The sequence below is a fragment of the Lethenteron reissneri genome, unplaced genomic scaffold (assembly GCF_015708825.2).
Source record: "Lethenteron reissneri isolate LAM-NWPU_2019-01 unplaced genomic scaffold, ASM1570882v1 scaffold_1105, whole genome shotgun sequence".
Taxonomy (NCBI): Eukaryota; Metazoa; Chordata; class Hyperoartia; order Petromyzontiformes; family Petromyzontidae; genus Lethenteron; species Lethenteron reissneri.
Window position 1 is genome coordinate 34,528 of NW_026890789.1, and position 72,089 is coordinate 106,616.

Consider the following 72,089-nt stretch of genomic DNA (forward strand, 5'->3'; position numbering starts at 1 on the left):
GTGGCTGAAAGAGTGAATGGTTGAATGAGTGAGTGATTGGTTGAGTGGTTTAGGAAGTGATTAAGTGAGTGAGTGGTTGAGTGAGTCAGTGAGTGGTTGAGTGAGTGAGTGAGTGGTTGACTGAGTGAGTGGTTGAATCATCAAGTGAGTGGTTGAGAGAGTGAGTGGTTGAGTGAGTGATAGAGTGTGCAAGTGAGTGGTTAAGTGAATAAGTGGTTACGTGAGTGATTGAATCAGTGGTTGAGCGAGTGAGTGGTTGAGCGAGTGAGTGGTTGAGCGAGTGAGTGGTTGAGTGAGAGGTTGAGTGAGTGATAGAGTGTGCAAGTGAGTGGTTAAGTGAATAAGTGGTTAAGTGAGTGATTAAATCAGTGGTTGAGTGAGTCAGTGGTTGAGTGAGTGAGTGAGCGGTTGAGCGAGTGAGTGAGTGGTTCAGTTAGTGGTTGAGTGAGAGTTTGAGTGAGTGAGTGAGTGGTTGAGTGATCGAGTGAGTGGTTGAGTGAGTGGTTGAGCGAGTGAATGGTTCAGCGAGTGGTTGACTGAGAGGTTGAGTGAGTTAGAAGTTTAGTATGCAAGTGAGTGGTTGATTGAGCGAGTGGTTGAGTGAGTGAAAGGTTGAGTGAATGGTTGAGTGAGCGGCTGAGTGAGTTAGTGGTTGAGTAGGTGGTTGAGTGAGTGGTAGAGTGAGTGGTTGAGTGAGTGAGTGGTTGAGCGAGTGAGTGGTTGAGCGAGAGAGTGGCTGAGCGAGTGAGTGAGTGGTTGAGTGAGAGGTTGAGTGAGTGGTTGAGTGAGTGGTTGAGTGATCGAGTGAGTGGTTGAGTGATCGAGTGTGTGGTTGAGTGATCGAGTGAGTGGTTGAGCGAGTGAGTGGTTGAGTGAGCGAGTAATTGAGTGAGTGAGTGGTTGATTGAATGGTTGAGTGAGTGGTTGAGTAAGTGGTTGAGTGAGTGGTTGAGTGATCGAGTGAGTGGTTGAGTGAGTGGTTGAGCGAGTAAGTGGTTGAGTGAGTGGCTGAGTGAGTGCTTGAGTAAGCGTTTGAGCGGGTGAGTGGTTGAGCAAGTGAGTGGTTGAGCGAGTGAGTGGTTGAGTGAGTGGTTGAGTGAGTGATTGAGTGAGTGGTTGAGTGATTGAGCGAGTGGTTGAGTGAGTGCTTGAGTGAATGTTTGAGCGGGTGAGTGGTTGAGCGAGTGAGTGGTTGAGCGAGTGAGTGAGTGGTTGAGTGAGTGGTTGAGTGAGTGGTTGAGTGAGAGGTTGAGTGAGTGCGAAGTTGAGTGTGCAAGTGAGTGGTTGATTGAGCGAGTGGTTGAGTGAGCGAGAGGTTGAGTGCGTGAGTGGTTGAGTGAGTGTTTGAGCGAGTGAGTGGTTCAGTGAGTGGTTGAGTGAGAGGTTGAGCGAGTGATAAGTTGAGTGTGCAAGTGAGTGCTTGATTGAGCGAGTGGTTGAGTGAGCAAGTAGTTGAGCGAGTGAGAGGTTGAGTGTGTGAGAGGTTGAGCGAATGGTTGAGTGAATGACTGAGTGAGTTAGTGGTTGAGTGGGTAGTTGAGTGAGTAGTTGCGTGAGCGATTGAATGGTTGAGTGAGTAAGTGCTTGAGTGAGTGGTAGAGTGAGTGAGTGGTTGAGTGAGTGAGAGGTTGAGCGAGTGAGTGGTTCAGTGAGTGGTTGAGTGATCGAGTGAGCGGTTGAAGGAGTGGTTGAGTAAGTGGTTGAGTGATCGAGTGAGTGGTTGAGTGATCGAGTGAGTGGCTGAGTGAGTGAATGGTTGAGTGAGTGAGAGTGATGATTGAGTGGTTGAGTAAGTGATTAAGTGAGTGAGTGGTTGAGTAAGTAGCTTAATGCGTGCGCGGCTGACTGGCTAAGTAAGTGAGTCGTTGAGTGAGTGGCTGAATGAGTGAGTGGCTGAATGAAAGAGTGAGTGGCTAAGTGAGTGAGAGAGTAATTGGTTGACTGGTTGAGTAAGTCATTAAGTGAGTGGTTGAGTTAGTGAGTGGTTAAGTGAATGGTTGAGTGAGTGTTTGGGTGAGGGGTTGAGTAAGGGGTTGAGTGAGTGAGTGGTAGAGTTAGTCGTTGAGCGAGTGGTTAGGTGAGGGGTTGAGTGAAAGGTTGAGTGAGTGAGTGGTTGAGTGAGTGCTTGAATGAGTGGTTGAGTGAGTGGTTGAGTGAGTGACTGAGTGAGTGGATAATTGAGTGAGTTGATTATTGAGTGAGTGGGTTGAGTAGTTGAGTTAGTGGGTTGAGTGAGTGAGTACTTGATTGAGCAAGTGAGTGATTGAATGAGTGAGTCTTTGAGTGCATAAGTGCATGGTTGAGTGAGTGGTTGAGTTAATTATTGAGTGATTGGTTGAGCAAGTGGCTGAGTGAGTGAATGGTTGAGTGAGTGAGCGGTTGATTGAGTGGTTCAGTCAGTTAGTGGTTGAGGGAGTGAGTGGCTGAGTAGTTGAGTGAGCGAGTGGTTGAGTGATTGAGTGAGTGACCAGCTGAGTGTGTGGCTGAGTGAGTGAATAGCTGAATGAGTGAGTGGCGGAGTGAATGAGTGAGTGGTTGAATGATTGAGTGAGTGGTTGAGTTAATTATTGAGTGAGTGGTGAGTGAGTCAATAGCTGAGTGAGTGAGCGGCTAAGTGGTTGAGTGAGTCATTGAGTGAGTGGGTGGTTGAATGATTGGTTGAGTGAGTGGTTGAGTGAGTGAATAGCTGAGTGAGTGAGCGGCTGAGTGGTTGAGTGAGTCGTTGAGTGAGTGTGTGGCTGAGTGAGCGAATGGCTGAATGAGTGGAATCAATACAATTAATCTCGATTCATGATAAACAAAGACCATATATGGGAAAATCTCTGATGGGTGATTTTGATTGCATCATATTGCAGCGCCCCTTTGATGATGTTATAAAGCACTTGCCCCAGCAGTCTGTTAAAGGCGACAAAGGGGATAGAGAGAGAGAGGCGGACCATAGTGAAGCTGGGTTCCCCTCCCCTACCCCAGGTGAGGGGCTGGGGGGGCCGTTCCAGGATCCTCTGGAAGATTCCGGGGGTGGAGAGTCCCCGGGACAAGTATAAAAGGCGGCTCTCTGCTCTGTTCGAGGCAGTGCTACGAAGACGAAGACCAGCTAGGCTAGGACCCTGGTACCCGGGACCCGACGTCCTTGTAAGGGCCGGGGCCGAGCGCGGACCAGTGGTCAGGACCCGTACCTTGGCTGGGTCGGGTCAGTTAGCCTCCCCTAGGGTACAGATCGCCGGAGGGCTGAGAGCCAGATTACCCAGTGCGAGTGCACACTAGACCCGAGGCTGTGCCTCCCTAGATAGTGGGAGTTAAGGGAGTTCTGTATTGTAGTTTACAAGAAACCGTGTTGCCTCTAACAGACGTCTCCAGTCTCCGTGGAACCAACTACAAGTCTACGTGTCTGGGGGTGAGGGGGCGGGTCGCGAAGGGGAGGGGCATGGGCGGGGGTTGCCAGGAAGGGGGAGGGTCGCGACGGCGGGTCGGGGAAGGGGGGGCATGGGGGGCAAAAGGGGGGCCACGATGGTGGGGAGGGCGGGGTGGGGGCATGTGGGGGGTCGCGAGGAGGCGCGCGGGAGTCATGGGGAGGGAGTCGTGAGGGAGGGGCATGGGGGGTTGTGAGGGGGGAGGGGCAGGGGGGCAAGGGGGGTCACGAGGGCGGGGGGGGGCTGGGGGTCACGAGGGGGGTCACGATGGTGGGGGGAGCGGGGGGGGGGGGCAAGGGCGGTATGAGGGGGCTGGAAATATCCGCTGACATGGGCAGGAGGATGGACACATCACAGTCAGTTAAGACTTTACCTGGTTAACGTCCTTCCAATGATTGCTCAGTTTGTACCCATCCTATCGGTTGAAGGTGTGTCTGTGTTTATATATCTGGATGGCTTCATGAACAAATCTCTGAAGGTAGCCGGTAGGTTTGCAGAGTACCTCCGTCTTGGAACAATCTATTTCGTGCCCTCGCCGAGGAGGCCGCTCTCCTATCTTACAGTTACATGCGAATCTCTGTTGTGTATGTACCCCCTTTTTATTTTTTTTAATATTATTTTTTTTAAGAATTATTCTGCCAACATAGATAATATTGTTCTTTTTAAGAGACGCGGCCACGTGGGAACGAACACGCCCCCACACTTCCACAGAGGCCCCCACACTTCCACAGATGCACGCATACCTCATTCCAAAGGAAAGAGGACATGAAAGGGGGGCAATAAGGTAATAAACTCCCCTAAATTCACACAAGAGGAACAAGGGAGGGGGGAATTGCAGGCGGGGGGGGGGGGGTCAGCAGGACGCCCTTTTGAAAAAAAAAACCCCACAGAACCAGGAGACACGGAGGAAGAGATAATTATATTCTTAACAAAGAAACAGCATCGACGACAAAAAGCACAGATGGGTCTTTGAACCATGTTAAATACACAAGTTACCAACTTAACCATAAAGATTAAGCAAACAGTATCCATCCTCACTCCAATTGAAAACCAGACAAAAATTGCACCAGAATCGCGACCCATCATTGTTAATTAAGTACTGACATTATTTACCTTTAAAGAATATCTACACGGCCGGGCCGAAGCATCAAAGAATAATTAGGGCATCTATTTCGCTCCAAAACAAATTCCTAGCCGGGATATCAGATCAAATAATCACAAGAAGTCGAATAATAAGTACGGAATTAAAATAGAAGAGGAATCAAGGGCGGAGAAGGCTCTCAAAATTAACCAAACACAACACCCATGGGAAGCGAGCAACACGACCGCCTTTGTCTTTCCGAGAGGATCTCCACACACAGGCACCAAGCCAGGAAATGACACCCATAAAGGTTGGGTCACGATGAAACATCGTGAACACGGTTTCGGCATAACCAAGCAGCAAATAAGTCGCATTTCAACTTCCAAACCAAACCAACTTAAGCTGTGTGAGACAAAGGATGTGATCCCAGAGCAAGGGAGTGAATAGTTAAGCTCGCTTAACGCGTAGGTTTTCGCGACAAATATTATTCAGTAACAAAACATGGATTCGAATGTTTTTTTTTAACTCAACGCGAATCATCGGTCTGGCTAATGGATAACTTCTGAAGCAGCCGACACGAGGCCCCCACCCCCACCCCCTTTCTTCCAGAACGACACACACAGCTGTGTCTTCAAAGCTAATAAACACACGGACAAACACGCACGCGAAACACACGGACGGACACACACACGGACGCAGATGGTCCACCCCCACAGGAAGGTTTTATGACACAGCTTTTGAACAACTCGGGAAGCCGAGTGGAAGTTTCCGATATAAACCGAAGGAAAATCCATACAACTCAGATCGACAGGGGCTCTGGCCCCCATCACAGATCTCCAGGGCTGTGGCTCCATCTCTCCTCGTCGCCGCCAACAAAGAAGCTCCTGTCATTCAGAATGACGAGGTTTGCGGAAGTAGCGACGCGTAGCTACAAGCCGAGGTCTGCACCACCTGAGAAGAATCGCTACCCTGAGTCGCAGAGCTGCGAGTGAAGCCAACAAAGACGCCAACGTCCACCCTGCCACGAACGAAGCATCGCTCCTCGTCAGAGTGACGACCAGCGAACAACCCGCAGGAAAGGCGGAGATCGCTGAACGAGCGCTGACCGTGCGCCACCTTGCGCCACCGTGCGCCACCTTGCGCCACCGTGCGCCTCCGTGCGCCACCGCGCGCCATCGAGCGACAACGAGCGACACCTTGCGCCACCGAGCAACACCGAGCGACACGAGCGACCGAGCATCTTCAAGGACAGCATCGTGCCAACTCGTCATCTAGCAGTAGAAAGAGAGAGCGCACGAGCAGCACCAAGCCCCCGGAACCATCAAGCGCCAAGCAAGCAAGTTTCTTCAAGGAACATCGTGCCAACGCCGCTCAATCCAGCAGTGGAGAGAGAGAGAGAGAGCAAAAGCCGAGCGACACGCCGAGCGAGGGAGCAGCAGGAGCTGTTCGTATCCTCCCACACCACACAAGCTAACGACACAATTAATATTACGAGAGGACAACGCACACACAGCACGCACACGAATAAGACTTTCAAAAAGTGATCTTTGCGTTTCAAAAAGGGTTGCCATTTCGAGGTGGTGCGTTCAATATCAACTGATCGTGCAAAGCAGTTGCTGCCGTCGAGTTGCATGAATAAGAAATGTTTTAGTCATTCATTTTCGTTAACTGCATAATTTCGCCAATGAAGAAGTATTTTTAGTCATTCAATTTAGTTAATTGCATAATCTTGCCCATGAATTATTGACGCATGTTTGACCTGCATGATAGAATGTCACGTGCTTGTTAGAATAAAATTGTTATCACAGAAGCATATCGAGTGTTCCTTCCAAGTCCATGCAAAACTGTCTTATTCTTGACAACTGTATCCTGTGATGAGATCTGAACCTGGAGAATTAAAAATAACAAACACACTAAGATAATCAGCAAATGTTTAATCGATGATAATCGTGTTATCCTGATTGATAACTCTGGATAAACGAAGCTAAGCCTAATTATCACAACTGCACACATTAACATCATCGCAAACATCCGCATAAATTACTACGATTATCATAATTTATGCATATAATCACACGCATTATCATAATTTATGCATATTAATACACACACTATCATAATTAATGCGATTTGCGCATTTTTCGGAAAATTATTAATTTTTATTATTTTTATCAAAATTTCATAATACCAACACATACAACATAATGGGGGCTCGTCCGGGATCTCTCGCAGACAGTGTTTTGCATGGATGATGGAATGAATCACTTCGTGTTAACCAGAATATCAGGATCGAACATTGCATGGTAATTGTGAACGGGCGGAAAACAAAAAAACGCCCTCTAAGGTTAAAACCCAGAATAGCAGGTTAAAACAGAGACAGTGGAATTAAGATAATATCGTATCAAACCAATTGCATCCTGTGATAAATGGTGTTAGAGGTACGCACTCTGAATCGGAAAATAACAGATAGCTCGAGTCGAATTGACTACACTCTGTGAGATAATTGTTTATTTGCACTCTGAAAAGAAATGTCAAAGTAACTTCCGCCATACCTAAGATGCTAGGATTAAGAATAATTTTTGAATGGGTTACGGGAAACGGGGAGCTCGTATTTAAACGTACCGACCAATCTGTTACAAAGCAGTACAGTCAGAGAGACATATGGGAAGGGAGCTGTATCGATAACACGAACACACCTCGGGGGAAACTAATTGACTGGATAAAAGGTAACGAAGGCGAACACGATGTAAAAACTGCAGGAAAGGCAGGACAGGACTCATGCCTTCTCACACAGGCATACAGACAGGGATTGTGGAATGAGGGAAAATTTGGAAAGGAAACGGGAGAGAAATCAGTGCTCGCGACACCAGCGAAACTCACAGACGTTGATCCACAGAATAAATATGGAAGTAACATTAAATCACACTCTTGGGTACGTGGACAGAGTCCAGGGACTAATCGCACAAAAATTATGGATATCGAACAAAAAATCATTGACAAAGGGAAACCCTCACAATTCGAGAGAAGGGATGGAGAGATACATATGCAAACAAAAACATGTGAGACTGACAACTTCACAGATAGAGGGAGGAAAAATGTTAAAGTAAAATTGCCAGGACATGGTACACTAAGGGCAGAGGCAAAAACTGAAGGGAAATGGCAACACGAGCGACACGGCACTGGGCGCGCACACAGAAAATGCACACCACTTAAACACAAGCGACACAGCACAGACCAAAGTGACAGATTGCCTGATGATAACTTGTTTGATGATGACGCTGTCGGCAATCAACTTTCGGAATACCTATTCACCAGTAAAACCCTTAAATTGATGGACAAGGCTCTAGTCAGAATTCCCGATTTTGACCCCCACAATAAGACTATGGATATCCACACACATATCGCAACCGTAGAAGAGGAGGCAATGATTAGAGGGCTGAGGAGACGGGATGAAAAAGCGAGTTTGTTGAAACGGACCTTACATAAAGAATCTATTCCATGGGTAAAGTCACTACCACACAAGGTTAGAAATGATTTTAAACAATTGAGCCTGGCAGTGATTCGGAAGTTTGGAGAATATTCGACACTCACTGAGGGGTTTTATGCTGTAAAATCGATGACCCAGGGCATGGACCAAGATCCACGTGACTACCTCGTCCAATTTAAAAGAGCGTATTATGCAGGCGATGTGAATCAATACCACGAAGGAGATAAAATGTTCAAAATTATGTTTTTTGAATCCTTGAGCCCAGAGATTACAGAAAGGGGGAAGATGGTTTTGAATCCAGAAACCGCATCCTTACGCCGCATAGAGAGCAAGGCGTACATGGCATGGTTGTACAGAGCTAAGAATCATAATTCGGATCCAGAACACAGGGAGAGGGATGAGGAACCCAGCCTCTCAGAGAGGAATAAAAATCACCGAGCAGTCCCACAATGCAGGACAGAGCAGAAACGCACGCACCCATGGCAAAATAACACAGAGAGAGGTTGGCACGAGAATGAGAGCGGCACAAAGCCGAACATTCAGGAGAATCGCAGGAGGGGGAGGTTCAGAATAGAACCATACCAACACCCCATGCCACGACACACACAAGATCAAAATTACCCACAAAGATGGCGAGGTAACAATCCAGGAAAAATTTGGCACCCAAATGGGAGAAATACTGGGCTAAAAATGTACGAGAATCGCAGGAGGGAGAGGTTCAGAGCAGAACCATATCAACACCCCATCCCACGACACACGCAAGGTTCAAATTACGCACAGAGATGGCAAGATAACCACCTAGCGGGAAGGTGTTACACAGACCGCGGAGGTATGGATGCGAACATTCAGGAGAATCGCAGGATGGGAGGTCAAACACAATCGATCCAATTCCGACCAATTCCTCCACCGGCTATACCAAGAGGGAATAGAGGAATAACACAGAATGCGGTCCAAATACGTGATGAACCATCCACAGTGAGTGCGAGCGAGCGGCCAACACGCGCCCCACCCGCCGAGGTGTTAAACCCTGAGCAGGCTGCAAGTGACAGGGCTGAATTGAAGTGTGATCGGACGGTGGATAGCAGACAGCAGAGACAAAGAGAGAACACAGAGACACGCCCTGAGGAGCGCAGGCGTGAGCCTTTGAATGGAAAATATCCAAGGGAAACCAAAATGTATGTGGATCGGAGTGCTAAAATGGAGACGAATGTTCATGACATATCAGGAATGGTGTTGGAATCTAACACACTCGTAAAAACAAAGAGGGCAATATTACGAGGCACAGAATTAAGTCGACACACTGACTCGGCAAATGTGCATGTAATCGCAGAGAGAGCGAATGCCACGAACCAAGTGTCAAAATGGGTCGTGTGCGCGAATTCTGGTTACGTGCAGCACAATTTTTCACCACACACTCCCACGACGCGAGAGAGTGAGAGAGGAAACTACAAAAACGAACCCGAAAACCGTGATCAAATTATCAAAGTGATAAGTGGTAAACCAGGCAACATGAGAAAGGTAACGCATAAATGCGTTCGAAACCGCTACCTAGCGTTTCCCAGGATTTAACAAAACAAAAATGAATGTTCGTCAGAGTTATGATGTATGAGAACCGATGTAACGCAATATCGATGTTAACGGGTTGTTATTTTCTTTGCTTAATTCAAATGTAACCAGGATTTAACAAAAACAAAAATGAATATTCGCCGGAGTTATGATGTATGAGAACCGATGTAACGCAATATCGATGTTAACGTGTTGTTTATTTTCTTTGCTTATTTCAGATGTAACCAGGTTAAGATGGTAATACGTGCACGCGCGTCGTAAGAAATAACCGCCAAGAGTAAGGGCGGCTGATGGGATTCATGACATAAAAAGGGGACATTACTTTGTTTGAAAATTCGCCAGTGGCCAAATCGACCCCTGATAATTTTCAAACGGGCGGACTGTTGTGTATGTACCCCCTTTTTATTTTTTTTAATATTTTTTTTTTTAAGAATTATTCTGCCAACATAGATAATATCGTTCTTTTTAAGAGACGCGGCCACGTGGGAACGAACACGCCCCCACACTTCCACAGAGGCCCCCACACTTCCACAGATGCACGCATACCTCATTCCAAAGGAAAGAGGACATGAAAGGGGGGCAATAAGGTAATAAACTCCCCTACATTCACACAAGAGGAACAAGGGAGGGGGGAATTGCAGGCGGGGGGGGGGGGGTCAGAAGGACGCCCTTTTGAAAAAAAAAACCCCACAGAACCAGGAGACACGGAGGAAGAGATAATTATATTCTTAACAAAGAAACAGCATCGACGACAAAAAGCACAGATGGGTCTTTGAACCATGTTAAATACACAAGTTACCAACTTAACCATAAAGATTAAGCAAACAGTATCCATCCTCACTCCAATTGAAAACCAGACAAAAATTGCACCAGAATCGCGACCCATCATTGTTAATTAAGTACTGACATTATTTACCTTTAAAGAATATCTACACGGCCGGGCCGAAGCATCAAAGAATAATTAGGGCATCTATTTCGCTCCAAAACAAATTCCTAGCCGGGATATCAGATCAAATAATCACAAGAAGTCGAATAATAAGTACGGAATTAAAATAGAAGAGGAATCAAGGGCGGAGAAGGCTCTCAAAATTAACCAAACACAACACCCATGGGAAGCGAGCAACACGACCGCCTTTGTCTTTCCGAGAGGATCTCCACACACAGGCACCAAGCCAGGAAATGACACCCATAAAGGTTGGGTCACGATGAAACATCGTGAACACGGTTTCGGCATAACCAAGCAGCAAATAAGTCGCATTTCAACTTCCAAACCAAACCAACTTAAGCTGTGTGAGACAAAGGATGTGATCCCAGAGCAAGGGAGTGAATAGTTAAGCTCGCTTAACGCGTAGGTTTTCGCGACAAATATTATTCAGTAACAAAACATGGATTCGAATGTTTTTTTTTAACTCAACGCGAATCATCGGTCTGGCTAATGGATAACTTCTGAAGCAGCCGACACGAGGCCCCCACCCCCACCCCCTTTCTTCCAGAACGACACACACAGCTGTGTCTTCAAAGCTAATAAACACACGGACAAACACGCACGCGAAACACACGGACGGACACACACACGGACGCAGATGGTCCACCCCCACAGGAAGGTTTTATGACACAGCTTTTGAACAACTCGGGAAGCCGAGTGGAAGTTTCCGATATAAACCGAAGGAAAATCCATACAACTCAGATCGACAGGGGCTCTGGCCCCCATCACAGATCTCCAGGGCTGTGGCTCCATCTCTCCTCGTCGCCGCCAACAAAGAAGCTCCTGTCATTCAGAATGACGAGGTTTGCGGAGTAGCGACGCGTAGCTACAAGCCGAGGTCTGCACCACCTGAGAAGAATCGCTACCCTGAGTCGCAGAGCTGCGAGTGAAGCCAACAAAGACGCCAACGTCCACCCTGCCACGAACGAAGCATCGCTCCTCGTCAGAGTGACGACCAGCGAACAACCCGCAGGAAAGGCGGAGATCGCTGAACGAGCGCTGACCGTGCGCCACCTTGCGCCACCGTGCGCCACCTTGCGCCACCGTGCGCCTCCGTGCGCCACCGCGCGCCATCGAGCGACAACGAGCGACACCTTGCGCCACCGAGCAACACCGAGCGACACGAGCGACCGAGCATCTTCAAGGACAGCATCGTGCCAACTCGTCATCTAGCAGTAGAAAGAGAGAGCGCACGAGCAGCACCAAGCCCCCGGAACCATCAAGCGCCAAGCAAGCAAGTTTCTTCAAGGAACATCGTGCCAACGCCGCTCAATCCAGCAGTGGAGAGAGAGAGAGAGAGCAAAAGCCGAGCGACACGCCGAGCGAGGGAGCAGCAGGAGCTGTTCGTATCCTCCCACACCACACAAGCTAACGACACAATTAATATTACGAGAGGACAACGCACACACAGCACGCACACGAATAAGACTTTCAAAAAGTGATCTTTGCGTTTCAAAAAGGGTTGCCATTTCGAGGTGGTGCGTTCAATATCAACTGATCGTGCAAAGCAGTTGCTGCCGTCGAGTTGCATGAATAAGAAATGTTTTAGTCATTCATTTTCGTTAACTGCATAATTTCGCCAATGAAGAAGTATTTTTAGTCATTCAATTTAGTTAATTGCATAATCTTGCCCATGAATTATTGACGCATGTTTGACCTGCATGATAGAATGTCACGTGCTTGTTAGAATAAAATTGTTATCACAGAAGCATATCGAGTGTTCCTTCCAAGTCCATGCAAAACTGTCTTATTCTTGACAACTGTATCCTGTGATGAGATCTGAACCTGGAGAATTAAAAATAACAAACACACTAAGATAATCAGCAAATGTTTAATCGATGATAATCGTGTTATCCTGATTGATAACTCTGGATAAACGAAGCTAAGCCTAATTATCACAACTGCACACATTAACATCATCGCAAACATCCGCATAAATTACTACGATTATCATAATTTATGCATATAATCACACGCATTATCATAATTTATGCATATTAATACACACACTATCATAATTAATGCGATTTGCGCATTTTTCGGAAAATTATTAATTTTTATTATTTTTATCAAAATTTCATAATACCAACACATACAACATCTCTCACATTAACATCACTAGCCCCGACCACTTCTTTATGGCCCTTGGGCTACACCCATTGCAAGCCTTTTACAACAGTCTGCCTCAGCAGCAGACCATGCTTTCCCACCTGATGACGGACGCTTGTGTTGCTCCTGAAACGTCGTGATTTATTTTATATCTACGTGACTTTACCGAAAGATCCAAAGAGTACGATGATGGTTACGATAATCGGGAGGGTGACAAGATGTTAAATACCTCGCCTAGTATACAAGAGGCTGTGGGTTCAATCCAGACCCTGATGCCTGTATATTGGAGTTTGCATGTCTCTCTCGCCGTGGTCGCATGGATTTTACTGCAGGTCCTCCGGTTTTCCCCTCCACATTTAAAAACATGCATTTAAAGTATTTGTCTGCTATAAATTTCCACTCGATAAGCTACTTCATTGGGCTATAATTTGTGGCCAGGTCACTTCTAAAACAGGACCCTGCGGGGTGGGCTGGTAGGAACGAACAATTGAATGGCTATAATAAAATAAAATGGCAAAAAATGGCCGCCAATAAGTGGATGCCCCGTGGCCCCGCCCTCCACCCGCGTAACCCCGCCCCGGCCACCCGTGGCCCCGCCCCATCTCGGTGTCCTCGCCCCCAGCTCGTTGCCCCGCCCCTTACCGCCGTAACCCCGCCCCAACCCCGCGTAGCCCCGCCCTCCACCTCGTGCCCACGCCCCCTGCCGCCGTTGCCCCGCCTAGCCCCGCGTAGCCCCGCCCCCTGCTGCTGTAGCCCCGCCCAATACACCCCTAGCGGGGGAGATATTCCCAGGCATGGCTCTATGCTGGAGAGCCGCCGACGAGGGGGGGGGGGGGGGAGGGAGTTGTTTTTAATGTAAAAGCTTTAAATTTAAATGTTTCTATTAAAAACATCAGGTAATGTAACATTGTTAAACCGTAACTCCCTTTCACACACGCGGGGGAACGATACGAAGGGAGAGTTAGAGGCCTAGTTCTAGGCTTTAGGCCTAGCTGTAGGCTTTAGGCCGCCGTGAGTTAATTGCTAATTTAAATGTTTTAATTATTTATGTAAAAGCTTTAAATGTAAATGATTCTATTTAAAAACATCAGGGAATGTAACATTGTTAAACATTAACTCCCTTTCACACACGCGGGGGTACGATACGAAAGGAGAGTTTGAGGCCTATGTCTAGGCTTTAGGCCTAGCTGTAGGCTTTAGGCCGCCGTGAGTTAATTTTTAATTTAACTGTTTTTATTATTTATGTAAAAGCTTTCAATTTAAATGTTTCTATTTAAAAGCATCAGGGAATGTAACATTGTTAAACATTAACTCCCTTGCACACACGCGGTGGGAACGATACGAAGGGAGAGTTTGAGGCGTTGTTCGAGGCTTTAGGCCTAGCTGTAGGCTTTAGGCCGCTGTGAGTTAAATTTTAATTTACAAGTTTTAATTAAAAGCTATCTCAGGGAATTATAAGGGAATGTTACACTTGTTTAGCCAGGAAAGCCTCATTAATTGAAATGTTTTAATTAAAAGCTATCTGAGGGAATTATAAGGGAATGTTACACTTGTTTAGCCAGGAAAGCGTCACTGAGTAAAGGTTTTTGTAGGGTCATGCCAAGTGTTTGCAGTAGGGGGCGATGTTGCTACACGGACGGACGGACAAACGGACGGACGATATAATCTATTGTAGGCTGGTCCACTTCGTTCCTACCAGTATAAGAGCTATGTAGCTCATTTGGCCTTACCTGGTATAATAAAAAAATTACATTTTATTTAAATCGGCTCCCTTAAATAGTAAGAATGTATTTTTTTTTATGTCTGAAAAAACAATGATTTCTATAAATAATACCAGTGTCTTCATGCTCACTTTTATCGAGCATCGCGCAGAGCTCATCTGCAATGGTGGCACTGCACTCGGAGTGACGAGTCCACATTGCAAGACTATCCGTGGAACAACCGATATACTGACAAAGCAGACTATCAATGCACTAAAATGTCAGTACACATTTTAATTAAGGTGAAAGAAATTGCAGAAAACAATAGGTTTAAGCTATGGTAATATAATTAAATTAAACTTTTTTTTACGTAAATATCGCTATGCTTGCCTGAATTTTAGTTTGAAAAAGAATTACATTCACATTTGGTCATTTGTTATGCAAGCAAAGTTATTGTTTTAATTCAGAACTTTTGCGTTAAAGTAAACAAACTGGACAGCATAATAACACTCGAGATATATATTAAACATCGTATCGCGCGGCGTTGCGGCAAAGAGATCGACGAGCAAAGTGAAGAGTCCCAAATTAAAATGGCGCTCGGGGGGTCGACTCGGCCATTATCGTTTCGAGGTTCATAAAATACGCACCGCTTTATGTATGTTTGTTGAACTTCTTTCGCACCGTACATATTCGACCATGGTATTCGGAGGTGCAGGGGAAAGACAAGAAACTAATCGCATCTAGATTTAGTTTTCAATCTCGATTCAAAAGATTTATCAGAAGTCAAGAGCGAAAGTCCTATGGAGGGACTGGTACCCGGCGCAGGAATGTGCAATGTCCATCGATGTTCTCAGACGCTGATGGAAACGAGTACAATCCCATCGCCGTTGGGAAATGTTTAATTCCGAAAAAAAACGTTCCTCGATTATTGCGACGGGATGGGTCGTTGTCTAGCCAGCAGTTGAACTCGCACGTTTCTGCATGCGAGTCAAGCGTTCTGCCACAGTGCCTCTCAGCAGTGCTCGAATACACACACATTTTAATACCATATTTTAAAAAGGGCCGGCATATTGCAACAAATAAAACAGCAATTCCCCCATTTGACAAATTGGTGACTTGGGCCCGAAATGGCGTCTTTTTGCAAATGTCAGCGCCCTGCTTCTTAGAGTGGCATCATTATCGCATGCGTGTGAGCTTTTCAATATTCATCCGGGCACGGTGGGCTGTGGCGACCCACCCCTGGTGTGTGTCTGTACATGGGGAAGGGGGGGGGGGCGGTAGTGTAGTGGTTACCGCGCTGCGCTACAAACCTAGAAACCCGAGTTTGATTCTCGGCCAGAGCTGACATTGCACTCTGCCTCTCTGGAAATGGACCATTGCCCGAAACGTTGCCAATTACATCATTTTTCTTTTTACGGCAGTGTTATTGACAAATGTGTTGAGGCTTTTTTTTATTTGTGCCATCTGGTGTCTGAACTTTTCTTGAGTATTTGCAGTGTGTGAACACTGGAGAGACAAATGCGGTTGGATGTTGTGCTGACCACATAACTCCCTCGTATGTCGCTCGAACCTAAACAGGCGCTCGTCAACAGAACTCACCCCAATCTAAAACGTTATGTATTATGTAACTTTGCATCAAACTAGACCCAATAACGTAAAGAGAGGTGATTCAAGCAAGTGCGACTGCTGATGAGACACTGAATGTTAAAACCAGTCTGGAGTTTTCTTGTCTTGAAACAATGCTGCTGAATGTATGTACTTCCCAGAATGCTGTGCAGCTGATGGGTTGTGATAAGACATTTATTTTTTATTTGGAGATACAAATATGTGAGGACAATTTTGTACGTCTGCACGAAATGAAACATTTAATTTTGTAAGGCAGTAGTGTTTAGCAGCCAGTCCGTCCACCACCGACAACTGCCTCATTCCACCCTCCCCCCACCTGCTACACGCAGTCATTCATGACCTGCAATTAGATGATTAACCGCAGTCAGCTTTAATTGATTACAGGAAAGGTCGATCAATTGTAAAATGTAAAAGTAAATAACAGTAATACATTAAAAGCGAGGCTGGCAGTTGAGGCTCAGGAGCATTGGCCATTGTTTTTTTGTGGCGAACTATTGTGGGCGTTTGTGCCAGTTCCAAGGCAATGTGATACCAGCAATATTTTTGCAAATCTCACATGTGCCTTTGCATGTCCATAAAATCCATAAAATATACGACTTATAAAAAAGCTTTGGCAGGTTATTCGTAGACACAAGCAAATATTGACAAATTAAATCTTGTTTGAATCAGAAGGACCAGTGGAAGGTCATAGGGCAATTAAACCGATCGATTTACATTTGGCATTTAAGGGTTGCTATATGGCAACGCAAGGGGTAATCTACTTCAAAGCTAACAATAACACTCTTTGCACCCCAATATTCATCATTTTAAGTCACCAAGTGGATTATTGCTAAATATTCATTGATAACTTTGCTTCCATCATTGTTGACTTTCCCCAACTGAAACAGATTTGTATATGTGTCGGGGCTACTGCCCCCCGATTCCTCTCTGTGTGACATAACTCTCGGCTGGCCCCTTTAGCCCCCCTTGTTCATTCAAACACCCTCCGCGTGCCTTCCCTCAAACATTGGTAATAACTAGCCGCACGCTACTGTTCAACTCCGTGCACGCTCTAGAAATCGCATGGCAGCTGGGAGTCGGAGGTCAGAGGGCAGTGGCGTTGCTTGCACACGCGCGGCCGCCGTGAGCGGGTGATAACGCTCGTCTAAAGAGGTCGTGGGACTGGTGTTTAAGGTGGGTGTGAGCCCTCACGCAGCCCGCGTCTCCACAGCGACAGAACGGATCGTGTACCCACGGAAACACCGACAACCCACGTTACGAGCGCACACCCGTGGAGCACTGACTACACACGCTGTGAGCACACGTACACACAGCACCTCGCGCTTTCACACGCTCGTCCAAACCACACGCGATACGGCAAGCGGACACCCGCCCGCACGCTCTTCCCACACACCCGCAAAGACCAAACCAGGCTGTTATTGATCCTAACGATTTATTCCCGGCGTATTAGCGAGTCCCTATTACCCGAGTCAGTAGGAGTCAGCAGGGCAGGACCACTCTATCTCTCGGTTGTCGGGAATCTTACTTTACCTTATCCCTCTGAACTTAAACTTCCCAGGTTGTTTAAGCGAAGTCCCACCTCCCTCTCTCTCACTCACGGTTAGACGCTCCTGTCGGCTTGTCCTCGCAGCACGTCGACACGTCGCACGGATGTTCGAGTGGCTGGACTAGGGAGTTGACGGCCCCGGAGCTGACTTGAGAAGAACTCCCCTATGCCTCCTTCACCCCTCTCTTTATTCCCCTCACCCCACAGGGGGTCCCCCTCCGCTGGCCAGGTGAAGACCTGTCCTCTGGCCGGCTTCGGGCGGTTAGAATCCCGTTAGCGCGACGGATTGCGTCCGTTTGTGGATTTCGGACCCCTGCCTGCCTTGCCGATACGTGTGTGTGTGTGGGGGGGGGGGGGTGCGTTTCAACCGTGGTGGCTAAACAGCCCCCGCCGTGACCATGCAATCTCAACCCGGGTCACAGCGCCGCGGTGCAAATTAGCATCGGGGGAGGTCGCCCAATTCCCTGGCCGCAGTAAACCGTGAAGATTATCCCTATGAGGGCTTTCGGGTCAAAACCTGCCGGCCAGGAGACCTCCCCTCGGAGCTCTATGGGGGAAAATGTGTGAGGGTGTGTTTATGTGGGGGGCGGTGAGGGGGAAGCGGGGTCGGCCCCGTCGCTTGGTGGTGGCGAGGTCGTAGATGGGGCGCTCGCCGAGCGGCTTCGCGGCGGCAGCATCACGTATGCCATCAATCATCTGACCTACACAATAACGTAAATCAGCAACTGACAGTGAGGTTGCGTTAATTTTAATATACCAAGCAATATGTGACACAGCAAATGTAAAGTAGTATCGTCACGATGTGACACAGGAAATTAAAAGTGGCTTTGTCACGAGAATGGACCATCAGCGCAATTTCTCCCATTTTAACAATTGCGGACGTGCAGTAGTAAGACAAAGTGCATTTTGGGAATTTCCCTGTGAAAGAATATTTACAAAGGCTTTCAGGTTTAACTCTCATTGCTTATTTTTCCAACCTAAGCTTCAGCGTTACCGGGGTGAGAGTGTGTATAAGTGGCATGTGGGGAGTGTCGGTCCAGCAGTTTACGCGCTGCACTATTAGCCTAATGACCTGAGTTCAAGTCCCGCTCGTGACCAAACACGTTCCTTTGGAGTGGGCAGGTAGGAACTTGGTTGGACAGCGCATTCGTGCACGACAGACAGACAAATAATCCCCGGTTGGCAGTGTGAAACCTGTTGTTCCTACTTGTATAAGTGTAGTGTATCGTGTCGTGTATAGTGTAGTGTGTAGGTTAAACGTTGAGTTTTATAAGGACACCACGGAGTGACCAGCCCCTCCCCACCCAGCCCCACCCCTCCCACCCCCCACCAAACCCCACCCTCCCCACCCAGCCCCACCCTCCCCACCCAGCCCCTCCCCACCCTCCCCTCCTCCGCCAGCCCCTCCCCACCCTCCCCTCCCCACCCAGCCCCTCCCCACCCTCCCTTCTCCACCCAGCACCACCCCTCCCACCCCCACCCTCCCCTCCCCATATGCACGACAGACAAATAATCCCTTGTGTGGAACCTGTTGTTCCTAGCGGTATAACAGTAGGAAATATCTGAACCGGTCCTGGGCCTCCCCTTGGTCGACTCAACCTCAAATGAGTACCTGATGCAGTGTGTACACATCACCACGAGGGAGATAGATGCGGCTGGGCATGGTGTTGGCCACCCACTCCCCTGTGTACTGTGCCAGTCCTCATTAGGTGCTCACTAACACCACTTGCCTCAAAAATCTGTTAAGGCTATGAGGGGGATCTTTGTCTTTGTACAGTGGCATTGGCTACGTATAAACTGATACTTTGAACGGAGTTTATAATACAGCATGGCCTATGTGTAACGCATCATATACCGTGTACACAGCACCATGAAAGTGTGTGCCGTATAATACATAGTATGTGTAAAGGAGCATAGCCTGTGCACGTACTGCAGCGTTACTTTGAACTGAAACATGGCATGGCCGTTATGTGTAGAACAGCATTTCTTGTGTATATGGAGTGGGTTCCCACGGAGACTGGAGACGTAGCTTAGAGGCAACACGGTTTATTTAAATCTTATAACAGAAGCCCCTTTTACTCCCACTACTTGGGGAGGTATGGCCTCCGGGCTAACGTGCCCTATCACTGGGGCTACGGGCTCTGAGTCCTCCGACTAAGGGTGGCCTAGGGGAGGCTATGCTGACCCGACCCAGCCAAGGTGCGGGTCTCGACCACTGGTCCGTGCTCGGCCCCGGCCCATAAAAGGACGTCGGGTCCCGGGGTCCCAGGGTCCCAGGGTCCTAGCCTAGCCGGTCTTCAGTTTTCGTCTTCAGAGCACTGCCTCGGGCCGTCCTGGGGTCCGTCTTTTTTACCTACCTCGGGGACTCTCCACCCCCGGTACTGCCCCCTTTCTGGAACCTTCCAGGTGGCTCTGGAATAACCCCCCAACCCCTCACCTGGGGTCGGGGGGGGGGAACTCGGCCTCTCAACGGTCCCGTTTCTCTCTCTAACTCAGGGTGGCACCCCCTGCAGACTCGTGCCTGCAACTACAGGTAAGCATACAGTGTGGTGTGAGCTTTGCATTTCCGACGCTACATATACAGCAAGAAATACTCTACATAGAGAGAGCATGGCATCTGTGTGTGTGTACTGCATGACACAGGGTGTTCGGTGTGTAATGCACAGTGATGGGCTGCTGCTGCTGCACCTGTTGACGTTGATGTCGGGGCAGGCAGAGTCCTCGCTCCGGGTCCCGGTGGCGTTGCTCCGGGGGAACGTGCAGAAGAAGGCGTTGGCCAGGAGGCAGGCGGCCTGCTCCTGAGACATCGTCAGGATCAAGCCGGTGTCCCGGCGGAGCAGCGGCAGGGGCTGGGGACACGTGCGGTGCACAGGGTGCAGCGACGTTACACGCGGCAACGGGTGGCACGGGGTTGCAGAGATGCAACGGCGCAATGGTAACACCGATGCAGAGCACTGAGCCTGCACCACTGGGATGCTGGGGTCTGGATCAAGGAGTTCTGAAATGCACGGAAACCAGATGATTGTTGTACACGTGAGGTTAATGGTGCAGCCCTGCAATTACTTGCTCATGCAACTGCTGGTGAAAGAACCCCCACTAGAGGGAGGTCTAGAGTGCTGATCCGGTGGGTATGTTTTGGCCAACTTTTCCACACTGACCATTCGTCTTGAAAGAGGTGGGAGTCCTCGCCATTTAGCCCACTGCACGCGACCCACCGATGGACTGTGGGTGGACAAAAACAGGGAATTGTAAGAATCCTGGTCAATCTTCTTGGTTCTTTCGGTAAAGTCACGTAAAAGGGAAGTAATAAATTAATAAAAATAAAACATAATAAAATAAAATAATTCTCACGACGTTTCGGCTACAACGCAAGCAGCCGTCTTCAGGTGAAGAATGAGTCACTGCCAAGCTAGGAGCTTATATATAAGCTGGGTTGGAGGTGGAAGAGCGCCTTAACAAAAAGAATGTGCATATCAAGAGGAATTTAGCATATTCATGGGAAATGCGTAGGAGGTGGGCGGGGGGGTTTCAAAGTCATATTATGCCCCTGCATTATGCAGGATCAGCAGCACCAAGGGAGGGTGCAGGAAGTAGCATTAACAAAGGAAAGGAATGTTAATAGTATTTATCTGCAGTTACTAAACAACCACGTAGAAAACTAAAGTATAAACTACATAAAAAACTAAGTATAAACTGCATAGCACCGTCAGTATACTTACTATACTCTACAATAAGCTGAGTTACTAACAGCAAGTAATACATTACAATTCTACGTCGTAAAAATTATATAATATGCTTCCATCTAAACTTTATTCTCTTACATCACACGAGCATACACCGTACTATACTGCCATAGATAAACCCAACATTAAATTATATACTGTATTGCTATAAACCACATTATACATTTTAATATAACACTATGCATTATTCTACCCACCCTAATGTGTATCACACTGCTATATGTTTACTATACAATTACGATACTATATATTACTTTGTACATTGACACGACGGTCAATGGTACAGTGTATAATAACAAATAGTATAACATTTATATGCTTAATACAATGTACAAAGTAGAATAATACATAGTGTTATATTAAAATATATAATGTGGTTTATAGCAATACAGTATATAATTTAATGTTGGGTTTATCTATGGCAGTATATAGTACGGTGTATGCTCGTGTGATGTAAGAGAATAAAGTTTTGATGGAAGCATATTATATAATTTTTACGACGTAGAATTGTAATGTATTACTTGCTGTTAGTAACTCAGCTTATTGTAGAGTATAGTAAGTATACTGATGGTGCTATGCAGTTTATACTTTAGTTTTTTATGTAGTTTATACTTTAGTTTTCTACGTGGTTGTTTAGTAACTGCAGCTACATACTATTAACATTCCTTTCCTTTGTTAATGCTACTCCCTGCACCCTCCCTTGGTGCTGCTGATCCTGCATAATGCATGGGCATAATATGACTTTGAAACCCCCCCGCCCACCTCTTACGCATTTCCCATGAATAGGCTAAATTCCTCTTGATATGCACATTCTTTTTGTTAAGGCGCTCTTCCACCTCCAACCCAGCTTATATATAAGCTCCTATCTTGGCAGTGTCTCATTCTTCACCTGAAGACGGCTGCTTGCGTTGTAGCCGAAACGTCGTGAGAATTATTTTATTATGTTTTATTTTTATTATTTTATTACTTCCCTTCTACGCGACTTTACCGAAAGAACCAAGAAGATGAATCCCTGCAGTCACGAAAGCTTTAAATCGAAATCCTGGTCAATGTTTTCAAGGCCAGGCTGGGAGATCGAACCGCGATATTTTAAGTCAATCGTGACAACCATTCCACAGTCATGGCAGCGGCCCTTTTGCAGAAATCAAATAAAATATTGGAGAGGGCTTCACACAAGAAACAAGAAGATTTAGTGGTTTGGACGTGGCTCTCCAATGAGTACAGAGAGGGTACCACAAGTAGCGGTGCATACTCGGGCGCAAGGAAATAAAAGCAGAGACAAAGAATGAGATAGATCGATGCAATAAAGAATTGGCAGTGGTGCACCAAGCACGACCCCTTACTGAGCGCTGCAGCAGCAGCCCCCCCCCCATCCCCGGACCTCTCCCCCCACCCTCCACTTCTCACCCTGACGCCACACAACCCGTGGGTAGGCGATGCCCTCTGGTGGACAAGGCGCGGTACAGGCGGCAGCACGAGACGCCAGCAGCGTTGCGCTGTCAGGGTGACTCCCCCAACACCTCCGTACACTTACACACCACTACACACACCTCTATACACTTACACACACCTCCACACACACCTCTATACACTTACACACACACACCTCTATACACTTACACACACACCTCCATACACTTACACACACCTCCACACACACCTCTATACACTTACACACACACCTCTATACACTTACACACACACACCTCTATACACTTACACACACTCCTCCATACACTCACACACACATACACACACCTCTATACACTTACACACACCTACACACACCTCTATACACTTACACACACACCTCTATACACTTACACACACACACCTCTATACACTTACACACACACCTCTATACACTTACACACACACACCTCTATACACTTACACACACACCTCCATACACTCACACACACATACACACACCTCTATACACTTACACACACCTACACACACCTCTATACACTCACACACACCGACACACACCTCTATACACTTACACAACAACAACAACAACCGCCATTCGCCACTAAGTGGCGGTGACGTCACCACGACGCTTGTGCCAGGCCAAGTGCACCTTGAGGCCACGTGAAGTATCGAACGCCCGCTGGCAGGAGGTCACGGGGCAGACCCAGCAGGTGCCACGGGTCGACTGACCGAGATGACCGAAATGACTGGCTGATGCACCACCTGTGCCCCCTACTGTACCAACTGCCCAGTAGCGTCCTTCACGAGCCTCCTCCACTGAGGCCGATCTTGACACCGCTGGTACCAGTCATCGGCAAGTCCACTCAGCTCCACGTCCTCCTGTACCACATCACTCCATCTCTTCTCTAGCCCGTGCCGCGCCCGTTTAGCCCCCTCGATCCGGCCGAACAAAAGCTGTTTAGGCATGCGGTGGCTGGGCATGCGGGCTACATGACCCAGTCAACGCAGCCTTGCCTGCCGGAGGAGCTCACCGATGGGATTTTGCCCAGATCTTTCAAGGATTTGTGAGCTCCTCACACAATCCAGCCTGGTTAAACCCAGGATGGATCGTTAGCAGGCCAGCCTAAATAATGTTTCCAACCGGCGAAGATGCTCCATTAGGGGGGTCAACGTTTCGCAAGCGTAGAGAAGGGAGGGAATGACCGTGGCCGAGAAGACCTGAAGCTTCGTGCGGAGCGACAGACCAGGTAGCTTCCACACAGCGTTACGCAACCGATGAAAAGATATTGCCGCTCGACTGATTCGGAGTGAGACCTCTGCTGTTAAACTGGAGCCGGTCATAAGCACACTGCCCAGGTATGGGAAACTCTCCACTCTCTCCACAACTGCCCCATCACCGATTGGGAGTTGTGGGGGTGGAGTGTCCGATGGTACAAAATACCCAGGCAGGTGCTTAGTTTTGGTGGGGCTGATGGTAAGGCCCCACCTCTTAGTGGCACGCTCCAGTCTCAGCTGCAGCGTCTCCAACTCCTCTTCTGAATGAGCAGCTATTACCAAATCATCGGCATACATAACGTGGTTGACCAATAGGGAGCCATCCCTTGATCGCACCCGGGCGTCGATCAGCCTTCCATTATATCTGTACCAAATGGAAATTCCCCCGGTACAGCTATTGAAGGCTTCACGAACTACGCAGTCGAAATAGAGGAGTGAGATGCCCCTGTAGTTGTTACAGTCTGTGCGGTCCCCCTTCTTAAAGAGGGGGACCACCAGGACATCCTTCCAATCCTGCGGAACCCGTCCAGTGGTCCAGACTGTTGTTATGATGTCATATAGGGCAGTCTGTGCACAAACGCCACCCTCCCTGAGCATTTCGCTTGGGAGATCATCTCTGCCCGGTGCCTTTTCTAGTCTCAGACTCCGGACACACCTACACACACACACCTCTATACACTCACACACACCTACACACACCTCTATACACTCACACACCCCTACACACACCACTAGACACTTACACACACCTACACACACACCTGTATACACTTACACACACCTACACATACACCTCTATACATTTACACACACCTACACACACCCCTCTAGACACTTACACACACCTACACACACACCTCTATACACTCACACACACCTACACACACACCTCTATACACTCACACACACCTATGTAATAAGAGCCTATGTCCGGCTCACGTGGTGATCGGCTCTGCCGGTCCTGCTTTACAGCCAATGGGGGGAGAGCCTGGGAGCATGGCCCTGGCGTGATCGAGGGGTGCCAGCTAGGGTGATTGGTTCTGCTGGTTTTGGCCTCAGCCAATGAGAAGACAAGTCAGGGGCATGGTCCCGGGAGTTGATGGGGAATCTAGAAGATTCGGCGCAGGCTACCAAGGATTGGCTGGAGCGTACCACGTCACCCAGGCATTAAATAAGGGGAGAGATGAACGACACGTGGTCAGACGAAGAACGAAGGAAGAGAGGGGCTAAGCGCGAGCGGGGCTCCGAGTGCCACGTGGCGGTGCGTCTCTTGTGGTCTGTCTGCCCACTCCCCGTTGCCTGCCAGCAGCGGGGAGTACTTGTGAACTGGAATAAATAAAAGGACCGATTCCACAAGTCGTCTCCAAGAGTATTATTACACCTACACACACACCAATATACACTTGCACACACCTACAAACACCTCTATACACTTATATACCTACACATACACCTCTATACACTTACATACCTACACATACACCTCGATACACACACCTACACACACCTCTATACACTCACACACCTACACACACACACCTCTATACACTCACACACACCTACACACACCTCTATACACTTACATACCTACACATACACCTCGATACACACACACCTACACACACCTCTATACACTCACACACACCTACACACACCTCTATACACTTACATACCTACACATACACCTCGATACACACACACCTACACACACCTCTATACACTCACACACACCTATATACACTCACACACACCTACACACACCTCTATACACTCACACACACACCTCTAGACACTTACACACACCTACATACACACCTCTTTACACTTACACACACCTACATACACACCTCTTTACACTTACACACACCTACACACACACCTCTATACACTTACACACACCTACACACACACCTCTATACACTCACACACCTACACACACCTCTATACACTCACACCTACAAACACACCTCTATACACTCACACACCTACACACACACCTCTATACACTTACAGACACATACACACACACCTACACACACACCTCTATACACTCACACACACCTACACACCCCTACACACACCTCTATACACTTACACACACATCTCTATACACTGACTCACACCTACACACCCCTCTATACACTCACACACACCTACACACACCTCTATATACTCACACATACACACACACCTCTATAGACTTACACACACCTACACACACCTCAATACACTTACACACACCCTTCAACATACTAATGTAGTGGGTACAATGGAGAGAGGCAAGACCACTCAGCTCCACATGCTCCCGTACCGCATCAGTTAATCTCTACTCCAGCCCATGTCGTGCCCAAATCTTGACTTAACGCTTTCGTGACTGCTTCTTTCTTTGAACCTATCTACGTGACTTTACCGAAAGACCCAAAGAACATGTCGTGCCCGTTTAGGCCCGTCTATCCGGCCAAACAGAAGCTGCTTGGCCATGCGGTGGCTGGGCATGTGGGCTACATGACCCAGCCAACGCAGCCTTGCCTGCAGGGACTTTGTCCAGATCTTTCAAGGAATTGTGAGCTCCTCACACGATCCAGCCTGGTTAACCCCAGGATGGATCGTAGGCAGGACAGCCTAGACTGTTTCTAACCGGCGCAGATATTCCATTAGGGGGGTCCACGTTTCACAAGATCGTAAGCAATGTCCCATGGCCCGACTTTCCCGCCTGTCGAGGTTCTTTCAGGCCACAGGGTTATTGGCCAATGTGTTGCGTTTGTCGTCTTGAATTGCGTTCGTGCGTCGCTGCCAACGCAGCTTCACCCAATAATCTGCTAGCCCCAGAGACTCGGCCACGAGAGGGCGCCGCGTCACCGCCGTGCACCGCAGTGGCAGCAGCAGCAGCAGCAGCGCCAGGCTCCTGCCACTGCGCTACACGGTCCTGTGCCGAAGCAGGCCCATATATCTACTCTCATCACCCAGGAATGTCTGTCCTTAACGCTCGTGACGTCACTCCACATCGACCAACCCCCTAATTAATATTCATGAGCAGGTGACGTCCTCCACATGGACACCCCCCCCCCCCCATTAATAATAATTAGTGGGTGACGTCACTCCACATGGGGAGCCGAGGCGCCTCCTCCCCCCTCCTCGGCGTCAACTCACAACCCTCACGACAAAGGCAGAACAACCCTGACGTCACGCGATCTCCATAACGCAGTTGAGACATCAAAGTAAAAAGGACGCCATGATGAACAAGGGATGATAACCTGTAAATGAAATAGGTCCGTGTCACCGCGGCCTTACAGATTGCACACGAATGGATGCAATGGATATCACGTCGCGGTCTGCTTTGTCGCTTGCAAGTTTCACATTTACTGCAATACACCCGTCCTTGGACGGGCAAAAGGCTCGTCTAACAGAGTGGTTCCCTGTCAGTAACATCTGGCAGTTCACCAGTGTTGGTTCAAGCGAGCCTGACTGCTGATGAGACACTGAGAGATGAAGCCTGTTTCAGGGTGCTGTTTGTGCTGAGTTAATGTTGATGATGAGATGCACTCTGAGAAGGTTGTGCGGCTGAGAAGCACCAATCGCTTTATGTGCGTGGAGAAGTGGCGATGTGGAGGCTGTACAGCCTGGTTGTCTTGTTCCTTGCGTTGCAGCAGCAGCAGCAGCTGTAGTTGTGCGTTCGTCCACTAGAGGGCATCACGTGCCTTGTGGAGAACCTGCAGTGCCCCTACATCCTATAGCCCTGACCCTATAGCCCTGTCCCTAACCTAATAGTGTTGTTGTCCTTCCCCGGCACTTCGGATTAGCACGATTGGCTATGTACGGTGCGAAAGAAGTTCAGCATACATCATGTTCATCTCAGGCCGCCTTCAATAGCTGCCCCCAGACATGAGTTATCATTTGTGGTCAAGTGGCTTCTGAAATATAAGCTAATACCTCATTGGATTTTACCTAATAAGATAACAAAAATTGCTTAGTAACCTTTTTACTGATTTGTTTACTTTTCCTATACCTTGCACTCCGATCGTATTTTTTGGATTGTTTGTTGCTGTAACGTTCAAACCCGCCCCTACTGGACATCTCTGAAAAAAGCTTTATAGCTCATCGGATTCCTCCAGTATGATTACATATTCAGATTTTGATTCTCATTTACATATCTAGGGCAGCTCGTGTTGGTAGTGAGCCCCGATGAAGGCCAGCAAGGCGCTCGAAGGGGACGGAGTGGTCACAACCGTGTCTGGTCCTCAGACCCACCCACCCAATCACTCAATCATTCAAATACGCAATTACCCACGGACATATTCACCCACTCACTAAATTACCCACTCAACCACTCACTCAACGACTCACCCACCCACTCACCCACTCACTCACCCACTCAAGTACTCACTTAGTCACCTACTCACCCACTCATTCAATGATTCACCGACTCATTCACTCGCTCACCCACCCACTCACCCATCCACTCACCCACCTACTAACTCACCCACCCGCTGACCCACCCACGCACCCACTCGCCCATTTACTAACTCACCCATCCGCTCACCCACCCACGAACCCACTCACCTCCCCACTCACCCACCACTCATTTACCCACTCATTAACCCACTCACCCATCCAACCACTCACTCAAATATCCACTAATTTACCCATTCACCCATCCAACCACTCAATTATACACTCACACACAGACTCACGAACTCACCCATTCACCCAATCACTCATTAAAAAATCCACTCACCCACGTTCTCATTCCCCACTCGCTCAATTACCCACTAACCCACCCAAGCACGAAACCATGTATCCACCTCCCTATTCATTGAATTACTCATTTAACCACTCATTCATTCAAACTAACTCACTGACCCGCCAACTCACTCATCCACCCACCTAATCATTTACCAACTTAACCACCCACTTACGCATTAACACATTCACACATCCACCAATCGACACACTGAATAACCCACTCATTCATCCACCTACCACACACCCACCCACTCACCCACCCACTCACTCACTCTCCCACTCACCCTCCCACTCACCCTCCCACTCACTCTCCTACTCACTCTGCCACTCACTCTCCCACTCACTTTCCCACTCACTCTCCCACCCACACCCACCCACTCACTCATCCACTAATTTACCCACCCACTCACCAACCCACCCACTCACCCACCCACCCACTCTCACTCACCCACCCACTCACGCACCTCCTCACCCACCCACTCACCCAATCACTCAATCATTCAAATACCCAATTACCCACGTACGTATTCACCCACTAATTCAATTACCCACTCAACTACTCACCCACTCACCCACTCAAGTACTCACTCGGTCACCTAATCACCCACTAATTCAATGATTCACCGACTCATTCACTCGCTCACCCACCCACTCACCCATCCACTCACCCATCCACTCACCCACCTACTCACCCACCTACTAACTTACCCACCTACTAACTCACCCACCCGCGTATCCACCACTCACCCATCACTAACTCACCCATCCACTCACCCACCCGCCCACGCACGCACCCACCCACCCAATCACCTCCCCATTCACCCACCACTCATTTACCCACTCACCCATCCAACCACTCACTCAAATATCCACTAATTTACCCATTCACTCATCCAACCACTCAATTATCCCCTCACACACAGACTCACGAACTCACCCATTCACTCATTCAAAAATCCACTCACCCACGTACTCATTCCCCACTCGCTCAATTACCCACTGACCCACCCAAGCACCAAATCATGTAACCACCTCCCCATTCATTTAATTACCCATTTAACCACTCATTCATTTAAACTAACTCACTGACCCGCCCACTCACTCATCCACCCACCTAATCATTCACCAACCACCAACTTACTCATTAACACATTCACACATCCACCAATCTACACACTGAATTACCCACTCATCCATCCACCTACCACACACCCAGCCACCCACTCATTCACACACTGACCCACTCATTCAATTACCCATCCAACCATTCAACCGCCTAGCATCCAATTACCCACACACCGATGCACTCATTCATCCAGCACCTACCAACCCAACTTGCCACTCGATTTTGGTGTACCCAGTTGTACTGTTTGGCGGACAGAGGCAGGGGAACTTAAGATACTCGACCATTTTGGGACCTCCTTTGCCAGTACCAAAATATACTAATAGGGGTTTTCCCCTTTTTTCTGGCAACATTTGACTGCAAGTATTGTGGTTAATGTAAGCATAATGCCTTGCAAAAGGTGTCAGTTTTGTTGCCAGAAAAAAGGGGAAAACCCCTATTAGTACTCGACCATTTGTTTCAACTGCTGTGCCAGAAGGTGGAACCAGCAATCTCTCTATTGCCAGTGAATTTTACGAGCCATTGCATCACAGCAGCCCCCTCCAGTATTTAATGTTTAACGAGGATCTCTCTCTCTCTCTGCGTGCACATCAGGGTAATATTTAATGAGGTGGTGTGGACGTCTCGCTGCTGCGTGATGGATGTGATGGCAGTGGGAAAGTGGGGCAATGGAACAGCGGGTCATTAGGGCAGAGTAGCACCAGCGCAGTGGACCAGCGGAGCATAGGGGCATTGAGGCAGTGGGGCAGAGGGGCAGTGGGGCCGTGGGCATTGGGGCAGCAGGACAGCGGAGCAGCTTGGCAGAGGGGCAGTCAGGGGGCGGATGTGTCAGACGAATCGCCTGATTATCTTTTCCCACCACTGCCTGTACACGTTCTGAAGAAGGGCCATTGCCTGAAACTTCTCTCATGACATAGTTGTCATTGTACCGCCGCACACACAGCCGGGACACTGCACACGAGACAAGGCACATTTAACCAACCCAGGCAGCACTCGCAAGCAATGCAAAGTTACATTGTTTCCTCATAAGTTTATGTCGTTTATAATAAAAACAACAATGATAAGTATTACATAATACATTGGATTGATCCTATCTCTGAACAGAGTTAGTCTGTTGGCAGCAGTCATTGTCCAGTCCAGTCCTGGCATCTGCTGCTCAGTTTCCTTCCCCGGCTGCGGTCCCAGTGGCACCGTCTTTCCGGGGGTGCGTGTGGTGCGTGTGGTGCGTGTGGTGCGTGTCACGGGGTGGGTGGGTAGATGGTGTGGTGCATGTGGTGATAGCGGTCATGGTAAGCACCGCACCACCTCCATCACCCCAACTGTGCGGTCGACCGGTCGCAACAAAACAGCATCATGCTGCGGAGGAGCGCACGGATTGCGTTCGCCACACGAGCCAGGCCCTTTCGTTCCTGCACTACCACCTCCTCCTGTGTGGAGGTGTGAGTAAGGGTATAGAGGTGTGTGTGTAGGTGTTTAGGTGTATAGAGGTGTGTGTGTAGGTGTGTAAGTGTATAGAAGTGTGTGTGTAGGTGTGTGTAAGTGTATAGAGGTGTGTGTGTGTAGGTATGTGTACGTGTATAGAGGTGTGTGTGTAGGTGTTTAGGTGTATAGAGGTGTGTGTAGGTGTTTAGGTGTATAGAGGTGTGTGTAGGTGTGTGTAAGTGTATAGAGGTGTGTGTGTGTAGGTGTATAGAGGTGTGTGTGTGTGTTGGAAACATTTAGGCTGGTCTGCCTACGATCCATCCTGGGTTTAACCAGGCTGGATTGTGTGAGGAGCTCACAAATCCTTGAAAGATCTGGGCAAAGTCCCATCGGTGAGCTCCTCCGGTAGGCAAGGCTGCGTTGGCTGGGTCATGTAGCCCGCATGCCCAGCTACCGCATGCCTAAACAGCTTTTGTTCGGCCGGTTCGAGGGGGCTAAAACACGGGCTAGAGAAGAGATGGAGTGATGTGGTACAGGAGGACGTAGAGCTGAGTGGACTTGCCGATGACTGGTACCAGTAGTGTCAAGATCGGCCTCAGTGGAGGAGGCTCGTGAAGGACGCTACTGGGCAGTTGGAGGCAGTCGCCCTCCAACAACAACGGAAGGGGGAGGAGCGACACTCACAGCAACGAGCAGAGCGCCGGGTTGCTAAAGCACAGCAAGTTGGTACGGTAGGGGGCACAGGTGGTGCATCAGCCAGTCATCTCGGTCATCTCGGTCAGTCGACCCGTGGCACCTGCTGGGTCTGCCCCGTGACCTCCTGCCAGCGGGCGTTCGACACTTCACGTGGCCTCAAGGTGCACTTGGCCTGGCACAAGCGTCGTGGTGACGTCACCGCCACTTAGTGGCGAATGGTGGTTGTTGTTGCATAGGTGTGTATGTGTAGGTGTGTAAGTGTGTAGAGGTGTGTGTGTGTAGGTGTGTGTAAGTGTATAGAGGTGTGTGTGTAGGTGTGTGTAAGTGTATAGAGGTGTGTGTAGGTGTGTGTGAGTGTATAGAGGTGTGTGTAGGTGTGTGTAAGTGTATAGAGGTGTGTGTGTAGGTGTAAGTGTATAGAGGTGTGTGTGTGTAGGTGTGTAAGTGTGTAGAGGTGTGTGTGTAGGTGTGTGTAAGTGTGTATAGGTGTGTGTGTGTAAGTGTACGGAGGTGTTCGGGGAGTAACCCTGGCAGCGTAACGCTGCTGGCGTCTCGTGCTGCCGCCTGTACCGCGCCTTGTCCACCAGAGGGCATCGCCTACCCACGGGTTGTGTGGCGTCAGGGTGAGAAGTGGAGGGTGGGGGGAGGGGTCCAGGGAAGGGGGGGGGGGCTGCTGCTGCAGCGCTCAGCAAGGGGTCGTGCTTGGTGCACCACTGCCAATTCTTTATTGCATCGATCTATCTCATTCTTTGTCTCTGCTTTTATTTCCTTGCGCCCGAGTATGCACCGCTACTTGTGGTACCCTCTCTGTACTCATTGGAGAGCCACGTCCAAACCACTAAATCTTCTTGTTTCTTGTGTGAAGCCCTCTCCAATATTTTATTTGATTTCTGCAAAAGGGCTGCTGCCATGACTGTGGAATGGTTGTCACGATTGACTTAAAATGTCGCGGTTCGATCTCCCAGCCTGGCCTTGAAAACATTGACCAGGATTCTTACAATTCCCTGTTTTTGTCCACCCACAGTCCATCGGTGGGTCGAGTGCAGTGGGCTAAATGGCGAGTACTCCCACCTCTTTCAAGACGTATGGTCAGTGTGGAAAAGTTGGCCAAAAAAATACCCACCGGATCAGCACTCTAGACCTCCCTCTAGTGGGGGTTCTTTCACCAGCAGTTGCATGAGCAAGTAATTGCAGGGCTGCACCATTAACCTCACGTGTACAACAATCATCTGGTTTCTGTGCATTTCAGAACTCCTTGATCCAGACCCCAGCATCCCAGTGGTGCAGGCTCAGTGCTCTGCATCGGTGTTACCATTGCGCCGTTGCATCTCTGCAACCACGTGCCACCCGTTGCCGCGTGTAACGTCGCTGCACCCTGTGCACCGCACGTGTCAACAGCCCCTGCCGCTGCTCCGCCGGGACACCGGCTTGATCCTGACGATGTCTCAGGAGCAGGCCGCCTGCCTCCTGGCCAACGCCTTCTTCTGCACGTTCCCCCGGAGCAACGCCACCGGGACCCGGAGCGAGGAGTCTGCCTGCCCCGACATCAACGTCAACAGGTGCAGCAGCAGCAGCCCATCACTGTGCATTACACACCGAACACCGTGTGTCATGCAGTACACACACACAGATGCCATGCTCTTTCTATGTAGAGTATTTCTTGCTGTATATGTAGCGTCGGAAATGCAAAGCACACACCACACTGTATGCTTACCTGTAGTTGCAGGCACGAGTCTGCAGGGGGTGCCACCCTGAGTTAGAGAGAGAACCGGGACCGTTGAGAGGCCGAGTCCCCCCCCCCCCCGACCCCAGGTGAGGGGTTGGGGGGTTATTCCAGAGCCACCTGGAAGGTTCCAGAAAGGGGGCAGTACCGGGGGTGGAGAGTCCCCGAGGTGGGTAATAAAGACGGACCCCAGGACGGCCCGAGGCAGTGCTCTGAAGACGAAGAATGAAGACCGGCTAGGCAAGGACCCTGGGACCCTGGGACCCGGGACCCGACGTCCTTTAATGGGCCGGGGCCGAGCACGGACCAGTGGTCGAGACCCGCACCTTGGCTGGGTCGGGTCAGCATAGCCTCCCCTAGGCCACCCTTAGTCGGAGGACTCAGAGCCCGTAGCCCCAGTGATAGGGCACGTTAGCCCGGAGGCCATACCTCCCCAAGTAGTGGGAGTAAAAGGGGCTTCTGTTATAAGATTTAAATAAACCGTGTTGCCTCTAAGCTACGTCTCCAGTCTCCGTGGGAACCCACTACATATACACAAGAAATGCTGTTCTACACATAACGGCCATGCCATGTTTCAGTTCAAAGTAACGCTGCAGTACGTGCACAGGCTATGCTCCTTTACACATACTCTGTATTATACGGCACACACTTTCATGGTGCTGTGTACACGGTATATGATGCGTTACACATAGGCCATGCTGTATTATAAACTCCGTTCAAAGTATCAGTTTATACGTAGCCAATGCCACTGTACAAAGACAAAAATCCCCCTCATAGCCTTAACAGATTTTTGAGGCAAGTGGTGTTAGTGAGCACCTAATGAGGACTGGCACAGTACACAGGGGAGTGGGTGGCCAACACCATGCCCAGCCGCATTTGTCTCCCTCGTGGTGATGTGTACACACTGCATCAGGTACTCATTTGAGGTTGAGTCGACCATGGGGAGGCCCAGGACCGGTTCAGATATTTCCCACTGTTATACCGGTAGGAACAACAGGTTCCACACTGCCCACCAGGGATTATTTGTCTGTCGTGCATATGGGGAGGGGAGGGTGGGGGTGGGAGGGGTGGGGCTGGGTGGAGAGGGGAGGGTGGGGAGGGGCTGGGGGAGGGGAGGGTGGGGAGGGGCTGGGGGAGGAGGGGAGGGGCTGGATGGGGAGGGTGGGGCTGGGTGGGGGGTGGGAGGGGTGGGGCTGGGTGGGGAGGGGCTGGTCACCCCGTGGTGCCCTTATAAAACTCAACGTTTAACCTACACACTACACTATACACGACACGATAAACTACACCAGGGGTCCTCAAACTACGGCCCGCGGGCCACATGCGGCCCACCGAGGACATTTATCCGGCCCATGGTCACTAATTGGGCTGCGGTGGTGGGCACTCATTGGGCTGCGGTGGCGAGCACTGATTTGGCTGCGCTGGCGAGCACTGATTGAGCTGCGGCGGTGAGCACTGATTGAGCTGCGGCGGTGGGCACTCATTGGGCTGCGCTGGTGAATGGTTCAATGGGCCAATTGACTGGACTTGCCCCCCAGGCCTAAGGCTGCCAGCCCTCCCCTGGCTGTACTTGACTGGCTCTCCCTCCCTCAGCTCACTCACTTGCCCCTCGGCTCCACTCCCAGTGATATTCCTGTGTGCTGAGTAAATGATAGAGGGGTAATAACAGAGTGATCTCTGATCTCTGGAGGGGCTGCCTGCTGTTTTCCCGTGCTGGTCAGTGACAGACAGCCGAGGAGTAGGAAACCCAATTTAAATGACAGTAAGTGCATTTATATTCTGATTGCTATTCAGTTGTATGAGGTTATATGTTGTATGTTGTGTAAGCCCCGGTTCATACTGTTGCGATCTCTGAGCAGTGCGAGTTCAGCCATATGCTTGTATGGCTGAACTTGCATTAGATTCGGAAGAAAAAAGGCACATGTGCCTTCTTTTTTCCTGCAGTGGAATCGGATCGCATGGGTCTTCTCCCCCATGCGATCAGATTCCTATGCGAGTTCGCAGATCGCACTGCGATCTGTGAACAAAACTGCAGGTGTAATTAACTTTTTAATGGCACCCGCACCAGTGTGAGCCTGGGGTAAAAGCGGAGTTCCCCCAATCAGACAGCATTGATGGGCAGTGCAGTCTGTATGTCTCTGTGTGGGCAAAGTTATTGCTGGTATATTGTTTTTGTAGCGCTGTATATGTATATTGGTATTTTACTAATAGCAATTTTGACTCCCTTGGAAACAATGATGTCAAGAAAGAGAAAAATTGACTCGGAGTGTAGGATATTCAAAGAACAGTGGACTTATGATTACTTTTTCATGCAGTACAAGGAAAGAGCTGTGTGTCTGATATGCCAGAACATAGTGTCTGTGTTCAAAGAATACAATTTACGTCGACACTATGAAACTCAACATAAAGATAAATATGATTGGTCGGAGAAGTGAAAAAAGATAAAATATTAAAACTGAAAAATACACACTACAATGACAATAGTTTAAAGTTTAAACTATTGTCATTGTAATGTGTATTTAATGTGGCGCTGCACTCTGATGTTGTAGGAGAAAACATGTATTAAAAAGTCTATTTAATTAAGTAGAACGTGTTGTCTATATTTATTTAAAGTTGCGCATTTTGATGTGACGTCACATTTATCAACCCCCCCCCCCCCAATCGTCACACATGTCTGACCCCCCCCCAGGTGCGTGACGTCATTTATGGACGGCCCCCGAGTCCCCTGCCTCTGAGAGTTCCCAGCGGCTTGAACAAAAAACCTTCAACCTCGACAGACAACGCGAGACCACTACCACCTCTGCCACCGCCTCCTGTCAGCACTGTACTGGCCTGCGTGCGGAACTTCTTCCGCACCGTACGTAGCTAGTCCGAGGTGCTAATTTAGGATCCCTCTCCAACTTCCACCTCTTCACTGCCCCCCCCCCAGACAGGGCAAACGTTGACAGCGGGCACGGGCTACGGAGCATGGATCCCGTGCAGGAGAAATGTCGAATGTGCGTGGGGAGCGTCAGCGCAGCACGCGGACACGGCGAGTCCAAGGTGCACGCACACCACAGGCGGCGCAGGCGAGACCCCAGCAAGTCTGGACTTGCGCGAGAAAAATAATAAAATTATCATCTAAATCACTCAACACGAATTGGTTAACGCTTGTCACTTATAATCCAGAGTGACGCCTCGCGTGTCGCTTGTTGTTGTGTTTGTTACCCGGGCATGGCAGCTGCGCGTATTGTGCGTCGTGTTGTGTGTGTTAGTCTGTAAGTTCGTTGTGAATGTTGTGGATTTGCTCTCCAGCACACAACCGATTAGTGCTGTGCTCGTCACGAATTGGCCACGTTCTGTTTACGTGACAAACCCCTTCCTAGTTGGCTGTGTCGGGTGGTTTAACGACACATTTATATTTACGCGATTTAACCCAAAACACGTCTAGTATGTAACTGTGTCTGTATGTTGTATGTATCTGTGTATGTATCTATGTACCAGTGTATGTATGTTGTATGTATATTGTATGTATGTAACTGTGTGTAACTATGTATGTTGTATGTATGTATCTGTGTATGTATCTGTGTGCGTAAGTTGAACTTCTTCCGCACCGTACGTGGCCACGCGTGGTGATCGCGGGCGAGGCCGAGCGACGCGAGAGGGGTGAGGGGGGGGCAGCTGCGGGTCGCCCCCCCCGCGCCCTGGGGGCTCCGTCACCGCCACCGCCGCCTGGGGGCTCCGCGCGGGGGCGCCAGGAGGAGGAGGCGCCGCGTGATGCACAAGTCGCCGCGTGGCCCCGCGGTGAGCGCCGGGAAGGGCCGTCACCTGACAGTGGCGCCTACGCACGAACCTCCAGCTCACCAGGGGCCATGTCACCGCCGTCTCTCGCCTCCACCGCCTCCACCGCCGCCGCCGATATAAACGCGGCAGTGACGAGTCAGACCGCGGCAGTCATCGCAAGGGACGATTCGGACATCCCCCACGCGAGCTCGGCACGAGATCCGTCTTCGTCGTGGTCATCCTGCACGTGGTGCCGAGGGGCTGCTGCTGCTGCTGCTGGGAGCGCGTCGCGTGCAGGTGCCCGCGTGAGCTCGCCCGGGGGGAGTTGTCGGCACGACGACCCGAGCCGCAGCCCGAGCCGAGCGGTGACAATGGGTCTCCTTGCGTCGCGAGTGGCGTCGCTGCTGGACGGAATGTTCACTCAGCAAGCGCGCGTGCTGCTGCTGGGTTTGGACGCGGCCGGGAAAACCAGCATCCTGTACAAGCTCAAGCTCGACGAATCCGTGGTGACCATCCCGACCATCGGCTTCAACGTGGAGACCGTGCAGCCCATCAGGAACGTCACCTTCACCGTGTGGGACGTGGGCGGCCAGCAGAAGATCCGCGCTCTCTGGAGGCACTACTTCCAGAACACGGACGGGCTCCTCTTCGTGCTGGACAGCGCGGACCGGGAGCGCTTCCCGGAGGCTCTCAAGGAGCTGGACGCCATCCTGGACAGCCCCGAGATGACGCGGGTGCCCTTCGTGCTCCTCGCCAACAAGCAGGACCTCCCGCGGGCAGCGGCCACCGCGGAGGTGGCGGAGGCGATGAAGGCGGTGAAGACGCGGCACGGGCGCGAGTGGCTGGTGCAGGGCTGCTGCGCCCGCACCGGAGAGGGCCTCCTGGAGGGCGTGGGGCAGCTCTCCCGCTTCATCAGCAACTCCAGAGCCTCCTCGGGGACAAAGTGAGCTCGGCTCGGCAGCAGCAGCAGCAGCGGCGGCGGTGTCACTCCAAGGCGGCGTCTCTCGTGCACGTGGGGGGGGGGGGGGGGGGCTTCGAGTTGTGTCCACTGGTCGAAACTTCACTCGAGCGAACGCCGTCATTCAAACCAACAGCTCGCTGTGTGTGCCTCTGCATGTGTGGATGTCTCTTGGTGTGCTGTTGCTCTGGTTGTCCCTCTGGGCTGCCCAGAAATATCTTTCCATGTGTGTCTTCTCTGTGTATGTACCTCGTGTCTGTTCACGAGTCCCTGTCCTCTGTTTTTACGTTGGCATGTTCAGCCCAGATGATGAACACGAGAGATGTATCAGTCTTTTGAAATACGTGGTCAACCAGGTGAGTGTCTAACTGTGTTGTTGGCCGACTGGTTTGCATCACGTGATTGTTTCTAAGGTCTGTTGAGTTTCTCGTCTCCCATCTTCTTGTTGCATTTGCTTACGTGTAGTTCGCCCTTCTCTATGTGCTATGTACGTGATGTCCCCCTGTGTGTTCCCTCTTTCTATGTTTCACCCCATTTTCACCTGATGATGAGCGCTTGTGTTGCGTTCGAAACGTCGTGATTTATTTAAATTTAATTTATTTAAATTTTATTTTATTTCTACATACGTGTCTTTACCGGAAAAAAAACAATGAGTAAAACAGCTTGTTGTGAAAGACCCAATGCAGAAGATCGCTGGGTTTGGTCTTCCACGAAGCTGCTCACGGTCCACCCTAAACCGCAACCACTGCACAAAACACGGCAGTAGATGCGGATACCCTGATGCACAAACGTTAAATTAGAAACTCTCCAGGAGCCTGCGACTGTGGCCATCCAGAACAGACCGTGCAACGTGTAACGGCGCAATGCCCGGTCCACAAACACGACGGAGACGTCACAGCGAGACACTCACTACCACTGCTTCTCACGCGGTGATCTTGGCTTGCCCACCTGGATGTGACTTCATAGTCGTCTGCTGTGCACCTGCATCAGCAGCCACACGAACGAAGCAGCAGCAGAAGAAGAGAACGCGGTCGCGTCCACGTGCACGCGCCACGCGACTGCGCGTGCCTCTCGCTGCGAGTGAACCTCCGCATCGTCGTCAACTGCGGACTGCAGGTTCACATTCGACGTCGGCTGTCGCTCTGTGATTCCACACTGGGGGGCAAACGCCTCCCCCGAGTTGATTCCGTTGCGCGCTTTCCTTGCAGCCGTCGCGTCGCGGCCTCCGGATGCTTTGGGTTCATCTCGCCATCTCTATGGGTCAACTTTGACCGCTCGTGGTTTAGATATATATATGTGAATGGCATCTGTAAATTAAAAGCGGCACAATCTCTGCAAGTTCTTTTTCATTGAAGGCACTTTAATGGCTCGTCTCATTTTCAGAAATACTTTTATAGACCAATAACATTTCCGAACATCTGGAGATAATTGTAGGATATATTTTTCCCGTCTGTCATACAATGAGATTGTTTGACCCTAATGGTTAAATTCATCAACTTACTCAATTTCCGTGCCCTTTGCGTTCACATGTTCTCTTAAACTGTCGTCAATTTACTTGTTGCTGGCTTTGCACTGCTCCATAAAATCTGTAATAAATTTTGAAACCTATTTTCGTGATAAATAATAAACTAGACAATGTAATCAGCGCAATGTAAATGTTTTAAATGTTTATGGTTCATATTCTCTCTGATTTCGTTACCCCGATGGTGATACGGGCGTTACCTTCACTGTTCGTGTCCTTCAGAGTGACAGATCGTTTACACTCCTCGTTGTCTTACACTCGCTAACTATGGATGGTGTACAGGACATGTAATGGAATGCCTTGTGGTATAAATCTATGACAGCTTGATCAATGTATTTGCCGTACGCATTGTACTTGTCTGTTATTTGATTGAAGGTGGCCTGATGTTGATAATGATTTCATGAATTCTGTTTTCTTCGTCGGTTTGTTGTTGTCTAATGTATCACATTTTTAGTGGATAATGTTGATGAATATTTTGTAGATGCACGAACCGAGGCTGATAGTCGTATGATTATTAAGATCCAATCGTCACGTTTGTGCAATAAATAGTTTGGGATCAGACAGTGTCGTTACCGTTAAATGTTCTCGGATTGTGCGACCTGATTTACATCTTGCTTCAAGCAGTTCTTCTTGACTCGAGTTTAAGATTGTTGCCCAAGTTTTCATCTTCGGACGATCGCACGATTTAACGTGCCTATTAACGATGTAAAAGTATCCCTAGACGCAGCTGATGATACAACTACTGGCTCCACAGAAGCAAATGAAACGTGTTACTGCATTTTAGAGCCTTAACATTCACCACTTATCATCAGCGCCTCCAGCCTGCCACTGTCGAAGATATGGGGATGAGGCACCAGTAGCCGTCCTGCAAACCTCAAGGGTCAGAATCAGAACCTTTATTCATACCGGAGGAATCCGATGAGCTATAAAGCTCTTTTTCACAGGTGTACAGTAGGGACACGGGGTCAGAACGTTACAACAAACAATACAAAAACACGAAAGGAGTGGAAAAGATAGGAAAGAGGAAAAAAATATATTTAAACATAAATATACAAATAAAACTAAACGTGTGTTTTTATTTTCCAGATAAGGCCCACTGAACTATATATATTCTTTTTAAGAAGCGACCCGGCCACAAATTTTAGCTCAACGAAGCGGCTTATCACGTGGAAATTTATAATAGCAAAGTAATATAAATAATCTAAACGCTTGAAAGTTGATTCTAAATGTGGAGTGAATCCCGGAGGACAATCCACAAGACCACGGGGAGAGAGAGAGACATTCACACTCCAACTATACAACAAACGTCAGGGTGAGGATCGAACCCAAGCCCTCCTGTATACCAGGCGAGGTAGTTAACATCTCGCCACCGTGGCGCTGTCCACACACGGCAGGCCGAGTCCAGTGACTCTGCAAGAAAGAGACGTCACCATCTGCGGGTCACCCAATGTGTGTTGCCGGAGCAAGGTCTCCTCGCTCTCGGGAGTCCAATGGGGTCTGTCACCTATCCTGAAGCCTCACATATCAGAACGACCGCGAACTGTTCTACATTGTGCAGTGTTTGTGGGATCTGAAGAAGGTGGTTGCGATGGTGACGGTGAAACCACTCCGGTTCTCGTCGTCTTGCTGGTAGGGTTCAACATCAGGGGAATCCGCCATCTCATTTCAGTTTCTGCCGCAACAGCCCCGGCTCGTTCTGTGATCTTTACCCGTCAGAATGACTGCGATTCCCTTCGTTTTGGTCTCCCTGCCTCTGCCCTCACTCCCCTGCAACAAATTCAAAAGGCTTCAGTTGATTATCTTTAATTCTCACACTTCCCCTCTCCACTGGCTTCCCGTTCACTCCACCGCTGTATTTTCAAATACCTCACGCTCGACTTTAAATCTCTTCATGGCCTTGTCCCACCTCATCTCGCCTCTCTCATCTTCCATAAACCTCCTCGCATCCTCTTCGTTCCCTTTCTTCTCTCTATCTCTATCCCTCCTCCCTGGCCCAATTCCGTTTTCAATTCTTCTCCCTCATTGCACATCTCCACTGGAAAAGAAGTCCTCTACATTGAGCAGCCCTGCTACCCCAAGTCTCAACACTGCCTATAGACTCAACATTGCCCACAGACTCAACACTGCCCACAGACTCAACACTGCCCATAGACTCAACATTGCCCACAGACTCAACATTGCCTATTGACTCAACACTGCCCATAGACTTATCACTGCCCGTAGAATCAACATTGCGCCATAGACTCAACACTGCTCATAGACTTCCCTAACATTGCCCACAGACTCAACACTGCCTATAGACTGATCACTACCCGTAGAATCAACATTGCACCATAGACTCAACACTGCCCATAGACTTTCGCGACCAATGTTATTAATAATCAACGTTTTTGGGTTTAGATCGCGTTTATTTATAAATGTGTCGTAACCCTCCACCACCCGACACGGCCAATCAGTAAAAATGTGTCACGTTGACAAAGACAAATAGTTCACTGCTTTAGCCCACCGGTGTGTTGAAGCCACAACATTTAGAATTTGAGTACGACGTTTCGCTGGTAATTGCAACCAGCATCATCGGGCAATTCGCCAGAATGGTTCTGGCGAACATTGCCCACAGACTCAACACTGCCCACAGACTCAACACTGCCCATAGACTCAACACTGCCTATAGACTCAACACTGCCCATAGACTGATCACTGCCCGTAGACTCAACATTGCACCATAGACTCAACACTGCCCATAGACTCAACATTGCCCACAGACTCAACACTGCCTATAGACTCAACACTGCCCATAGACTGATCACTGCCCGTAGCCTCAGCATTGCACCATAGACTCAACACTGCCCATAGACTCAACACTGCCCATAGATTTCGATTTAAAGCTTTCGTGACTGCAGGGATTCATCTTCTTGGTTCTTTCGGTAAAGTCACGTAGAAGGGAAGTAATAAAATAATAAAAATAAAACATAATAAAACAATTCTCACGACGTTTCGGCCTACAACGCAAGCAGCCGTCTTCAGGTGAAGAATGAGACACTACCAAGCTAGGAGCTTATATATAAGCTGCGTTGGAGGTGGAAGAGCGCCTTAACAAAAAGAATGTGCATATGAAGAGGAATTTAGCATATTCATGGAAAATGCGTAGGAGGTGGGCGGGGGGGTTTCAAAGTCATATTATGCCCATGCATTATGCAGGATCAGCAGCACCAAAGGGGGGTGCAGGGAGTAGCAGTAACAAAGGAAAGGAATGTTAATGATATGTAGCTGCAGTTACTCAACAACCACGTAGAAAACTAAAGTATAAACTACATAAAAAACTAAAGTATAAACTGCATAGCACCATCAGTATACTTACTATACTCTACAATAAGCTGAGTTACTAACAGCAAGTAATACATTACAATTCTACGTCGTATAAATTATATAATATGCTTCCATCTAAACTTTATTCTCTTACATCACACGAGCATATACCGTACTATATACTGCCATAGATAAACCCAACATTAAATTATATACTGTATTGCTGTAAACCAACCTATACCTTATACATTTTAATATAACACTATGTATTATTTTACCCACCCTAATGTGTATCGAAATGGTTTATTACGTCCTTCCAATGATTGCTAAGCCAGAATCCATCTTCTCGGTTAAAATTGTCTCTGTGCTTGTATATGTGGATCGCCTCATGAACGAATCTCTCATGATAGCCAGATGGCTTGCAGAGAACCTCTGTCTTGGAACCTCTGTCATCTGGCCACATGGCCGTGCTGCTCTAGACCAATTTCTCGACCACATCAACTCCATACACCCAGCCATCAGATTCACCATGGAAGTCGAAAAAGATGGCAAGCTACCCTTTTTGGATGTCCTAATCAAAAGGAGACCTGATGGTTCAATGAGCCACTCTGTCTACAGGAAAGCCACCCATACGGATGCTTACCTAAAACCGGATTCCCACCACCATCCATCCCAGAAGAATTCCCTCATCAAGACTCTATATCATAGAGCCCAATGCATCTCCGACTCAACATTGCACCATAGACTCAACATTGCACCATAGACTCAACACTGCCCATAGACTCAACATTGCCCACAGACTCAACACTGACTATAGACTCAACACTGCCCATATACTCAACACTGACTATAGACTCAACACTGCCCATAGACTGATCACTGCCCATAGACTCAACACTGCACCATAGACTCAACACTACCCGTAGCCTCAACACTGCACCATAGACTCAACACTGCACCATAGACGCTCCACTGCACCATAGACTCAACACTGCCCCATAGACTCAACACTGCACCATCGACTCAACACTGCCCATAGACTCAACGCTGCCCATAGACTCTCTACTGCCTCTGTACATGAAGCAATCCTCACATGGCCCCTGTCAACTCCATCATTTCAATTGCGTCATCGTGTCGTGAGCTCCGTCAAGCGTCTTGAGTGAAGGCGCTGTCCATTTCATTCGTTCATCGCGCAGGGCTCGGGGAAAGGACCTCTTGCGACTCGCAGCGTTCCCATGAACTGCTTCTTGCCGCCCGAACACCGCTGTTCATCAGATGCTTAGAAACGTGATGTCTTTGTATTATTACACGCTTTTATTTAACTCACTCTGTCTGTTGTTGTCGTATCCTCAAATCTTGTAACTGAATTTTAACCCACTTCCCAATGTGGTATCGACTGCAAAACTTGGTATACTTATGTCATACTGATGACAATACTATATTCTATCATAAAAAACATAAAAAATATATATTTGTAAACATTATTTTTTATATGTTATGTTTCGGCTTGGGTCTCATTGTCCACGCTCAACTGATGTTGGCTGTAAATCAGCACGGTCCCTGACGTGATGGCAAGCTTCGGGGCCACTTCCTGGAGTCGTGGAGTTCTGCCATTACGAATACGGTACATTTCATTAAAGCGTGTTTAAAAAAAAGTACTTTTAAATATTACTTATTACCTCAACGGTTAGAAATGGGTGGACCAGTGGGCGTAGTGGTTAGCACACTGTTGTCTGAACCTGGCCACATGAGTTGGATTCCTGGCCACGACTAACATGACCAGCGTGGTGAAGTATGATCACACAACCTTTAATGACTGATAGGGAATACGGTGGTCTTCATCCGGCAGTCCCGCGGGACGAAACTTTTTTACTTTTCTAACTTATTACAAAACATGTATTTGATTAAGTTATGTTTATTCATTTCAATGGCCAGTAATAAGAGGCACACGTTATTACCAAGTGTGAATCATTATCCAATTTAGCTCATAGCTGCTCACCAATGACATTCTAAAGTTGACAATGTTTATTAAAAGTCTGAAGTGTTAGAAGAGAACAGCGGTCTACTTGTTGACTTCTTCATTCACCACTTTAATTTAAAACGGGGACACGCAGTGTGGTGTCAGGGAGTGAGCTCACTTCCCAGGTCACTCGAGCGAACGAGGGGCCGTCCATAAATGACGTCACGCGATTTTGGACGATTTTTGCCCCCCCCCCCCCCTCGTCACACGGCGTCACGAAAAGTCAGACCCCCCCCCCCCTCAAATATGACGTCACAAAGCTCTGCCCCCCCCCCCCCATCCAAAATAAAACACGCTTCAAATCGCTTTAAAGTTTAGAGAGTTACGTGTTTAGAGGTTTCTGTGTTTCGATTGTTGGATGTTGAATGGTTTAGATGGTTAGTAGTTGAGGTTATAAGGGTATGTGTTTAGGGGTTTAGAGGTATCTGGGTTTCAAGGGTTAGTGATTTACAGTGTTAGGTGTTTAGTGGTTTGAGAGTTGAGGGTTTGACACCTAGACTTTCACAACTAATATTGTCCATAATAAAGTTTTTTTTTGGGTTAGTCTCCAACACTAAATGGCACTTTTTGTTGATGTGACAAATTTTACTAATTGGCTGTTTCGGGTGGTGGTTGGTTTAACGACACGTTTATATTTACATAATCTAACAAAAAAAACCTTTATGGGTTTAGAGGGTTCCGGGTGTAGTGGATTATGTGTTTAGAGGGTTAGCATTTTAGGGGCATAGGTGTTTTAAGGGTTAGGCGTCTAGAGGGTTCGTTCTTTAGAGGGTAGAGGTTTAAATGTGTTGGGATTAGGTTACAGATTTAGGGTTTTAGAACGTTAGGGTTTTGAGGGTTAGGGTTTTAGAGGTTGAGGATTTAGGAGGTTATGAGTTCAGAGGGTTAGGGGTCTAGAGGGTTAGTTCTTTAGAGGGTAGTGGTTTAGATTGGTTGGTATTTAGAATGTTAGGGATTTAGGGTTTTAGAAGGTCAGGGTATCAAGGTTTAGAGGGTTAGGGATTCAGAGGGTTTAGAGGGTTTGGTTTTTAATGGCTTAGACGGTTAGGGTTAAAAGTATAAGGGGTTTAGAGAGTGAGGGTTTGAAGGGTAAAGGGGTTGAGGGTTAGGGGTATAGGAATTTAGAGGGATAGGGGTTGAGATGGTTAGGGTTTTGGGGGTTTAGAGGTTAAGCTTTTAGAGGGCGAGGGGTTTAAAGATTAGGGTTGTAAGAGGTAAAGGGGTTGAGAGGGTTAGCGGTTTAGATGGTTATGGATTTAGATAGTTAGGGGTTTAGAAGTTTAGAGGGTTTTAATTGTTCGATGTTTAGTGGTTAAGGTCTCTGTGCGAGTCCAACATGTTTGCATGAGTCTATGGTAAGATAAAAAGAGTTCAGTTTAATTTGTATATTTCGAAACAATTTGTTTACCTTTCCTGTGATGTTTTTGTATTGTATTTTTGTTGTTATTTTCTGACCCACCCGATTGGACGTCTGTGAAAACAGATCGTTATAGCTTATCAGATTCCTCCAGTATAAATAAATATTCAAATTCAAATTCTATTGACCTCTGTGCGAATCTATGGATTTCTGTGTGAGTTTTTGGGCCTTTGAGAGTATGGATCTCTGTGTGAGGCTCTGGGTCTCTGTGCATGTCTATCGGTCTCTGTATGCCGTATGGGGTCGCTGTGTAAGTCTGAGTGTCTATAGGAATGTATGGGTCTCTGTTGGAGTCTATGGGTTTCTGGGTATGGTTGTTTGTGCGAGTCTTACATGCACAAATTTAACTTAAAATGGCCATTGAGGGTTGCGGAATCCAAGTTGAAAATTAAGTTCCCTGCAGTGCAAGCCAGCTCTCTAGTCGTGTCATCAAACAGCCCCTTTAATTCTTTATAATAATAAAATAGACTTAGTCCAGGAAATCCACACTGAGTCACAGTCGGGTCCTGAATTGTTTTTTTACATTTTCGACGTATGAATGATGAGTTCTTACACAAGTGGGGGAAACCGGAGCACCTGGAGAAAACCCACGCATACGAGGGGCAGCACTTTAAACCGTGCAGGCAAAGATGGCGATTATCCCACTTTCTGTACTGCCTTCTCCTGGCCAGCCAGCCAGGAGAAGGCACCTCGATGCCCACGGAAAGGGGGTTTCACAACATTCACTGTGTGATCCACTCACCCTTGCTGCCTTCCACTGCGATTAGTCCACTTGCTCTACTGCCTTCTCCTGGAGAGTCAGGTTATGGCACCTCGACGCCCACGGGAAGGTGATTTGCCAACATCATTGTGCGGTGATTCACCAACCCTCGCTATCCTTCCACAGTGCTGGATTAGAGACGTGCACTACCAACACCAGGCGAATGATAACAATAATAATAACTTTCTACTTATAACTTGATAACAATAGACGAAAAATAACAACAGGCAAATGAAACGACAGGCGAATGAGAACAGTAATTATTATTTCCACTTAGAACTTGATAACAATAATTATTTCTACTTTTAACGAAATAACAATTATTTATACTTATAACGTGATTACAACAATAATAACTGTTTCTATTTTTAACTTGATAACAGGCGAATGATAACAGGCAAATGATAAAAACAGGCAGCACATCTACGCCTCTACATAAGGAACGAAACAGGTGAATGTCTCCACAAATCTGGCTGTTGCCTGATGAAGCTAGTTGTAATTACTGGCGAAACGTTCTACTCAGATTGTAAATGTTGTGGCTTGACTCTCCAACACACCGTGAGTTGTACTTGTTACAAATTGGCATGTTCTGCGTACGTGACAACCCTTACTAGTTGGCTGTGTCGGGTGGTGGTGGGTTTTAACGACACATTTATATATTTACGCGATCTAACCCAAAAAATAAACCTCTATTATGGATATATTGGTCGCGAAAGTCTACGTGTTAAACAAACGCGAAGGAATCAGAGGAAAATCGACGTGACCACGAGAGAAAATGCAAACTCCAAATATACAGACATCAGGGTTGGGGTCAAAAATACGAATTCCAATATACCAGTTTAACACGTCGGCTTTCGCGAGGGGGTTTGCATCTCGCCACCGTGGCGCCTCATTATCTGACTCACCCAACCACTAAACTACGAAAGCCACACACACTCACTCATCCACTCACCCTGCCACCCACTCAACCGCTAAATCACTTGCTCATGCACACACACAGCCACACACACAGTCACTCAAGAACATACCTGTGCACCCACCTACACACCCACTCATTAACTCAACGACCCACCCACCAACCCACTCACTCACTAACCCACTCACTCTAGACTCCACTCACCCACCCACTCACCTATTCACTCCCCCACTCACACATCCACCCATCCACCCACCCACTCTCTAACTCACACACTCACCCACCAACCCAACCACGCACTCAATCAATCACCCACCAACCACTCACCCACCCAATAAACGAAAACGGAACTAGTTCTCATTGTACCAGCTAAGGCCCACAGAGCTATATATAGATCTTTTTCAAAAGCGACCTTGTTACAAATTACAGGTAAACAAAGTGGCTTATCACGTACATTTATTGCAGCCAAATCCTCTGAATGCAAGTTTATTCTCAATGCAGAGGTAAAACCCCGAGGACCCGGAGAAAAATCCACGTGACCACAGGGAGAAGATGCAAACTCGAAATATACAGGCGGCAGGGTCGGGATCAATTCCATGACCTCCTGTATACTAGGCAAGGTAGTTAACATCTCACCACCGTGGTGCCCCATTCTCTGACTCACTCACCCACCCACTCGCACACTAACTTCCCCACTCAACCTCCTACACTAACTTATTCACCCACATACCAGCCACTCACCCAAACACCCACCCATTCACCTACTGACTCGCACCACTTACTCAAATACCCATCCACTCACACGATGACCCAGCCACTGACTCAAACACCCACCAACTCACCCACCCAACCCCCATTCAATCACCCAACCACCAACCCACCCATTCACTCACTCACCCACGAAACAAAAACTAAACTGTTTTTATTTTACCAGGTAAGGCCCACAGGGCTATATAGATCTTTTTCAAAAGCGACCTTGTTACAAATGACAAGTTAACTAAGTGGCTTATCACATACACATGCATTGCAGCCAAATCCTCTGAATGCAAGTTTATTCTCAATGCAGAGGGAAAACTCCGTTGACCTGGAACAAAAATCCACACGACCACGAGGAGAGCAAGCACAATCAAATATACTTGCGACAGGGTCGGGATCGAATCGACAACCTCCTGTATACTAGGTGAGGAAGTTACCATCTCACCAACATGGCACCCCATTCTCTGACTCACTCACTCAAACACCCACCCATTCACCTATTCACGCACACCACTTACTCAAATACCCACCCTCTCACTCAATAACCCATCCACTCACTCATGAACCCACTGAAGCACTCACCTATACAAAAACCCACTCACCCACTCACTCACCGACTCACTCACCCATGAAATCGCACACCCATCTTCTCAACCACTCAGCCAGCCACCCACTCAATCTCGTACCCACTAACTCTCTCACTTCCTCACCAACCTACCAACCCACCAGCGACGTGCGGTCACGGGAGGCAGAGCCTCAACTGTCATACTCCAATGACAATAGTTTTTACGAAAAGTAAAAAAAAGAGAAAAATAAAATAAAATAAGATTTTTCCACTGATCTGTGTTATAAATGTCATTTCTGTACGATTCCAATCATTTTTATAGTCAAAATCGCCAAATTTGCGGAACTCCGCTGCAAATACAGGAAGAGACGAGAGGTGAGGCAGCGACGAGCTCAGCCTCCCCTGATTACGCAACCCCTCAGTAACTGGATGGAGCGCGGGCAATAAGCGCGTGCCTGTTACTATCACAGTATGTCACCAATGTAATGTTTGTAGACCCCTTCATTTCATGTCCTCGCCTTCCATACTCCAGGTAACTTATTTCACGTATGTGTATAAAGATATTTAGGCTCGCTGGTCTCGTCATGAAACTGCAATGAAAAAGCACCAGGGGAGGTAGCCATCACATTTGCCTCACTGAGGGGGATGCGTCTAACACGCCCCCCTCCGTGAGGCCATGTCCCCCTCAGTGTGTGAATCTGGCTCTGACACAAGCCAGTGCCTCCCCAGCAATTGACCTCACCACACGTCACTGCAAACCACCCACCCATCTCCTCACTCAACCACCCACCCAGTCGATCATCCACCCACTAACACGCACCCACCCAACAACTCACTAACCCACCCAGCACTCACTCACCGAGCCAGTCAATCTCTAACTCAACTACAATTCACCCAGTCACTAACCCACTCACTCAATTTATAACCCACCCACTACCCACATAACCTGCTACCCACACACTCACTCATCCACAAATCCACTCAACCCCTCACTCATCCATCCACTCACATACTCACCCAGCCACTCACCTACTCACCCAGTCACATACACATCCACTCACCATGCCACCCACTCAATTTCTAACCCACCCACTCGCCCAACCACTCCCTCAGCAACTCACCCACTAACCATGTAATTATTCACCCACCCACCCATCACTCAACCACCCAATAATTCAACCACCAAAACATTCAACCACCCACTAACTCAACCACCCACTACCACCCACTAACTCAACCACCGAGCCACTCACACTCACCCACTCACCCACCCACCCACCCACTCACCCGCCCACTCACCAACACACTAAACTAAATCTAAATTGTGGGTTTTAACCAGGTAAGGCCGATAGAGCTAAACATCTTTTTCAGAAATGACCTGGTTAAAAATTATAGGTCAACGAAGTGGCTTATGACATGTATTGCAGCCAAATCCTATAAATGCTTGTTGATTTTAAATGTGGAGGGAAATATACAGGTGTCAGGGTCGGGATCAAACCCACAACCTTCTGCATACCAGGCGAAGTAGTTAACATCTCGCCACCGTGGCGCTCCACTGTCTGACTCTCCCACCCACTAACCCACACACTCACCCACTCACTCAATCACCCACTCACTCACTCAACTACTGAGCCATTCATACACTGACCTACTCACTAAGCCACCCACTCAATCACGAACCCACACTCATGCACCCAGCCACTCACTCACTCAGCGACTCACCTACGACGCATCAACCCATCCACTCACTCATCCACCCACGCACCCACTCACGCACGCACCCACTCATCCACACAATAAACGAATATTTAATTGGTTTTCATTTTACTGGGTAAGGCCCTGAGCTATAGATCTTTGTCGGAAGCCACCTCAGCACAAATGACAGTTCAATTAAGTGGCTTTTCACGTAGAATGTTATTGCAACCAAATGATATAAATGCATGTTCAAATGTGGAGGGACAACCTGGAGAAAATTCCACGCGACCACGGGGAAAACAAAGAAACTCCAAATATACAAGCGGAAGGGCTGGGATAAAATCCACAACCTCCTGTATACTAGGCGAGGTAGTTAACATCTCGGCACCATGGTGCCTCACTCTCCGACTCACCCACCCACTAACACACGAACTCACCTCCCATATTCACACACCCATCTACCCAAAAACTCAACCACCCACACATTCACGCAACAATCCACTCACCCACTCACTCACTTATTCACTCACCCACTAAACCATGCACCTGTCCACTCACCTATTCATCCACCCACTCACACACCCATTAAGCAACCCACCCACTTACCCTGCCACCCACTCAATCTCTAACCCACTCACTCACCCAGCCACGCAATCTCGAACCCACCAATTTACTAATCCTCTCACCAACTCACCAACCCACCTCTCACCCACTCACGCGCTGACCCACCCACTCACTCACCTCAACCATTCACAAACCCACCCACCCACTCATTCACCCAACCACCCACCACCCACTCAATCTCTAAACCCATTCACCCACCCACCCACTCAGCCACCCACTAACTCACCCAATCAATCTCTAACCCACTCACCTACACACTCACCCAGCCACTCACCCAACCACTCGTCTATTCACTCCCAAACAACACACCCACTCACGTCACCCATGGCTTACCCTATCACCCACAATCTCTAACACACTCACTCACCTACTTCCTCGATCACTGACCCACACTCACAGAAAAAAAAGTCCTCTACATTGAGCAGCACTGCTTCCCCAAGTCTCAACACTGCACCACACTCAGCACTGCCCATAGACTCATCACTGCACCATAGACTCAACACTGCACCATAGACTCAACACTGCACCATAGACTCAGCACTGCACCATAGACTCAACACTGCCCATAGACTCAACACTGCACCATAGACTCAACACTGCACCATAGACTCAACACTACCCGTAGACTCAACACTGCCCATAGACTCAACACTGCCCATAGACTCAACACTGCCCATAGACTCAACACTGCACCATAGACTCAACACTGCACCATAGACTCAACACTACCCGTAGACTCAACACTGCACATAGACTCAACACTGCACCATAGACTCAACACTGCACCATAGACTCAACACTACCCGTAGACTCAACACTGCCCATAGACTCAACACTGCACCACAGACTCAACACTGCCCATAGACTCAACACTGCACCACAGACTCAACACTGCCCATAGACTCAACACTGCACCACAGACTCAACACTGCCCATAGACTCAACACTGCACCATAGACTCAACACTGCACCATAGACTCAACACTGCACCATAGACTCAACACTGCACCATAATTGGTGGGAGCCGTCCCTGGCGACGCGAGTCACGATGTGCGTGTGCCGGCTGCTCGGGGTCGTGTCCACGCGGGGCATCAAGACCCGTCACGGGCGCTGCGATGGATCAGCGCTGAGCGGGCGCGGCCTGCCGGCAAGTTTCCCTGCGGCAGTGCGGCCGTGAGCGCCGCGCTGCGACCACGAACCCGGCCAGCCGAGTTGGATTCCCGTCCACGGCCAACACTGGTGACGATTATCCGAACCGGTCCTGGGCCTCCCCTAGGTCGACTCAGCCACACAATGAGTACCCCGTGCGGTGTGTCAATGTCGCCACTCGGTAGACGACTTTACGGACGGGTCACGGGAGCTGATTGTGTTCCTAAGTCGAGGTCATTGCAATTGGATGGGGGGCATGATCCAACACACGTTAAGACACCACTGTATTGACGAGTTATGCTGTTTGTGTATGATAGTGTTCATCAAGTGGTTATAAACGTGATGGGTGGAGCAGTGGGCGTAGTGGTTAGCGCACTGTTGTCTGAACCTGGCCACGTGAGTTGGATTCCTGGCCACGACTAACATGACCAGCGTGGTGAAGTATGATCACACAACCTTTAATGACTGATATGGAATGCGGTGGTCTTCATCCGGCAGTCCCGCGGGACGACACTTTAAACTTTTCTAATTTATTACAAAACATGTATTTGATGAAGTTATGTTTATTAATTTAAATGGCCAGTAATAAGACGCACACGTCACCACCAAATGTGATTCATCATCCAATTTAGCTCGTAGCTGCTCACCAAAGACACATTCTACAGTTGACAATGTTTATTAAAACAGTCTGCAGTGTTTAAAGAGAACAGCGGTCTACTTGTTTTTTTCTTCATTCACCACTTTAATTTAAAACGGGGACACGCAGTGTGGTGTCAGGGAGTGAGCTCACTTCCCAGGTCACTCGAGCGAACGAGGGGCCGTCCATAAATGACGTCACGAGATTTTGGACGATTTTTGACCCCCCCCCCCCTCGTCACACGGCGTCACGAGAAGTCAGACCCCCCACCTCAAATATGACGTCACAAAGCTTTGCCCCCCCCCAAAATAAAACATGCTTCAAATCGCTTTAAACTATTGTCATTGTAGTGCGTATTTAATGTGGCGCTGCACTCTGATGTTGTAGGAGAAAACATTTATTAAAAAGTATATTTTATTAAGTAGAACGTGTTGTCTATATTTATTTAAAGTTGCGCATTTTGATGTGACGTCACATTTCTCAACCCCCCCCCCCAATCGTCACACATCGTCACAATGTCTGACCCCCCCCCCCAGGTGCGTGACGTCATTTATGGGCGGCCCCCGACTCTCCTGTCTCTGAGGGTTCCCAGCGGCTTCAACAAAAAACCTTCAACCTCGACAGACAACGCGAGACCACCACCACCTCTGCCATTGCCTCATGTCAGCACTGTACTGGCCTGCGTGCTGAACTTCTTCCGCACCGTACGTAGCTAATCCGAGGTGCTAATTTAGGATCCCTCTCCAACTTCCACCTCTTCGCTGCACCCCCCCCCCCCCCCCTAGGGCAGACGTTGACAGCGGGCACGGGCTACGGAGCATGGATCCCGTGCAGGAGAAATGTCGAATGTGCGTGGGGAGCGTCAGCGCAGCACGCGGACACGGCGAGTCCAAGGTGCACGCACACCACAGGCGGCGCAGGCGAGACCCCAGCAAGTCTGGACTTGCGCGAGAAAAATAATAAAATTATCATCTAAATCACTCAACACGGATTGGTTAACGCTTGTCACTGATAATCCAGAGTGACGCCTCGCTTGTCGCGTGTCGTCGTTGTTGTGTTTGTTACCCGGGCATGGCAGCTGCGCGTATTGCGCGTCGTGTTGTGTGTGTTAGTCTGTAAGTTCGTTGTGAATGTTGTGGATTTGCTCTCCAGCACACAACCGATTAGTGCTGTGCTCGTCACGAATTGGCCACGTTCTGTTTACGTGACAAACCCCTTCCTAGTTGGCTGTGTCGGGTGGTGGCGGGTTTAACGACACATTTGTATTTACGCGATTTAACCCAAAACACGTGTAGTATGTAACTGTGTATGTATCTGTGTATGTATGTATCTATGCGTGTATGTGTGTATGGAACTGTGATTAGATCTATGTACCCGTGTATGTATGTTGTATGTATGTATTTGTGTGTCTAACTGTGTGTGTAACTGTGTATGTAACTGTGTATGTATCTGTGTATGTATCTGTATATGTAACTGTGTATGTAACTGTGTGTGTATGTTGTATGTATGTTGTATGTATGTATCTGTGTGTGTAAGTTGAACTTCTTCCGCACCGTACGTGGCCACGCGTGGTGATCGCGGGCGAGGCCGAGCGACGCGAGAGGGGTGAGGGGGGGGGGCAGCTGCGGGTCGCCCCCCCCCCCCCCCGCGCCCTGGGGGCTCCGTCACCGCCACCGCCGCCCTGGGGCCTCCGCGCGGGCGGCGCCAGGAGGAGGAGGAGGCGCCGCGTGATACACAAGTCGCCGCGTGTCCCCGTGGTGAGCGCCGGGAAGGGCCGTCACGTGGCAGTGGCGCCTACGAACGAACCTCCAGCTCACCAGGGGCCATGTCACCGCCGTCTCTCGCCTCCACCGCCTCCACCGCCGCCGATATAAACGCGGCAGTGACGAGTCAGACGGCGGCAGTCATCGCAAGGGACGATTGGGACATCCCCGACGCGAGCTCGGCACGAGATCCGTCTTCGTCGTGGTCATCCTGCACGTGGTGCCGAGGGGCTGCTGCTGCTGCTGGGAGCGCGTCGCGTGCAGGTGCCCGCGTGAGCTCGCCCGGGGGGAGTTGTCGGCACGACGACCCGAGGCGCAGCCCGAGCCGAGCGGTCACAATGGGTCTCCTTGCGTCGCGAGTGGCGTCGCTGCTGGGCGGAATGTTCACTCAGCAAGCGCGCGTGCTGCTGCTGGGTTTGGACGCGGCCGGGAAAACCAGCATCCTGTACAAGCTCAAGCTCGACGAATCCGTGGTGACCATCCCGACCATCGGCTTCAACGTGGAGACCGTGCAGCCCATCAGGAACGTCACCTTCACCGTGTGGGACGTGGGCGGCCAGCAGAAGATCCGCGCTCTCTGGAGGCACTACTTCCAGAACACGGACGGGCTCCTCTTCGTGCTGGACAGCGCGGACCGGGAGCGCTTCCCGGAGGCTCCCGCGGAGCTGGACGCCATCCTGGACAGCCCCGAGATGACGCGGGTGCCCTTCGTGCTCCTCGCCAACAAGCAGGACCTCCCGCGGGCAGCGGCCACCGCGGAGGTGGCGGAGGCGGTGAAGGCGGTGAAGACGCGGCACGGGCGCGAGTGGCTGGTGCAGGGCTGCTGCGCCCGCACCGGAGAGGGCCTCCTGGAGGGCGTGGGGCAGCTCTCCCGCTTCATCAGCAACTCCAGAGCCTCCTCGGGGACAAAGTGAGCTCGGCTCGGCAGCAGCAGCAGCGGCAGCAGCGGCGGCGGTGTCACTCCAAGGCGGCGTCTCTCGTGCACGTGGGGGGGGGGGGGGCTTCGAGTTGTGTCCACTGGTCACGAATTCACTCGAGTGAACGCCGTCATTCAAACAAACAGCTCGCTGTGTGTGCCTCTGCATGTGTGGATGTCTCTTGGTGCGCTGTTGCTCTGGTTGTCCCTCGGGGCTGCCCAGAAGTATATCTTTCCCTGTGTGTCTTCTCTGTGTATGTACCTCGTGTCTGTTCACGAGTCCCTGTCCTCTGTTTTCACGTTGGCATGTTCAGCCCAGATGATGAACACGAGAGATTTAGCAGTCTTTTGAAATACGTGGTCAACCAGGTGAGTGTCTAACTGTGTTGTTGGCCGACTGGTTTGCATCACGTGATGGTTCCAAGGTCTGTTGAGTTTCTCGTCTCCCATCTTCTTGTTGCATTTGCTTATGTGTAGTTTGCCGTTCTCTGTGTGCCATGTACGTGGTGTCCCCCTGTGTGTTCCCTCGCTATATGTTTCACCCCATTTCCACCTGATGATGAGCGCTTGTGTTGCGTTCAAAACGTCGTGATTCATTTTAATTTTTTTAATTTACATTTTATTTTATTTCTACATACGTGTCTTTACCGGAAAAAAACCAATGCGTGAAACAGCTTGTTGTGAAAGACTCAATGCAGAGATCGCTGGGTTTGGTCTTCCACGAAGCTGCTCACGGTCCACCCTCAACCGCATCCACTGCACAAACCACGGCAGTAGATGCGGACACCCTGATGCACAAATGTTAAATTAGAAACTCTCCAGGAGCCTGCGACTGTGGCCATCCAGAACAGACCGTGCAACGTGTAACGACGCAATGCCCGGTCCACAAACACGACGGAGACGTCGCAGCGATACACTCACTACCACTGCTTCTTCTCACGCGGTGATCTGGGCTTGCCCACCTGGATTTGACTTCATAGTCGTCTGCTGTGCACCTGCATCAGCAGCCGCACGAACGAAGTAGCAGCAGCAGAAGAAGAGAACGCGGTCGCGTCCACGTGCACGCGCCCCGCGACTGCGCGTGCCTCTCGCTGCGAGGGAACATCCGCATCGTCTTCAACTGCGGACTGGAGTTTCACATTCGACGGCGGCTGTCGCTCTGTGATTCCACACTGGGGGGCAAACGCCTCCCCCGAGTTGATTCCGTTCCGCGCTTTCCTTGCAGCCGTCGCGTCGCGGCCTCCGGATGCTTTGGGTTCATCTCGTCATCTCGACGGGTCATCTTTGACCGCTCGTGGTTTAGATATAAATATGTGAATGGCATCTGTAAATTAAAAGGGGCGCAATCTGTGCAAGTTCTTTTCATTGAAGGCACTTTAATGGCTCGTCTCATTTTCAGAAATTCTTTTATAGACCAAACAACATTGTATAATCTTAATTTTAAGTTTTCGTGACTGCAGGAATCCATACTCTTTGGTTCTTTCGGTAAAGTCACGTAGGTAGAAATAAAATACAATTTTAAATTAAATAAATTTGTATTTCTACCTACGTGACTTTACCGAAAGAACCAAAACATTGTATAACATCTGTAGATAATTGTAGCATTTGTCGTTCCCGTCTTTCATACAAATGAGATTGTTTGACCATAATGGTTAAATTCATCAACGTAATATTGATTTAAAGCTTTCGTGACTGCAGGGATTCATCTTCTTGGTTCTTTCGGTAAAGTCACGTAGAAGGGAAGTAATAAAATAATCAAAATAAAACATAATAAAATTATTCTCACGACGTTTCGGCCACAACGCAAGCAGCCGTCCTCAGGTGAAAACCAGGTCCGTCGAGGCGACAGAGTCTGAATGAAACAGCACACGAGCTTGGAGCATATATATAAGCTGGGCGCCTTGACAAAGGAATTTGCATATCAAGAGGAATTTAGCATATTTATGGGAAATGCAGGAATGTGATTAGTACTACATATGCATGTGCATTATGCAGGATTAACAGCATCAAAGGGAGCTGCAGTTGCTGCTGCAGCTCTTCCTCTTGATATGCAAATTCCTTTGTCAAGGCGCCCAGCTTATATATATGCTCCAAGCTCGTGTGCTGTTTCATTCAGACTCTGTCGCCTCGACGGACCTGGTTTTCACCTGAGGACGGCTGCTTGCGTTGTGGCCGAAACGTCGTGAGAATAATTTTATTATGTTTAATTTTTATTATTTTATTACTTCCCTTCTACGTGACTTTACCGAAAGAACCAAGAAGATTCATCAACGTACTCAATTTTGGTACCGTTTGTGTTCACATGTTCTCGTAAACTGTCGTCAATTTGTTCCTAGCTTTGCACTGCTCGATAAAATCTTTGATAAAATGTAAAATCTACTTTTGTTATATGAAAACCAGGACAATGTAATCAGCGCAATGTAAATGTGTAAATTGTTTAGGGTTGATATTCTCTCTGAATTCGTTACCACGATGGTGATGCGGCGTTACCTTCACTGCTCGTGTTATTCAGTCACAGATTATTTACATTCCTCGTTGTTTAAGAATCGCTAACTACGGATGGTGTATACAGGACATATCATCGAATGCCTTGTGGTATAAATCTATGACAGCTTGATCAATGTATTTGCCGTACGCATTGTAATTAGTTATTTGATTGAAGGTGGCCTGATGTTGATGATTTCATGAATTGTTTGTTTAGTCGGTTTGTTGTCTAATATATCAGATTTTCATTGAATAATGTTGATAAATATGTTGTAGATGCACGAACCGAGGCTGATAGTCGAATGATTATATTCTTAAGATCCAATCGCCACGTTTGTGCAATAAAATAGTTTGGGATCAGACAGTGTCGTTACCGTTAAATGTTCTCGGATTGTGCGACCTAATTTACATCTTGCTTCAAGCAGTTCTTCTTGACTCGAGTTTAATATTGTTGCCCGAGTTTTCATCTTCGGACGATTGCACGATTTAACGTGCCTATTAACGATGTAAAAGTATCCCTAGACGCAGCTGATGATACAACTACTGGCTCCACAGAAGCAAATGAAACGTGTTACTGCATTTTAAAGCCTTAACATTCACCACTTATCATTTAATTTTTCATTTCTTTGGTATAGCCCTGTGAGCCATGCGGCTCTTAAGTCGGGTGCAACCGCAACAAACAAAATATGAACAGAGAAAAGAAACATCCTCGATAAACCAGCAAATCTTCCAAAAAAAACGTATTACAACCCTGTGGGCACAAATCACAGTGTGATGCAAGTCAAACAACAAACAACCATAAGACAATTTAGATTAACCATATGTTTTCTAAATCACCAAAATAAAGCTATAAAAACAATGTAACAGTAACCATAGGAACTGTGATTCTTAATTTAACAATAAACGATATACATAACATGTACGACCGAACTTGTAGCCATAGCTGGCAGCATGACACTCCTTGTGTATGATGTGTGAGTCAGCATATGATGAGTTAGTGTATGATGTGTGAGTGAGTCAGTGAGAGTGTGAGTGAGTGTATGATGAGTGAGTCAACGTATGATGAGTGAGTGTATGATGAGTGAATTGTGTATGATGAGTGAATGGGTCAGTGGTTGTGTGAGTGAGTGTAAGATGTATGACTGAGTCAGTGTATGTTGAGTGACTGAGTCAGTGTAAGATGAGTGAGTGAGTCAGTGAGAGTGTGAGTGAGTGTATAATGAGTGAGTCAACGTATGATGAGTGAGTGTATGATGAGTGAATTGTGTATGATCAGTGAATGGGTCAGTGGTTGTGTGAGTGTAAGATGTATGACTGAGTCAGTGTATGTTGTGTGAGTGAGTCAGTGTAAGATGAGTGAGTGTATCACAGCCTCCTTCCCGCCATCACGGCCTCCTCTCCTCGGCTCCGTCGGCTCCCTCGGCTCCATCAGCACCTCCAGCCTGCGACTGCCGAAGATATGGGGATGACGAACCAGGAGCCGTCCTGCAAACCTCAAGGATCAGAGCCATCATTTTTATGGCGTCATCGTGTCGTGAGCTCCGTCAAGCGTCTTGAGTGAAGGCGCTGTCCATTTCATTCGTTCATCGCGCAGGGCTCGGGGAAAGGACCTCTTGCGACTCGCAGCGTTCCCATGAACTGCTTCTTGCCGCCCGAACACCGCTGTTCATTAGATGCTTAGAAACGTGATGTCTTTGTATTATTACACGCTTTTATTTAACTCACTCTGTCTGTTGTTGTTGTCGTATCCTAAAATCTTGTAACTGAATTTTAACCCACTTCCCAATGTGGTATCGACTGCAAAACTTGGTATATTTATGTCATACTGATGACAATACTATATTCTATCATAAAAAACATAAAAAATATATATTTGTAAACATAATTTTTTATATGTTATGTTTCGGCTTGGGTCTCATTGTCCACGCTCAACTGATGTTGGCTGTAAATCAGCACGGCCCCTGACGTGATGGCAAGCTTCGGGGCCACGTCCTGGAGTCGTGGAGTTCTGCCATTACGAATACGGTACATTTCATTAAAGCGTGTTTTTAAAAAAGTACTTTTAAATATTACTTATTACCTCAACGGTTAGAAATGGGTGGAGCAGTGGGCGTAGTGGTTAGCGCACTGTTGTCTGAACCTGGCCACATGAGTTGGATTCCTGGGCACGACTAACATGACCAGCGTGGTGAAGTATGATCACAACCTTTAATGACTGATAGGGAATGTGGTGGTCTTCATCCGGCAGTCCCGCGGGACGAAACTTTTTTACTTTTCTAACTTATTACATAACATGTATTTGATTAAGTTATGTTTATTCATTTCAATGGCCAGTAATAAGAGGCACACGTTATTACCAAGTGTGAATCATTATCCAATTTAGCTCATAGCTGCTCACCAATGATATTCTAAAGTTGACAATGTTTATTAAAAAAGTCTGAAGTGTTCAAAAATAATATCAGTCTATTAACACTTCAGACTGTTTGATTAAACAGTCTACTTGTTTTTTTCTTCACTCACCACTTGAATTTAAAACGGGGACACGCAGTGTGGTGTCAGGGAGTGAGCTCACTTCCCAGGTCACTCGAGCGAACGAGGGGCCGTCCATAAATGACGTCACGCGATTTTGGACGATTTTTGACCCCCACCCCCCCTCGTCACGCGGCGTCACGAAAAGTCAGACCCCCCCCCCTTAAATATGACGTCACAAAGCTCTGCCCCCCCCCCCCCCCCCCCAAAATAAAACACGCTTCAAATCGCTTTAAAGTTTAGAGAGTTACGTGTTTAGAGGTTGTTGGATGTTGAATGGTTTAGATGGTTAGTAGTTGAGGTTATAAGGGTATGTGTTTAGGGGTTTAGAGGTATCGGGGTTTCAAGGGTTAGTGATTTACAGTGTTAGGTGTTTAGTGGCTTGAGAGTTGAGGGTTTAACACCGAGACTTTCACAACTAATATTGTCCATAATAAAGTTTTTTTTTGGGTTAGTCTCCAACACTAAATGGCACTTTTTGTTGATGTGACAAATTTTACTAATTGGCTGTTTCGGGTGGTGGTTGGTTTAACGACACGTTTATATTTACATAATCTAACAAAAAAAAACCTTTATGGGTTTAGAGGGTTCCGGGTGTAGTGGATTATGTGTTTAGAGGGTTAGCATTTTAGGGGCATAGGTGTTTTAAGGGTTAGGCGTCTAGAGGGTTCGTTCTTTAGAGGGTAGAGGTTTAAATGTGTTGGGATTAGGTTAGAAGATGAATCCCTGCAGTCACGAAAGCTTTAAATCGAAAATTAGGTTACAGATTTAGGGTTTTAGAATGTTAGGGTTTTGAGGGTTAGGGTTTTAGAGGTTGAGGATTTAGGAGGTTATGAGTTCAGAGGGTTAGGGGTCTAGAGGGTTAGTTCTTTAGAGGGTTGTGGTTTAGATTGGTTGGTATTTAGAATGTTAGGGATTTAGGGTTTTAGAAGGTTAGGGTTTCAAGGTTTAGAGGGTTAGGGATTCAGAGGGTTTAGAGGGTTTGGTTTTTAATGGCTTAGACGGTTAGGGTTAAAAGTATAAGGGGTTTAGAGAGTGAGGGTTTGAAGGGTAAAGGGGTTGAGGGTTAGGGGTATAGGAATTTAGAGGGATAGGGGTTGAGATGGTTAGGGTTTTGGGGGTTTAGAGGTTAAGCTTTTAGAGGGCGAGGGGTTTAAAGATTAGGGTTGTAAGGGTAAAGGGGTTGAGAGGGTTAGCGGTTTAGATGGTTATGGATTTAGATAGTTAGGGGTTTAGAAGTTTAGAGGGTTTTAATTGTTCGATGTTTAGTGGTTAAGGTCTCTGTGCGAGTCCAACATGTTTGTATGAGTCTATGGTAAGATAAAAAGAGTTCAGTTTAATTTGTATATTTCGAAACAATTTGTTTACCTTTCCTGTGATGTTTTTGTATTGTATTTTTGTTGTTATTTTCTGACCCACCCGATTGGACGTCTGTGAAAACAGATCGTTATAGCTTATCAGATTCCTCCAGTATAAATAAATATTCAAATTCAAATTCTATTGACCTCTGTGCGAATCTATGGATTTCTGTGTGAGTTTTTGGGCCTTTGAGAGTATGGATCTCTGTGTGAGGCTCTGGGTCTCTGTGCATGTCTATCGGTCTCTGTATGCCGTATGGGGTCGCTGTGTAAGTCTGAGTGTCTATAGGAATGTATGGGTCTCTGTTGGAGTCTATGGGTTTCTGGGTATGGTTGTTTGTGCGAGTCTTACATGCACAAATTTAACTTAAAATGGCCATTGAGGGTTGCGGAATCCAAGTTGAAAATTAAGTTCCCTGCAGTGCAAGCCAGCTCTCTAGTCGTGTCATCAAACAGCCCTTTTAATTATTTATAATAATAAAATAGACTTAGTCCAGGAAATCCACACTGAGTCACAGTCGGGTCCTGAATTGTTTTTTTACATTTTCGACGTATGAATGATGAGTTCTTACACAAGTGGGGGAAACCGGAGCACCTGGAGAAAACCCACGCATACGAGGGGCAGCACTTTAAACCGTGCAGGCAAAGATGGCGATTATCCCACTTTCTGTACTGCCTTCTCCTGGCCAGCCAGCCAGGAGAAGGCACCTCGATGCCTACGGAAAGGGGGTTTCACAACATTCACTGTGTGATCCACTCACCCTTGCTGCCTTCCACTGCGATTAGTCCACTTGCTCTACTGCCTTCTCCTGGAGAGTCAGGTTATGGCACCTCGACGCCCACGGGAAGGTGATTTGCCAACATCATTGTGCGGTGATTCACCAACCCTCGCTACCTTCCACAGTGCTGGATTAGAGACGTGCACTACCAACACCAGGCGAATGATAACAATAATAATAACTTTCTACTTATAACTTGATAACAATAGACGAAAAATAACAACAGGCAAATGAAACGACAGGCGAATGAGAACAGTAATTATTATTTCCACTTAGAACTTGATAACAATAATTATTTCTACTTTTAACGAAATAACAATTATTTATACTTATAACGTGATTACAACAATAATAACTATTTCTACTTTTAACTTGATAACAGGCGAATGATAACAGGCAAATGATAAAAAACAGGCAGCACATCTACGCCTCTACATAAGGAACGAAACAGGTGAATGTCTCCACAAATCTGGCTGTTGCCTGATGAAGCTAGTTGTAATTACTGGCGAAACGTTCTACTCAGATTGTAAATGTTGTGGCTTGACTCTCCAACACACCGTGAGCTGTACTTGTTACAAATTGGCATGTTCTGCGTACGTGACAACCCTTACTAGTTGGCTGTGTCGGGTGGTGGTGGGTTTTAACGACACATTTATATATTTACGCGATCTAACCCAAAAAATAAACCTCTATTATGGATGATATTGGTCGCGAAAGTCTACGTGTTAAACAAACGCGAAGGAATCAGAGGAAAATCGACGTGACCACGAGAGAAAATGCAAACTCCAAATATACAGACATCAGGGTTGGGGTCAAAAATACGAATTCCAATATACCAGTTTAACACGTCGGCTTTCGCGAGGGAGTTTGCATCTCGTCACTGTGGTGCCTCATTATCTGACTCACCCAACCACTAAACTACGAAAGCCACACACACTCACTCATCCACTCACCCTGCCACCCACTCAACCGCTAAATCACTTGCTCATGCACACACACAGCCACACACACAGTCACTCAAGAACATACCTGTGCACCCACCTACACACCCACTCATTAACTCAACGACCCACCCACCAACCCACTCACTCACTAACCCACTCACTCTAGACTCCACTCAACCACCCACTCACCTATTCACTCCCCCACTCACACACCCACCCAACCACCCACGCACTCAATCAATCACCCACCAACCACTCACCCACCCAATAAACGAAAACGGAACTATTTCTCAATGTACCAGCTAAGGCCCACAGAGCTATATAGGATATTTTTCAAAAGCGACCTTGTTACAAATTACAGGTAAACAAAGTGGCTTATCACGTACATTTATTGCAGCCAAATCCACTGAATGCAAGTTTATTCTCAATGCAGAGGTAAAACCCCGAGGACCCGGAGAAAAATCCACGTGACCACAAGGAGAAGATGCAAACTCGAAATATACAGGCGGCAGGGTCGGGATCAATTCCATGACCTCCTGTATACTATGCAAGGTAGTTAACATCTCACCACCATGGTGCCCCATTCTCTGACTCACTCACCCACCCACTCGCACACTAACTTCCCCACTCAACCTCCTACACTAACTTACTCACCCACCTACCAGCCACTCACCCAAACACCCACCCATTCACCTACTGACTCGCACCACTTACTCAAATACCCATACACTCACACAATGACCCAGCCACTGACTCGAACACCCACCAACTTACCCACCCAACCCCCATTCAACCACCCAACCACCAACCCACCCATTCACTCACTCACCCACTCGCCCACGAAACAAAAACTAAACTGTTTTTATTTTACCAGGTAAGGCCCACAGGGCTATATAGATCTTTTTCAAAAGCGACCTTGTTACAAATGACAGGTTAACTAAGTGGCTTATCACTTACACATGCATTGCAGCCAAATCCTCTGAATGCAAGTTTATTCTCAATGCAGAGGGAAAACTCCGTGGACCTGGAACAAAAATCCACACGACCACGAGGAGAACAAGCACAATCAAATATACTTGCGACAGGGTCGGGATTGAATCGACAACCTCCTGTATATTAGGTGAGGAAGTTACCATCTCACCAACGTGGCACCCCATTCTCCGACTCACTCACTCAAACACCCACCCATTCACCTATTCACGCACACCACTTACTCAAATACCCACCCTCTCACTCAATAACCCATCCACTCACTCATGAACCCACTGAAGCACTCACCCATACAAAAACCCACTCACCCACTCACTCACCGACTCACTCACCCATGAAATCGCACACCCATCTTCTCAACCACTCAGCCAGCCACCCACTCAATCTCGTACCCACTAACTCTCTCACTTCCTCACCAACCTCCCAACCCACCAGGGACGTGCGGTCAGGGGAGGCAGAGCCTCACCTGTCATACTCCAATGACAATAGTTGTTATGAAAAGTAAAAAAGAAGAGAATAATAAAATAAAAATTAAGATTTTTCCACTGATCTGTGTTATAAATATCATTTCTGTACGATTCCAATCATTTTTATAGTCAAAATCGCCAAATTTTCAGAGCTCCGCTGCAAATACAGGGAGAGACGAGAGGTGAGGCAGCGTCGAGCTCAGCCTCCCCTGATTACGCAACCCCTCAGTAACTGGATGGAGCGCGGGCAATAAGCGCGTGCCTGTTACTATCACAGTATGTCACCAATGTAATGTTTGTATACCCCTTCATTTCATGTCCTCTTCTTCCATACTCCAGGTAACTTATTTCACGTATGTGTATTAAGATATTTAGGCTCGCTGGTCTCGTCATGAAACTGCAATGAAAAAGCACCAGGGGAGGCAGCCATCACATTTGCCTCACTGAGGAGGATGCGTCTAACACGCCCCCCTCCGTGAGGCCACGTCCCCCTGAGTGTGTGAATCTGGCTCTGACACAAGCCAGTGTCTCCCCAGCCATTGACCTCACCACACATCACTGCAAACCACCCACCCATCTCCTCACTCAACCACCCACCCAGTCGATCATCCACCCACTAACACTCACCCACCCAACAACTCACTAACACACCCAGCACTCACTCACCGAGCCAGTCAATCTCTAACCCACCAACTCACTTTCAAACTGACTCTCTCAACTACAACTCACCCAGTCACTAACCCACTCACTCAATTTATAACCCACCCACTACCCACATAACCTGCTACCCACACACTCACTCATCCACAAATCCACTCACCCCCTCACTCATCCATCCACTCACATACTCACCCAGCCACTCACCTACTCACCCAGTCACATACACATCCACTCACCATGCCACCCACTCAATTTCTAATCCACCCACTCGCCCAACCACTCCCTCAGCAACTCACCCACTAACCACGTAATTATTCACCCACCCACCCATCACTCAACCACCCAATAATTCAACCACCAAAACATTCAACCACCCACTAACTCGACCACCGAGCAACTCACACTCACCCACTCACCCACTCACCCGCCCACTCACCAAAACACTAAACTAAACCTAAATTGTGGTTATTTTACCAGGTAAGGCCGACAGAGCTAAACATCTTTTCAGAAATTACCTGGTTAAAAATTATAGGTCAACGAAGTGGCTTATGACATATATTGCAGCCAAATCCTATAAATGCTTGTTGATTTTAAATGTGGAGGGAAATATACAGCTGTCAGGGTCGGGATCAAACCCACAACCTTCTGCATACCAGGCGAGGTAGTTAACATCTCGCCACCGTGGCGCCCCACTGTCTGACTCTCCCACCCACTAACCCACACACTCACCCACTCACTCAATCACCCACTCACTTACTCAACTACTGAGCCATTCATACACTGACCCACTCACTAAGCCACCCACTCAATCACTAACCCACACTCATGCACCCAGCCACTCACTCACTCAGCGACTCACCTACGACGCATCAACCCATCCACTCACTCATCCACCCACGCACCCACTCACGCACGCACCCACTCATCCACACAATAAACGAATATTTAATTGGTTTTCATTTTACTGGGTAAGGCCCTGAGCTATAGATATTTGTCGGAAGCCACCTCAGCACAAATGACAGTTCAATTAAGTGGCTTTTCACGTAGAAAGTTATTGTAACCAAATTATAGAAATGCATGTTCAAATGTGGAGGGACAACCTGGAGAAAATTCCACGCGACCACGGGGAGAACATAGAAACTCCAAATATACAAGCAGAAGGGCTGGGATAAAATACACAACCTCCTGTATACTAGGCGAGGTAGTTAACATCTCTGCACCATGGTGCCTCACTCTCCGACTCACCCACCCACTAACACACGAACTCACCTCCCATATTCACACACCCATCTACCCAAAAACTCAACCACCCACACATTCACGCAACAATCCACTCACCCACTCACTCACTTATTCATTCACCCACTAAACCATGCACCTGTCCACTCACCTATTCATCCACCCACTCACACACTCATTAAGCAACCCACCCACTTACCCTGCCACCCACTCAATCTCTAACCCACTCACTCACCCAGCCACGCAATCTCGAACCCACCAATTCACTAATCCTCTCACCAACTCACCTCTCACCCACTCCCACACCCACTCACGCGCTGACCCACCCACTCACTCACCTCAACCATTCACAAACCCACCCACCCACTTATTCACCCAACCACCCACCACCCACTCAATCTCTAAACCCATTCACCCACCCACCCACTCAGCCACCCACTAACTCACCCAATCAATCTCTAACCCACTCACCTACACACCCACCCACCCACTCACCCAGCCACTCACCCAACCACTCCGTTTATTCACTCCCAAACAACACACCCACTCACGTCACCCATGGCTTACCCTATCACCCACAATCTCTAACACACTCACTCACCTACTTCCTCAATCACTGACCCACACTCACAGACCCACCCAGTTAATCACCCACTCTATGTGTAGTCCTTAGCTCTTCTGGTAATGTGAGATATTCTTCCTCCCAGCGGTATTTTACCAGGTAAGGCCCACTGAGCTATAAAGATTGTTTTCAGAAGCATCTTCGCCACAAATGATAGTTCAACAAAGTCACTGTAAACATTTATTGCACCCAATTCCTGTTATTACATGTTTCTAAATGTGGAGTGAAATATACAGGCGTCAGGGTCGGGATCGAACCCACAACATTCTGTATAGCAGGCGAGGTAGTTAACATCTTGCCACCGTGGCGCTCAATTCTTTGACTCACCCACTCAACTACTAAAGCCACCCACTAACCGACTCACAAACCCACTCACCCTGCCACGCACTCAATTTCTAACCCACTCACTAAACCACTCATCCACGCACCCACCTACACATGCACTCACCAACTCACTCACCCAACAACCCACCCACCAACTCACCCACCCACTCACTGACCAACTCACGCACCAACCCACCCACTCACACTGTGACCTACTCCATATCTAACCCAACAACTCACTCACCCACCTACGCACTCAACCACCCACTCACCCAACTGTAAACTAATTTTTTTTTTACAAGGTAAGGCCCACAGAGCTATATAGATCTTATTCAGAAGCAACGTGGCCACAAAAAACCCAGAGGTCTCGGAGAAAAATCCATGAACCACGAGGAGAACATGCATCTCCAAATATACAGGCATCAAGATCGAGACCGAACCCATAACCTCCTGTACAAAAGGTAAGGTAGTTAACATCTCGCCACCATGGGGCTCCACTCTCTGACTCGCAGCCACCCACTCACCTACCCATTCAGCCACATACCCATTCAGCCACATACCCACTCACCTACCCATTCAGCCACATACCCATTCAGCCACATACCCATTCAGCCACATACCCACTCACCTACCCATTCAGCCACATACCCATTCAGCCACATACCCACTCACCTACCCATTCAGCCACATACCCATTCAGCCACATACCCACTCACCTACCCATTCAGCCACATACCCATTCAGCCACATACCCATTCAGCCACATACCCACTCACCTACCCATTCAGCCACATACCCATTCAGCCACATACCCACTCACCTACCCATTCAGCCACATACCCATTCAGCCACATACCCACTCACCTACCCAATCAGCCACATACCCATTCAGCCACATACCCATTCAGCCACATACCCATTCAGCCACATACCCATTCAGCCACATACCCACTCAGCCACATACCCACTCACCTACCCATTCAGCCACATACCCATTCAGCCACATACCCATTCAGCCACATACCCACTCACCTACCCATTCAGCCACATACCCATTCAGCCACATACCCACTCACCTACCCATTCAGCCACATACCCATTCAGCCACATACCCACTCACCTACCCAATCAGCCACATACCCATTCAGCCACATACCCATTCAGCCACATACCCATTCAGCCACATACCCACTCAGCCACATACCCACTCAGCCACATACCCACTCAGCCACATACCCACTCAGCCACATACCCATTCAGCCACATACCCATTCAGCCACATACCCACTCAAAGACCCACACACCTTGCTAACCACTTACCTATGCACCCACCTACACACCCACTCACTGACTCACTCACTCAACAATTCATTCACCCATCCACTCACCATTTCACTCCCCCAATCATACACCCACCCATCCACCCACCTCTATCTCTAACTCACACACTCACCAGTCCACCCACTCACCCAGCCACTTACCTACTCACCTACTCACCCTGCCACCTACTCGACCTGCAACAGACCTACCGACCCAACGAGCCACCTACCCCCTAAACTAAACTACTTTTTATTTCACCAGGTAAGGCCCATTGAGCTATATAGATCCTTTTCAGAATAGACCAGTGAACAAATTATAGGCTTATCACATAGACATTTATTGCAGCCAAATCCTCTAAATGCATGTTGATTCTAAATGCAGAGGGGAAAACCCGAAGGACCTGCAGCAAAATCCACGCGACCATGTGTAGAACATGCAAACTCCAAATATACAGGCGACAGGGTCGGGATCGAATCCACAATCTCCTGTATACTAGGTGAGGCAGTGAACATCTCACCACCTTGGCGCCTCACTCTCTGACTCACCCATCCACTCACTCACACACTATCTTACCCACTTAACCTCCCACATCAACTCACCCACCCACTCGCTGACCCCACTCAGTCAACAACTCACCCACCCAACCACTCACTCAGTTAACCACTTTCTCACCCACCCACTCACCCTACGACCACTCACCAAGCTACACACTCACCTACCAACACACCCATTCACTCACTTGCTCACCCACCCACTTACTCACCCAACCACTAACTGACCCACTCACCCACCTACAAACTCACGAACAAAAAACACCCACTCAACCCATTGCTCACCCAACCCCTCACTCACCCACTTACTGAATCACCCACCCACGCACTCACCGACCCACCAACTCACTTCACCCACCCAATACTCCCTCACCGAGCCACTCAATCTCTAACCCACCCACTCACCCAACCACCCACTCACCCAACCACCCACTCAATCTCGAAACCACACACCAACCCTGCTACTGACTCAATCTCTTAACCAAAGCTCACAAACCCACCCATCCACTCACTCACCCAGTGACTAACCCACTCACTCAATTTTAACCCACCCATTCACGCACTACCCAACTAACCTCCTTCCCACACACACTCACCCACCCACACATCCATGCACCCACACACTCACCCATTCACTCATCCATCCACTCACTAACTCACCCAGCCGTGCACCTACTCACTCACCCACTTTCAGATCCACTCACCCTGCCACCTACTCAATTTATAACCCACCTACTCACCCACCCACCGAGCCAACCACCCGCCTACTCCCTCAGCCACTCAGCCACTCAGCCACTCACCCACTACCAACGTAATTATTAACCCACCCACTAATTTAATAACCTACTAACGTAACCACCCACAAACTCAACCACTGAGTCACTCGAACTTACCCACTCACCAAGCCACCCACTAAATCTCAAACCCACACTGATGCACTCACCCACCCGCCCACTCACCAACACCCTTAACTAAATCAAACATTTTTTTTCCCCAGGTAATGCCCACTGAGCTATATAGATTGTTTTGAGAAGCAGGGTTTAGATCGAACCTACAAACTTAAAAATACCAGGCAAGATAGTTAACAATTTGCCAACATGGCACTCCACTCTCTGACTCTCCCACCCACAATAACACACACTCAAACACCCACCCACTAACTCAACCATCCATTCATTCAACCACCGAGCCAAGCACACACTCACCAAGCCACCCACTCAATCTCTAGCCCACACTCACTCACCCAGCCACTGACCTACTACCCATCAAACATCGCACTCACTCATCCACTCACCAACCCAGCCACTCATCTGCACACTAAATGAAAATTAAGCTTTTTTTATTTTACCAGGTAAGGCACTCAGCTATATAGATATTTTTCAAAAACCAC

At 48.3% G+C, this 72,089-nt stretch overlaps 2 protein-coding genes across 2 annotated transcripts; both read left to right on the plus strand.

Moving 5' to 3' along the window:
* The first annotated feature begins 37,465 nt into the window (after positions 1 to 37,465).
* Positions 37,466 to 38,404, plus strand: LOC133361482 (uncharacterized). Its single transcript, XM_061580400.1, has one exon. The coding sequence runs from the start codon at positions 37,518 to 37,520 to the stop codon at positions 38,373 to 38,375; it is 858 nt and encodes a 285-aa protein (XP_061436384.1). The 5' UTR covers positions 37,466 to 37,517; the 3' UTR covers positions 38,376 to 38,404.
* Positions 38,405 to 55,854: 17,450 nt separating this feature from the next.
* Positions 55,855 to 56,435, plus strand: LOC133361483 (uncharacterized). The gene has a single exon (XM_061580401.1). It carries the CDS (start codon positions 55,855 to 55,857, stop codon positions 56,428 to 56,430), a length of 576 nt encoding a protein of 191 aa, XP_061436385.1. The 3' UTR covers positions 56,431 to 56,435.
* The last annotated feature ends 15,654 nt before the right edge of the window (positions 56,436 to 72,089 follow it).

What these genes read in the sequence shown, in the direction of transcription:
- LOC133361482 (XM_061580400.1), top strand. Translation starts at nt 37,518, where the DNA reads ATGTCACCGCCGTCTCTCGCCTCCACCGCCTCCACCGCCGCCGCCGAT.
- LOC133361483 (XM_061580401.1), top strand. Translation starts at nt 55,855, where the DNA reads ATGGGTCTCCTTGCGTCGCGAGTGGCGTCGCTGCTGGGCGGAATGTTC.